General features: G+C 39.5%; 2 protein-coding genes and 2 long non-coding RNA genes across 4 annotated transcripts; 1 reads left to right on the forward strand and 3 right to left on the reverse strand.

The window, feature by feature from the left end:
* The first annotated feature begins 445 nt into the window (after nt 1-445).
* Nucleotides 446-31,909, forward strand: LOC308683575 (sodium/glucose cotransporter 1-like). The gene is made up of 14 exons (XM_081354072.1): nt 446-475; nt 1,746-1,850; nt 2,637-2,696; nt 2,831-2,935; nt 3,581-3,686; nt 22,604-22,684; nt 22,822-23,033; nt 24,852-24,987; nt 26,636-26,743; nt 28,466-28,616; nt 28,721-28,889; nt 29,871-30,086; nt 31,192-31,297; nt 31,601-31,909. Exons 1-14 carry the CDS (start codon nt 461-463, stop codon nt 31,813-31,815), a joined length of 1,785 nt encoding a protein of 594 aa, XP_081210198.1. The 5' UTR covers nt 446-460; the 3' UTR covers nt 31,816-31,909.
* Nucleotides 31,906-38,645, reverse strand: LOC308683583. The gene is made up of 5 exons (XR_014029264.1): nt 38,441-38,645; nt 38,134-38,191; nt 38,005-38,052; nt 37,876-37,932; nt 31,906-32,640 (listed from the first exon to the last, which is right to left on the reverse strand). It is a non-coding gene; the product is annotated as an uncharacterized lncRNA (long non-coding RNA).
* Nucleotides 38,646-38,852: 207 nt separating this feature from the next.
* LOC308683581 lies at nt 38,853-39,536 on the reverse strand. Its single transcript, XR_014029262.1, has 2 exons — nt 39,418-39,536; nt 38,853-39,171 (listed from the first exon to the last, which is right to left on the reverse strand). It is a non-coding gene; the product is annotated as an uncharacterized lncRNA (long non-coding RNA).
* Nucleotides 39,537-47,581: 8,045 nt separating this feature from the next.
* On the reverse strand, nt 47,582-51,986 carry rab36 (RAB36, member RAS oncogene family). Its single transcript, XM_081354080.1, has 11 exons — nt 51,619-51,986; nt 51,107-51,193; nt 50,495-50,586; nt 49,622-49,696; nt 49,434-49,535; nt 49,272-49,336; nt 49,133-49,184; nt 48,967-49,048; nt 48,290-48,380; nt 48,064-48,180; nt 47,582-47,973 (listed from the first exon to the last, which is right to left on the reverse strand). Exons 2-11 carry the CDS (start codon nt 51,158-51,160, stop codon nt 47,918-47,920), a joined length of 786 nt encoding a protein of 261 aa, XP_081210206.1. The 5' UTR covers nt 51,161-51,193; nt 51,619-51,986; the 3' UTR covers nt 47,582-47,917.
* Nucleotides 51,987-60,115: the final 8,129 nt, after the last annotated feature.

Raw genomic sequence — 60,115 nt, forward strand, 5'->3', positions numbered from 1 at the left:
CAACACATGGCAGGATCACATGACTAACAGAGGGAATCACATGACTGACATGAAACATGAACCAAAACAAGACGCGACAGATACTTCTATCTATTTAACACTAAAAATAGATTTTTTTTTAATTATTACTTAATTATTTAAAAATGTTCATACAGTACATTACAATATTCTCAAATAAACTCATGAATTTTTGGTACAGTCTTAATGTATCTTAATTAAGGGCATTATATTACTGGCATCATTTTTTTAACAAGGCCATTGAACGCCAATCCATCAACACTTTAAGAAATGTGTCTGCACGTATGACACCATATAAAGTCAAATGTGATTTTGTCTAAAATGTTTAGTTTCTGGAACTCTTCATATGCTGAATTGAATTCTTTTTTTTTTTTTTTGTTCAAAGGCAATGGTACGGACAAATCGATCCACAGTAGGAGGCTTCTTCCTGGCTGGCAGAAGTATGGTGTGGTGGCCGGTAAGAAAATGGACCTGGATGGTGGATGACCAAGCTTTAAACCTTAAAAGCCAGATGTGACGGACATATACAAAATGGCAATGCCTGATCATTTACCACATCAATAGTGATCAATCAGTGTTCAAAATGTGGTGAATTGTTGTAATGTGCTACTCGAGACTGAAACTGGCATAAAAGTAAGAGCTGATTATGTATCTATCAATAGCATGACCAGTGATTATGTTGGCTTGAGAAAGATAAAAAAAAAAAATACATTACATGCATTACATGCATCGCTTTCTGCCAGGACTTTTATGTGCTTTCCCAAACCACTGAAGTGACGTCGACGTCCAGGTTAGCACTTTGTTACTGATATGATAATGACCCTATACTGCCCCTCCATTTCAGAACCTTGATATGATGATAGGGTGAATTAAATCTTTTGTGGGGCCATAATGCTATTATGCCCAATGCGACCCACAATTCATTACAGCTGCTTTTCTCATGCAGTATTTATGGAGCAAAACTTTTGTGGGGCCACTCATGTGGAGATGGAAGTATGCAATGGAGCACCAACCTGCTGCAGAATTTGGCCTCTTTTATGGTTGGGAAAATAAGAGGTAGCTAAGATTTCTTGGTATTTCAGACTATTGATGTTGCCTTCCACCCTGCTGATCTCTCGCACACCCCCATACTGGATGTAACCCCAGACCATGATTTTTCCACCACCACACTTCACTGTTTTCTGGAATCTCAGATCCATGCGGGCTCCAGTAGGTCTCCTGCAATATTTGTGGCGACTGTGGTGTAATTCAACAGAAGATTCATCTGAAAAATCCACCTTCTGCCACTTTTCCAGCGTCCCTCATAGCAGGCTATGGGTCCATGGGCAATCATGCTTTGGTCCATGATATAAAGTTATCACTTTATACGAAAGTTTGAAGCGTTTTATTTGTTATTACAAAGTTCATTGTTCCAATCGTTATTGTTTGAGTTACATGTCAGGTTGTGCACAAGAAGTAGTTTTTATAGCGTATCATCATGGTGATTGTATTGCCAGTTATAGTGAAACAGTAGACAGAGTTAATATATTCTGAAGCAAGACGCTTCACATACAGTTCCCACAATCCTTTGCTGATGACTTTTGTAACCATTCTTACATGCAAAAAGGTAGCAGATCACTTAGATTTGGATTTCTGTTGGGTTTACCCCTCACACTGAATATCAAATGTTTGTTTAATAATAAATAATATGAAGCAAAACTAAAGTATCTTAAACTTTTTTTTTTCAGATTGGAGCCTCTCTCTTTGCAAGTAACATTGGAAGTGGGCATTTTGTGGGACTAGCAGGAAGTGGAGCAGCTGCTGGTATCGCCACTGGAGGCTTTGAGTGGATAGTATGTTTAAAAAAAGCTTAAGAATTACATTTATAATATTTAATAATTATGATGTGTGCCATGAAATATGTTTTAGCCTACTATTTAAGACTATATGGATCATTAAAAAATAATGTTTTATATGTATTTGCATATATATTGAACTATATTATTGCAATTTTTATAAATAATATTTTATTAATAATTAAGGAATAATAAAAATATCAAATATGCATATATATATATATATATATATATATTGTTATAGTGCTTGTTAATATTTAAAATTAGCTTTTATTTTTACATTTTCATGTTTCATTTTAATTAAATTTTAAGTTTTAGTGACATAGTTATTTACTTTTGTCATTTTTTTATATTCCTATTTAGCTATAATTTATTTTTATTTCAGTTAAAGTTTTAGTAATTTAAGTACTTTAATTTAAACTTATTTTATTTCAGTTAGTTTCCAAGGCAATATTTTAAAATTCTAATATAATTCTAATTAAGTTTGTAGTTTTTATTTTATTTCAGCTTCATTTCAATTAGGCCTAATGAAAATTGCAATTTATTAACTATGCATTTATTAATCGTTGTTAATTTTAGTTGTTCATTGTTAATGTTAGATCACATTGCAAAACTAATGTTAACAGATACAACTTTTGATTTTAAAAATGTATTATTAAAAGTAGAAATTAACATTCTAAAGTGTTACCCTTTTATTTTTAGCAAACAATTACAACACTGATGGTTTTATGTGTAGAAAATATCAAATCAAATAACAGTCTCTTTTTAATTTTCCCCTCTCAGGCTCTTATTGTTGTGATTTTTCTGGGATGGCTCTTCGTGCCAATCTACATAAAGGCTGGGGTATGCTTACATTCCTTCCTCTCCAACCAGCATTACAGAACAAATCTTTCAAATATTGCTTACTTACACAACATGACTGTGTACTTTATCTCTGTGGTATCATTTTTATGGTCCTTTGTTGGCATTATCTGCAGGTCGTGACCATGCCGGAGTACCTGAAGAAACGCTTTGGTGGGCAGCGTATCCGTATCTATCTCTCTTTGCTGTCCCTGATTCTCTACGTTTTCACCAAAATCTCTGTGAGTCCAAAATCTGTCTCAGCCCTTACAGAAAGTACATGTATCAAATGGTAATAACATGGTACTTTGAGGTAGTTTTCATGCAATACTTTTAGAAAATTTTAACATCAGTGGTGTAACATGCTACACTCAATCGAAAACTATTTTAAAAGCCTTTTGTTATTTTGTTAATTATTATGAATGCAGATCTTTTTAACCAATAATGAGAAACTACATGCACACATCAAGTACAAGAACATTTGAAATACACTACTGAAGGCGTAAAATAAATTGTAACCAAGTTTGTGTATCAGTTAAAAAAAACAAAAATATAAACTTTCCCTTACGCTTTTAAAGTTTTACCTTACATTTGCTTCTTCCCCTTATGTGTATATTGACAATGATTACCTGAAAAAATGAGTTGGAACTTGCCAACATTTTCACAATATGGTGCTGTCTGTCCAGCCTCTGTATTTAGTTTGCTGATAATCTTTACATAAAGTCTTCACTAACACAGGTTATAGTCTGAAATGGCGGTGATTTCCTTGTAGAAATATATTTTATTGCCATGTGAATTCAGACTAAAATAGGTTTAGATTATAAAGATCAAGATGTTGTTTTGAAATGGACAGTTCAAACTATTTTTCTGCCTTTTCCACTTCTCAGGGGGACATGTTTGCAGGGGGCATTTTCATCAACCAGGCTCTGGGACTGAACATTTACCTGGCCGTGATTATTCTGCTGCTGATTACAGCTCTTTATACAGTAACAGGTCTGTTGATATAAATACTCCAAACTTGCAGTGTATTGTATTATATACATATATATGTGTGTGTGTGTGTGTGTGTGTGTGTGTGTGTGTGTGTGTGTGTGTGTGTGTGTGTGGTATTTATTGCATACAGTATATTTGCATTATACTCCCATTCCCTGCATTCCCTTTTTTTTTAAATCATTTAGGGATGCAAAAAAACTATTTTATATGGTCCCTGAAGTTTATACTACAACATAGAGTAAAGTCCAGGGTTGTAGGACCATGCGGTGGGATGCTTATTGTAGCGTGATATGTATGTGTTATGAGAAATTGCCCATTCTAACAATAGATGATAAGCCTGTGCAAGGCAAGCTGCATTGTGACTTTAAACTTCTGTAATGGTCTGTTGTGTAATAGGTTTATCTCAGGAACAAACCAGCCCACTAATAAACTATAAGAAATCAGACATCATCCTGCCAGCTGTAAATGTTTACATGAGCTGTGGCTGCGAGTGTTTGTATGGTCCTGCGTTTGCTAAACTGCTGTTGCTAAAGCTTTAGAGAAATCTTTTTTGTTAGAAATATTTATCAGCCAAACCAAAGACATGTGGTTCGACCAACATGTAAAAATATGCATTAACCATCTGGGGTCTGAGGTGTTTTCTGTGCCCTGGAGGAGTTCTGACATGCTCTGACATTTGTGCTTATTTCTGTTACTTGTAACATTTTCATGGCTAAAGTCTGATTACACTGTATTCAGCACAAACTCTGCTACAATAATATGTGAGCAGTATGTATATAAAAGTTTGTAGTTTTGAGAAAATTACGTTTAATGCGTGGTTTGTGAAAAAACAAAAACAAAAACTGTTACTGAAAAAAGGCCATAAAACCCATACTGATTATTTGTTCACAAGTCTTTTGAAAATTGTATCATGTGGCCTAAAATTTTAGCTTCAAAACTATGTGAAAATCAACCTGCCCACCAGGGTTCTCAAGTTTTATCAAAAGCTTGGAGTGAGATCACATGTGGTTAGGGGAGGAGCCCTAATGGAGCCCCGCCCCCGCCCGCCCCGCCCCCCAATTTTACCCATTGTTCATTATTAACCAGCACAAATTGAAATTATAACAACTGGTAAATCTGATAAATGACAGAGCAATTCATCACATCAAATATACTCTTTAATGTTATATTTCAAAAATTACAAGTGAAGAGTTCAGATGCAAAAACCTCTAAATGCCATCTGAAATTTCCTCCTAGAATGATCATTTTTATCAAGCTCATATATTCAAGTTCAGTAATTTCACTTAAATGGCAATGAAAATGACCTATTAATTGCCATTTAAGTGAAATTATTGAACTTAAATATACAAGCTTGATAAAAATTATCATTCTAGGAGGAAATTTCAGATGGCATTTAGGTTTTAGCATCTGAACTCTTCAAGTATACAAAAATTACAAAAATATAACAAATTTCTCCAAACAGTATGGAAAAACAAATATTTTTGCATTTTGAATGTGTCTAGTCGAAATGGTATAACTTAATGATTTATTGTGTGGTGGGACATGGTGAACAAATTACATATTAGAGTATTAAGGTGTGTGTGTGTGTGTGTGTGTGTGTGTGTGTGTGTGTGTGTGTGTGTGTGTGTGTGTGTGTGTGTGTGTGTGTGTGTGTGTGCATTGGCAATGATTAATGTATGATTTGACAGGATATAAAATATTACCCAGAGCACTCTGCTTTAATACATGTAGCCTTAATGTAACTAGAAAGACTATTAATACAGTATAATATATAATTTAAAATAAAATGAAGAAATACATCATACCCACTAACATTTCCCATAGATTCAGATAACATAAGCTAAACTGAGCCAAAGCTTCTGGCCTTCCAAAGCTTCAAAGTAGTTGTAGAGTTTTTGACTGCATCAATAATAATGTATACGATGGGCTATATTAAATGTTCTAGCCTAAAAATGTTAGACGAGCTTTCATCCAACTTACCTTCTCCATCACGACATGTGTTTGCGCGATGTTGTTGGTTACCTAACGAATATGGTGGCCAAGAATGTTCTGTCAACTTCCGTGTGTTCGCGCATCTATGTTGGCTAATAACAAACGCAATCTGGCCGAGATACGTGCTGGCGGCAGGAAACTTCATTTTGTGTGCCCGCGCATCGTATACAACGTTGTATAGCCTATAAAGCTTGCAGGACAACGTGGTTGGCATTGCCTTTTCAGCGTGAGAAATACACGGTGTGTGGCGTGTGAGCGTGTGAACTGGTTGAAATGCGTGTGTCACGGCCAATGCGTGAGACTTGAGAACCCTGCTGCCCACTCATTTACATAAAACAATATATTGATTTATAATTTGTTAGACATATTTTGTGTATGCGGGGAGGGCTTGAATCATCATGAATATTGATGTGTTTCACACCTGGGAAGACAAAAGCCCTTTTCGCACGGGATATTACCTGGTGACCTCTAGTAATTTGTAATAATTGCAGAGATTGTCTGTGATCTTAATCCTGTGCGAATCGGCCATGTCTGTAATTTGTAAAGTAAAAATTCCCCCGCAAATGACCTACCATATTTCACCGAACACCGAGGTCCTGTGATAATATTAGTTCCGTGCGAATCGGCTTCTCTGTGATTTGGCGGGGCCGTTTATAATCTTTTCAAGGTTTTTGTTTCCTGTGCGCTTTTTTATCCATCTTTCGCGAAGAATGGAGGCTGCGTTGGAGTCTTTTGATAGTATTTTGGGTGCTGGGTCATATCACTGTACACCATGATACGATAAAACTATACAATTTGCAGAAAGAGAAAGCTGAAAACCATCAGAAGAGCAAAAACAAAAATAATGATTAGATGGAGATGGATGACATATCAGCATGTGGTAAGGAACATTCTTCTGTTTATGATATATGCATTTATGATATATGCATTATGATATATGCGACACACATGCATTATATAATTGCATTGCATATAATGTGTGCTGGTCAACTAGTCTAAAATTAAGAAACCCCTAGAACACAGTAAATATATATATATATATATATATATATATATATATATATATATATATATATATATATATATATATATATATATATATATATATAAATATAAAAACATAGGAACATTGTGTACAATTAAAATAGGCAAATTAATTTATTTTCCAATATTCAAATATGATACTAAATAAATACCACAGGGAAAAGGGCTTCTATTTGTGACGTGCTGTCTTTGCATTTGAACATTGCACATTTTAAGCAGGACACGCACTAGCTGAATAAATGTTAGCCAATACAAAAATATTTATAGAAAACAGTTGACAATGAATAGACAGGAGTCCAATAATAGCATAACGAATCACTTTTTCTAAAAATAATATAAAGTATAAGTTCCGAATCGTACATAATGAGGGCTGTGTTAACAGTAAAACGTCCGTCATTTAACGGATTTTAAAAGCAGGGATGGATAATACAAAATGCTTTTTGACTAAAAAATCAAGCAAGAACAAAATTTAAACTTAAAGGTCCCATGACATGAAATTTTCACTTTCTGAGGTTTTTTAACATTAATATGAGTTCCCCTAGCCTGTATATGGTCCCCAAGTTTCTAGAAATTTCAATCGGTGTAAATCGAGCTTTTGTTATCTTTCTCTGCCTTTGAGAAAATGGAAGCTCAATCGCGCTGATCTTGAATCTCCTCCTTGTGACGTCATAAGGAGGAATGTTACCTCCCCTGTCTCTGCTTTGCCCGCCCAGAGAATATTTTCCGCACATGAAAAAATGCGCTAGGAAGTAGGAACGCGCGCGCGATTTTAGTTTGTCCACGAGAGATATCATGGCTTTTGCGCGAGCGAAGCATAACACTTGCTCAATAATTGGATGTACAAATGAACACCGAAGGGTTAACACAGAGCTGGGCTTGCTGAACGTCTGAAACTAAAGTCTGGATCACTCTCTTTGGCTCAGCTACACACCTCGGACAAGTAAGTCAACTAATGATATATAAGTGTGTTGCTTTACTGTTTATGGTTGCCTAGACTGTTACACGTAGAATGTGTCTGTCACATTAGCTATGCAGCCATGCAGTTTATGTGTGTGAATACACACACTGTAACGCGAGTGTTTTACACTTCTTTGTTATTTGGATAACCGTTTTCCTGTTGGTTATACGGCACGCGCGATATCCGCATTTCAAGATCGCAGAGCTTGATGATGTAATTGTAATAAGATAAATTACAGATGTTACAGATCTCTCATGAAAAGGCAACAGTAGGTTAGCGTTAGCTACATGATAATAACTAAACCATCCGAATAAAGTACCGTATCCAGACATAATATTTTAAACTAACCATTCGGAAACGTCCTGCTGGAGCCGCTGAGTCGTTGCTTCTCTATCCGGATCAGATTCTGGGTCAAACTGAAATGCTTGAACGACTGCGTGTCTTCGTGCCATTGCTATATCCAACGTAAACATGCACGGACCGGTACCGTTGCGCAAGATGGTCAAGGCCACACCCACCCTCCACCTTGCGCCGCCTTTCTCCTCCTCATTAACATTTAAAGCTACAGACACCGAAACGGCCTGTCTGAAGGAAGCTCATTCTGGGACTGGCTTGTAGTGGCTATAATTCTGCACCGAGGCTGAATTTTTTAAAAGAGATTTCAGATACAGTACTAGGGACCACTAAGGCCTATATTAAAGCCTACAAAAAATAGCATGTCATGGGACCTTTAAACTTATTTTACAATGATCTTCTCTCACTGTGTGCGCGTGTCGTGTTTGTGAGAGAGCTCGCGCAGCACTGATACAACGGTACTTTTTAACCCTCTGGGCTTCTTCGCCCGAAAACGGGCGAAAACTTGAACGTTTCGAATTGTTTAATTTTTTTGCTTCATCGGATGGGGGTGAAACTTGGTGACTTTTGTTTTATTACCTATATGAACACACAAAAAAATCAAGGAGATGATTCTGATATGTTAAAGGGTCGTAAAAAAAAAGTCACACTTAGCTTCCTCCCGCCCGAAAACGGGCGACATAGGAAATGAATGGGAAATACGAAAAAATAGGAAAACTCAGAGAAACTTTTGGTGGTACAAGCTACAGATCAGCCACTGTGCTGAAAAAAAGTGTACAGCAATGAAGGGGTGACACTCTAGAACATCAAGAGTGCAAATAAGACACCCTCCCCCCCACACACACACACCCACACAAACACACACACACACACACACACACACACACACACACACACAGAGAGAGAGAAATGAACTGGTAAGACTGAAACAGCACATTTTGCCCCAAACTATATAAAAATGATATAATCATAATAACTCCAAAACTATAGCAAGGAGAGTCAAAAGGTAGGTATCGTTTGAAAGAACTCTTTTTAAATTTTTTGAAAATATAAATTACATTACATTTGGACATTGTCCTGCCAAGAAACAGCAGATAAAAGACAATAAATATATATAATTTTTATTATGATTTTGCATATCTTTCTTATTTGTCATGGAATAACTCAGGAAGGAAATAAGGTAGGAGGAAAATTCTTTTTTAGTGAAGTCCCCCTACATGTTAGCTGCATCTGGATAAAAAAATAATAATTTTTGGACAAAGGAATCAAAAGTTACAGCATTTGGAAAAGAGATAGCCTTTTTGTACAGTCTTTGACACCCCCTCATGGGCAATTTTTTCTTCATGAAGAATATCTTGTCATAAAAGCAATAGATTATGTTAATTTTGGGCTCATTTTAATTGTAATAATATGCTGTAAAAAATGAAGTGCAATTTTCAATTATCTGAGAATGTTTCATGAGCTGTATGATGTTTTTGACACATTGCAGTACATTATTTTATAGATTATGAAAAAAAAGAAATTCTATTTATCAGCAAATAACTCAGCAATACTTAAGAGTTTTTCAAAGTGGATACATTCACTGTAAAGTTCAGACTCTAAGCTTTCAAATGACATCAACTTTGTGTTAATCAAGGCAAGATTTTTTAAAAATATGGTAAAGAATATTTTCGCAGCTAGGTGGCGCCTGCTGGCGGTACACTCGGTTTTAGAGGGATTACTCAGCACTCATTAGGAGTTAATAAATGTAATTAGATGCATTAAAAAGCTGAGATCCTAAGCTTTAAAATGATATATAATTTGTGTTGTTCCATTCAGTGGTTGCTTAGTAATAATTTTTTTTCTTTCCGAATGGGAATAAATCAAATAAATAAATAAAAAAGCTATAGGCCGCCTATAGGCGGTTATAGGACATGACACAAATTAATACATTTTGAAGCCACTAGATGGCGCTCTTCTCAGTTGAAAAATTTTTTTTTTTAGGCCTGCACTCTATTTTGATGTGAAATGTTGCATTTATTGAAAAAAAAAAAAAAAAAAAAAAATAATATATTAATTCTAATGGAAAAAATAGCTCATAAAAATTATATAATTAATGCAAAATATCATAAAAAATTCCAAAAATTCTAAATAATAATCAGAAAACATTATAGAACAAAAATATATTTGATTGGTTATCCTGGGAAAAAGTAAAGTAAGATTTTAAGGCTTCGCCCGTTTTCGGGCGGGAGGAAGCTAAGTGTGACTATAATACGAAGAAGCCCAGAGGGTTAATCCATAAGTAACTAACGCGCTAGTTTTCATACAAAATAAATATGTAACATAATTAACACAATAACGTAACACATACGTTTCTCAACACTGAGAATGAATGAATGTATGTATATTTTAAAAGACTGTCTGGAGTATTCCTGTGGATCATGGATAATTTAGAGTTTTGTAATTATTTGCCATTACTATTTAAGTTTTATATCAAAAGTCATTAGTTTAGACACTCAACATCAATAATGAGAAAACGTCATCTGACTTTGGCATGGGTTTGTTGTGTTTTACTGAAATAAAAAAACATTTTTTCCCCCAAAAAAGTGGTTTTATCTTGTAGCCCTGGTCCCAGAGTTTAAAAAAAAAACAATGTTAACAAAATTAAACTCATTCCCACTGTACCTAGTAGAACACTTAAGTAAATGTCCCATTGAAATTAATGGGATTTTATGGATTTAGGTGAAGAAAGCGTACACATAATACATTTTGGTCTGTACCATGAAGAGAAAACTGATTCAACTATATAAACTATATATTTTCTGAAAGCGTAGACTCTCAGGATGTGATCTAACATGGCATGAAACATGTCCCACCCACCTCATTAGTATACTGCCCAAGCATAACACATTGGGTATTGGTAAATCGGGTATATGGCTGATACCTAAAAAAAGTATGTGCATGTCTGTCTGTGTGTGTGTGTATGTGTGTGTGTTTGTGTATGTGTCTGTGCGTGTATGTGTGCGTGCGTACATGTGTGTGCGCGTGTGTGTTTGTGTGTGTGTGTCTGTGCATGTGGATTTGTATGTGTGTGTATGGGTGTGTGTCTGTGTGTGTGGATGTCAGTGTGTGTGCATGCTTGCATTTGTTTGTATTCCTGCATGTGTGTGTGTGACAGTATCATCCTAAACCAGCAACCCTTCGCTCAACACCACCATCTACAGGCCGATGAGTGTACAGTCACTAAATGTGCACATAAATGAATTTATTTTATACCCCCCCATGGATGAAATTATACGAAACTTAGCATACCCCCAGAGGATGTCAAGTTAATCATACACATGAAATATGGTGCAGTTCTGAACATCTAAACTGAAGATAGGGGCGATTAAAGCAGAATAATATTGCATTTTAATTTTTTATGGGAGGGGCGCAAATCACAAATGAGTGATTATGGGCTAGGTTGATGTGGGCCCTTAAGAGCAACATACCATAAAAATGTCTTCATCCTCGGTGCCACGGTTCAGGTAGTTATTTAGGAAAAACTGCATTTTTTGGGTTTGGGGGGGCCCAGTGCGGGGGGGGGGGGGGGGGGGGGGGAGTGGCCCCCGGGAACCAAACGAAATTTTTCCGTAAAAGTCTAGTGGGGCTACATGCCCACCAAATTTCATGTTCCCCAGTGTTTCGGTGTCCCTGGTATCGTTGAAGAAAAATTCAGTAGATGACAAAAAAAAAAAAAAAAAACTTTGACAATCCCTATATGACCGCTTTCGCTAGCTACGCTAGCGGTGGTCATAATAAACGCCTGTTTCTCCAGACTCGCGCTTATCAGTAGGCTAATCCACAAATCACAGCACTTTCATAATCACTAAGCCATATAGCAATTTCAAAGATTTATAGTTCAGCATTACTTGAGCATTTTATTATTTGCATGACTGAATGATGTCTTCCTTTTTTCTGAGTGACCGTGAATAACTTAACGGAGTATTTTAAGATAATCCATGTGATCTGTGTGATCATCGAATCCATAAGATTAAGTTAACTCAACAATCAACTTTCCACATCGTCCCCAGGCCGTTTACCTTGAGGAGAAGTACCGTGCCCTAACTGTCCTCGCTTATGAAATCAGTCAGACGTTGGCCGCGGGAGTGGAAGGGGGATCGAGCGGGAATCTTTATTGGTGTCGATTTTCAGTCTCTTTTTAATGATAGGCCTTACGCAACTGTCAATCATCCCCGCTTGCTATTTGGGGAATGAACCCAGCGCTATGATTGGTCGAACTCTTCTTTTGCTGTAGCTTGATTTGAGGACAGCGCGTACACGGAGGCGTCACCAGTTTTTTGCGTAGTTTAGAGTGACAAATCGTACCAGAGTACTTTGAAGTCAAAATGCGTATCCGCTACGCAACATGCGTACAGGTTGGCAGGTCTGCACTTGAGAAAAATGGATTATCATATGTTATCATATGTTTGGATTAACATTCCTTATGATGTTATGAAATGAGATGAGAGTAAAAACATGTAGGCTAATGTTTGGCGCATTGTGCTTTTCAAATGCACAGCGCGAGTGACCCAGAGACCGTTTACTGAAATAATCGAGCCGCTCCTCACTATGAAACATTATATTAACCACATTAAACATTTACGTTTGAGCAGATATCCAGGAACACAGTATTTCATAGAAAACATTATAATATTCATCCTTATATAATATTCATAAAACCTCCTTGTGTTGTACATGTATATTTATTTAGCATTTAAAGGTTGCCTACCAGTCTATAGTTCATATTTCAACATGTTTCCGTCGATTTCATACATTTTAGTATCTTCAAATCGTGTTCATCTTCTTCTGAGGTAAATCCAAGGTCAACTCACAGCGTGTCTTCCAAACTCGATGAAAAGCAGAAGAATGAAAAAGTTTGATCCTTTGTTTTGAGGTAATGGGGGCGTTTACAGGTTTGCGTTCCTTCATGTGGACGAATAGCAAGTGAATTGCTTGTGCGCGCGTGGGTGTGGTCACATTAGAGATAATGAGCAGATGCTTGAGAAACTGTACCTCTCCTTGATTTCATATGGATTACTTAAACATAGAATATTTGTTATTGATATGAATTATATCATTTGAAAATAGACACATCAAGCTTTCTAAAGACACATCTCTTATGTCTGTGTGGCAAGTGTTCGCTGAGTTACAGTTCATTTTCTGTCGCATTTCAGAGAGAGAGATGGCAGAATGCACATCATGTTTATTGTTTTTTATTTCACGAAAATCTCAACATTTTGTTTTCATTATGAGTGTAGACAAATAAAAGTATACATTTAACAGTTTTGAATCATATATAACACTTATATGTTTGACAAAAATTTACAGAGTTATTTGAGTCTCTTTCACACTGATAAGAAAAAAAAACGAGGCGGTCGCGACGGGGGTTAATATTTTAGTAATTAGTAGTTATGAAGCAGCAACTTAAAGCTGGGGTAGGTAAGAATGGTCTAAAAAAAATATTTTTCAAATTTGTTTAAACTTTATGTATATATCAATACATAATTAAAATGTAAGTATTCTGAAAAAGAAAGTATAAAAATCGAGTGTATGTAGACCTCTAACGACTGTTTTAAAGACAGCTCATTATTTCCATTCAGTCCACCCTCTCCCTTCTGGTGTCCTTCCAAAGCCACGCCCCAAAACACATGAACGCGCGACTCCGACAGCTGAGCTGGAAGACGCTTTATTTACCTGAGACGAGCGGAGAGGAAGGAGCGCAGTGCATGTAGTGACATCATGTCAAAATCACATGTAATAAAAAAATCTAACTTTATCATTATGAATATAAACAAATAAGATGTATTTTAGTAGCCTACTCACTATCAAGCTATCATATCGATATTGGTAAAGTTTAAAATATATATTTTTTGATTCGCTAACGAGCTAGTTATAACTATAAGGCAAAGCTAAAAACAGGTTGCATTGATACTCGTTTTTCCATTTCCATTAGTTGCACTGTGATGAAGATGAATTTCGTGTAAGATTCATAACATATAACGTTAGGCCTACTAGCTGTTAAACATGTATTTTGTTATGTAAAGTTCCCCCCACAGCGGAGCCTGCCGTGAACGCGCAGGCTAGTAAACATGCAGGGTCACCGATGACGACGGATAAACAGTTATGGCACATTCACTGGTAGGGACGAAATGCTTTACATTGACTGGCCTGCCCATACTTTGACTACAAACTTGGTCCTCAAATCATTACGTATTATGCAATACATGTAATGTAACTTTATAACGTTGCACTCTTTCTATGAGTTATAAATAGCTAGTAAGATAATATAACGGTAACTAACGTTGCAGTAGGCTATGTAAATAATTATTCTAGCGATATGTAATGCTAAATAAGGTTTGCTAGTACATTATTTTAGCAACATGACAAGTCAGTGAATTAGCAGGTTTCAATTGTTGCTTTGCACAGTGCGTGACATTTTATCTGTATGTTATGCGGCTAGAGTTTTAACATTGAGTCAATGGGCTCCGACGGGCTTGTTTATCGTCATTGTTCTTTTTCCGTTTACCTGTCTTTGTTGTATGAGCAGGTTCCACTCGAGAAATTGGCAGTTTTGGTTGTTTGTCCGCCATTAGCACAGCTGCTCTGCACACCGGCAATCTTGATTTTGAATGACGGTACGCGCTGTGCAAGAGAGGGGCGATCAGCGCGTACGCGAACTTGATTGACACTGCTAAGACACTCCTCCTGGCTCTGAAGGCATCTGATTGGTTCTTTACAATCGGACTGAGTGGCAGTGATTTGTCAGAGTTTTTACTGTCCTGCAGCTGCTACAGAGGTCTGATTGTTTTCATTCCTTTTTCTGAACACATAATGTAGTGACTACTCTCAGGATGGAAGGACCATTTCACCCAGTATAAAAAAGTGTTTCTGAACAGGATTACCTACCCTAGCTTTAATACATTTAAAATATATTATAAATACTGTATATTATAAATATTATGGCTTCCACCAATCCGTCTGTGGCAGTCCCCCATCTGCTCGTCGCCAAGGGCGTCCCTCTGTGGCCTCCACCTCCGCCTCAGGCCACGCAGCCCTACCCAGTCCTCGCCAGACCCTCTAAGCATCAGGCAAAGCAACGTACCTGAGACGGGAAACCCAGAGATGGAGGAAACTGCTCTTTAGAAGACGGTGGACACACCGCTCCTTCCCCCCCTGGAGGACGACCGGGTGGAGAATCCTTTAATGAGTTTATTTTTTGCTCCTTCAATTTAAACGAAGGAGCAATTTCTGGGTCCTAAGATGCAGCTCGGGTGACAGTGAGCGACACTATGCCTTGCCACTCTCAGCCGCCTCTTCGATCTCCAGAAGGCAGGAGTTTGCGGTTCGAGGATGCAACACCTTTTCATGTGTCTCCTGCCATTCTCTCGATATTATTATTAGCTCATCTCTTTTTTCCTGCACTTCTCATCTCTCCTACTTTCCTTTGTATTCTTTAAAACCATTCGCCTTTTTTCTCCTTATTCCCATTGTTTTTGCCTCCTTTCTTTCAACCTTTTTTTAAATAATACTCTTCATTTCATTCTGACTTAGACTAACTGATAAACTGATGTCATTGTTTTTTATGGCTTCTTTTCCTGCCTTATCTGCTATTTCATTTCCTTGGATACCAATATGTGCCGGTACCGATAAAAATACTACTGTTAGGCCCATCATTTGAATTTTGTATAATGTTTGCTGTATATCTATTCAAATATTTGGAGTAACTAGCCGATGATGAACTTGAGTTTGAACAAATAATTGATTTCAATTGTCTTATCTCCTCTATCCACTCTGTTGCTAATAATAAGTAGCAAACATTTCCCCGGTATAAACAGATAACCCATCATTGATCCTTTTCCCTAATGATAAATGAAATTTTGGAACACTAAATGCTACTCCTATTTTATTGTCTAAACTCTTTGAAGCATCTATGTAGATCTGAACTACATTGATATATGTCTGCACATTGAAGTACCTTCCTTATACTTGTTTTTCTTTTGTATCTATGTAAAATCTACAGTAGCGTCTAAAATTAACATCTCCGGTTACCTAATGTAACCTCAGTTCCCTTTTGAGTTTGGTTCACTTGACATTGTATCAGAGCTGACGCTATGGGGCTATCCCCTCCTTCCTTGAATATACTGAAGCCTTATGAAATCTCACGGTCGAGAATTCGCCCACCAATGCCGTTCAAGCGTGCAAAATTAAGGCGGGGCCCCGCACTATAAAGCAGTGCTGGACGCCATTGCTCCAGAATCTTTGGACTAAAGCAGAGTGCAGCTGACAAGACTCTGTGACAGCAGATTATGCAGTCTCTTTCCCTCCTCTCAGGGAACCAAGGTTACGTTAGGTACCCAGAGACGTTCCCTTTCGAGTTCGGTTCACTCGACATTGTGTCAGAGCTGACACTATGGGGATCTCACAAAATCCTCCCGTGTTAATAGCGACGGTCCAGCTCAGCTGCAAGCAAAGCCATTTACCTCAGCTAAAAGCACTTCATGCAACGGAAGACCTCAGTGGCATGGCGGCTAAAAGAGCAAGTTGTGCAAACTCACAGTGCTAGTGAGGAAACATTCAAATCATGGAACTGACCAGGGTGCCCAGCACGAGTTGGTAATGTAGAGGAGTGAGAGTTGCTCAGCCTTTTTGTGTCATTAGTGATCAGCCTTTTTGTGCCATCCGACATTCTTATCGCCAGAACATTCTACTGGGCGCGTGCCGTTATAGTGATTGACAGACACTATCTGAACATGAAAGTTTACATATTTCAGGTCCACTGATATAATCCAGCAATAAAGGCAATTACTGTTCACGTTGTCCACAACGAGCGGCAAGAACAGACAAGAGAGCTGACAGTCTCTCTATCGTCTTCATGAGTGAGAGCAAAGCATCGGTCGTGGCGGCGCTATTGCTTACGTCACAGCAGCTCTGAGCTACCGGACCTAGTTGAACACCATGGGTGAATGAGAGTAAAGCGGCAGCAATGCTGGCGCTATTGCTAATATCACAGTAACTCTGAGCTACCAAACCTGGTTGAACACCACTGCTAAATGCAAGGAAGGGTTCAACAATGCCTGTGCCTTACACATTACAGGACTTATAAATATATAACCCTAATCGCCATATTGTGGCAATCATGTTGGTCTCACCGACTACTTCACCACTCCTATAAACACACTTAAACACACTTTCTTGCAAGGGCTGCCGCCTGTGCTGGGCAAGAACATAGGCACACTACCAATGCCACAGCCCTCAGCCTGAGCGTTTCCTGAGAACTCTTAAATGCAGAACTTCTAGGCTCGAACTCAGTAGGAGAGTAAATTACAGGCACGCCCCTGTAAAAGATGGGCTTGCATCACAATAAAGTGCACTCCCTAAGAAGGAGATTCTGGGTGATTGAGAAGCAGCAGTCTATGAAGGTTTAATACACTTTCTGAGTGAACTATGATCAGTCAATCATCCAAATCATTCATCACAAGAATTCTAGGACTGTGAAGTTTTGGAAAGTTATTGCTATGAAGCAACCTCAGAAACACTCGTGATTTTCTGAATTTAGAAGCAGGCATTCTTCCGATGCACTGAAATAAACAGTCCTTCGGCCAGCCTGCGAGAGGAATGTGTTCCAGGGCGAGCAGTCCGAGGGAGATTATGCTGACTAATGCCCTGATTATGCACTCCGTGGAGTCCCCAGTAGAGCATGTCACACCTCTGTATATTCCAACAGGGGCTGAAGCACTTTATGGTGCTTTTATTTGGAACTCGCTGTTTAAGACGGGGGGTTACCATCGTACTAGAGAAAAGAGTTCCGATATAGTATTATTCTGTCTTACAGCTCAGTCACTCCACACAATGGAACAGTCATAGCACAAAGTAACTAGTGATCTCAACAGACAGCGTTTTGCTGATGCTTATCATAGAAAGGCAATAAATTAGAAAGGCAACCCATATGAGCAACAGCGGCACAGCCGGTGCTCATCATCGGAGGCAATGAATGGCAGCCACGCCGGCATGCATAGTGGTTAGTGTAAGCAATACTACGCAATACTACACACCCATATGAAATGACGTGACTATGATTGGACAATTGATAAGCTTAAATCTGTTTGGCTAAAGAGTATGACTGACCAAGGTGGGAGGAGATAAATAAATAGAAAACTTAAACAACATTCACAACAACAAGAAGTCTTGTTCTCCAGTGTCAATTTCTCAAAGCATTATGATTATAAGTAAAAAATAGTCTATCATCTTGTAGGGATGGGACGATTACCGTTTTCACTATAAACCACGATAAAATGTAGCCTACTGACAGTTAGTAATATCGTTTAAAATTTAATTATCAATAAAACCGTGTTTGATTATCGCGATTTTAATAACTCACTATTAATCCTGTTCAGCCAGCAAAAATGTCTGATGCTGGCGTGCAGCGTTTTTTTTTTTATTCAAGAAAGAAGGTCGGAAGGCAGTGAGTGACCGTACTCGGGAGATTTTTCAGCCTTTTAAGAGGACCAAATCTGAGGTGTGGTCATATTTTGGCTTTAACAAAAGTCCTGAGGGAAACTTAATTGAGGATGGTCACCCTGTCAGCAGAACATGCACAAGAAAAAGTCGCTGCAACAGAAACACTTCAGATCTGCCGAGTCGTCTTGTGTGACCATTAATTGTATAGCGAACACAAGGCAAGTTAACTTTGACCTCAATACCAAAATTACGTCTGGGAAATAATTGGGCATAAAATGTTGTTTTAAGTTGAACTATTTTATATCAATCACTTGAAATAAACGTGAAGCTTCCGCAAAGAAGTTCGCAGCAAATGGCTTTGAGACAAAGACGAACGAACAAGTTCAAACAAGACTATTAAGAGTGACATTTAATGGATAATAATAATGTATATTCATTATACACTTACTACACCGACTTTTTTTTACCACATAATTACGGGGACATTGATTTGAGATTAATGTTTTAAATCTTACCTGTTTATAAATCCATTATGTAGGCTACAGCGTACAAAACAATCGTCCAGACAAGATGATCACAAAAATATTATCAAACTCTGTAAACAATAAATCAACTCTGATTTCATTTTCAATGCAATTAAAAATGGAGACGCAAGACGGCAAGTTGTATTTGAATGAAACGAGAGAGCGCGTCCTTTGCGATCATGTTGCGATACATGGATGTGCGCGGTGTTATAATGCGTTGCTATTGACGACCGTCATTTTAAGGAAGGAAATGCCACAGAATATAATCTTGCTTTAAAAAGTGCATAGAGCTGCTTGTTTTATTTGTTGTTTGTTGATTTTCAATATAAATATAAATATAAAACTTATAAAACTTGTTGAAATGTCTTCAGTGTGAGCATCAACTCTTTTTGAGCACTTTCATCTCGTTTTAACAAAACCGTGATAATATTGATAATCACGATAATTTTGGTCACTATAATCGTGATATTAAATTTTCATACCGTCCCATCCCTATCATCTTGTATAACACTGGTTGTAAAATCTAATTGTGGTTGGAAAAAAAAGACTTCCTAAAACGCTCCTTGTAACAGCGTGGATGAATTAATCTTGAGCTATACTCAAAAAAGCTCAAGCTATTTCATTAAGAAGATGACAATCATGATTCATCATAAGAGAAAGTTTCCCAATCAGATTAATCTCATCTAAGGTGTGTAACACACTCCCCACAACAGAGTCTGCCTTGTTTATAAGTTTATTTAACTTATTCTTCTCCTTTTCCAACAGTCCCCCTCCCCAACATGTGACAGAGTACAAAATCACAGATGAAACTACAGAGTCATAGAAGGTCTTAAGTAGTACATGACACACCCCAAAGGATCTCAGTCGCCTTAACAAATGAATACGACTTTGACCCTTCTTATAAATTTGCATCGTATTGTCAGACCAGTTGAGCTTGTTCTTCAAATATACACCCAGATACTTGTAAGTTGTTACAATCTCAACTTCTGACTCTCTTTGGTACCACTAGCTGAGGAAGTCTGCTAAAATCAACCACAATTTCCTTTGTCTTACTAGCATTTAGCCTGAGACCGTTTTTCTCACACCAGTCCACGAAACTCTTTATTAGCTCCATATATTCACTGTCATCATGGTCCGTTATACAGTTCAGTTATCCAATTCACCACACCATGATGTACTCCAACATTTTCCATCTTACTTCGTAGTAGTGAAAGCTGAATAGTATTAAATGCACAGAAGACAAAGAATGTAATTCTGACTGTACTGTCCAGGGTCTCTAAATGACTTAAGGATTTATGCAAGTGCATCATCCACCAGTTTTAAAAGCAAACTGTAGTTTATCCTCAGCAACACACAATACTGACTTTAAATGGTTTAATACCAGTCTCACAAAAACCTTCATTAACTGTGCTGTTAAAGCAGTTGGCCTATAGTGCGAAAACTCGATTTGTTAACTTGGGTACGGGTAACAGGTAATTTTTCCAAACGCAAACTCAAATAAAAAATATAATGAACCACCCTACAAATCTGATCAGCACAGGCCTTAAGGACTCTAGGATTAATACCATTCAGACCTGGAGATTTCTTCATTTTAATTCTCCTTAACCCACTTCTTACTTGTTCAACTGATATCGAAAAACCAGGAACATACTACAAATGGGACAAAAGGATGAGCTTAGAGCTGTCTGGTGGATGTGATGAAGAACCTCATGGTAAACTACTTAGCGAAGAATGTTCAAAATCATTAGATCCAGCATCAAATCTGTTAAAAAATACATTTAATTAATCTACCCACGTCTGACCACCAGGGGCAGTATATCTCCTTACTTTAATTCCATGTCCGTATATCATATTTAATTCTTTCCAAACCTCTCTCACGTTCTTTTGTTGTAATTTCCGTTCCATTTTTAACTTATAACTCTCTTTCCCCTCTCTAATTTTTACTGTTAATAACCTTTGTACTCTCTTTTGCTCATCCTTCTCACCCACTAGAAAGGCCCTCTTTTTCTAGTTTAATAATACTTTAAACTCAGAGGTGACCCAAGGTTTGTTATTTGAATAACATTTGATCTTTTAGGTGTGTTATAAAGACAAAAGTTTATATAATCTGTAATACACTCAGTTAAGCTATCAATGTCTTCGTCATTTGATTTACACAGAACCCCCCAATCAGTTGTTTCAAAACAATCCGTTATGCTTCATAGACTGAATCAGACCATATTAACTTTTCTTATTACTGGCAGTTGCTTCCTCACAACTGGCACATAAACAGACCTATAAACAAGATTATGATCCGATCGAAGATCTTTTGGCACATTTGCATAAAACAAGTCCAAGATTTTATTGTCTCTCGTTTCACAGTCCACATACTGAGTAAAGGTGGGGACTCTGGGGAGAGTATTATTGGGGATATTTTGACTATCCTGGCTGTAACAGTATTAATATTTTCACAAGCATTAGTCACATTGGCCGAAGGAGCGATATACAGCATTATTGCTAAGCTATCACATAAGAAAATTCTCTTGGCAAATAGTACGGCCTCAGTCCCACCGCAAGTAGTTCAATATATTGCAAAGTTTTTCTTTAACCGTGATATGATACGGATTGCACCAACGTGCATTGACAAACAGTGCTAGTCCACCTCCTTTCCTCTTACCCGTCTCCGCATCATACCTGTCCGCTCGCACAAGATGAAAGCAATCCAATTTTGCAACCGAGTCCGGCATTCTCTCGCTCAACCAAGTCTCAGTAAGACACATAAAACTGCATTCATGATACTCCTGTTGCATCCTTGATAGTGCTGTAACCTCCTCCATTTTATTCCCAAGCGACCGGACATTTCCCATGATAATCGCGGGTTAAAAATGGTTTATGCCGTTTTTTCTTCAGTCGATGCTTTACTCCAGCTCTCTCCTCCTCCTTAGTTCCACAGGAATCTCCATTCTAGGTACAGAAGACATCGCTTTATGTTGAAGGGGCAATAATTGTTCTCTTGAATAAATAATTGAGCAGAAGTTTGGTGCTCCCGATACTGTTCCCAGCGTTCCAAATAAGAACGCCAAAATAATCATAATCCAATGCTTCTTGATACTCTCAAACTCAGGACCACACATAAACACATTCCTCAGACATCGATTATAATGCATAATTATAATGCATTCTTACTAAAGAGCAGAAATCTGTAAGAAATGGTACAACCCATAGTAAAATAACTAATGAAAGTTAGCTGTTATGTTGGAGCAATATCACTGTCTTTATTACACGGCTCTGTGGAATGCTTGATTCTGATTGGTCGATCGTGCCATCCAAAGCTGCCAAAATAATACATTTGCCTCAGCTGTGCACAAGGCACAAGGCAAGTTTGTTCACAAGCTTTAGCCTCAAGTAACTTTTTACTAGATGGTGACCCCACAAGACATTTGTAAAATCCTTAAATTTAAAGTTTCTTTACAATGTTATATAAAAAAAACAACCAACATGAATACCAAAAGTACATTTCTAAGAACTTGATTTTTTCAGTTGCTCAGTTGATTTCCCTTGAAAAACCTTCCCTGTTTCTTCTACAGGTGGTCTAGCTGCAGTCATCTACACAGACACCCTGCAGACCGTCATCATGGTTGTGGGATCATTCATTCTCATGGGCTTTGGTACGTCTGTTCACTTTTTTTCTGTACTTTAAACGCTTTAGAATGAATAGAATAGAATAATAAAAAAAAAAAAAAGCTTTGGATAAAAAAAGTCTGCTAAACGTTTACTTGCTTCAACGTGTTCTGTTTTCTTTCAGCGTTCAATGAGGTCGGAGGCTATGAGAGCTTCAAGGACCGTTATATGAATGCGATCCCATCAGTGGTGGGTGCAAACATCAGTGAAGCGTGCTACACCCCTCGCGAGGACTCATTCCACCTTTTCAGAGACCCCATTACCGGCAATCTGCCCTGGCCTGGAATGGTCTTTGGTCTTACTATCCAGGCTACCTGGTACTTTTGCACTGACCAGGTACTGATCCATTTATCAAGGTTGCTGAATCATTTTTGTGGCTACCTTCTCGTATTGCTTTATTCTGTGTGTAGAAACGTTTTTTTAGGACATAAGCATTATGTGAGAAAATAAGAGGTCTATGTGCCCTACGTGTTAAGACAGTTTGTGAATAGGCTACTACAAATGATGGCCATGAAAGAGACTGAACACACTGATATGTTTATTTGGTAAATAGCATAGGCTATTATTCCACAGTATATATAACGTTAAGTGCACCAGAATGAAATATAATATTCAGAAGTAAACAGTGTAGCTGACTTACAGATTCAATTAACATCCACAAATGAATAAGTGTGACGATTCAGGGAGGAGGCTACACAGTGAACGCAGAGAAAACTTAAAAGAAAGCTACTTAAGCTCTGCTGATTTTTTGACATTCTCTGTCTCTGGTCCTGCGCTGTGCTCACTCAGTGTATGAGGCGCCGGACACACACAGTCTCTCTTGCGCACTGTCGAGCGCGCTCTCAGACACACTCTGTCTCAGTTTGCTTTTGTCCAGTCCGGCGCCTCATTTCAGTGTGCAGTGTGAGCGGGGAAGCGGCCAGCGGCTAGAGCAGCAAAAACCAATGTGTATCAATGTGGTTAAAACATAGGAGGAAGCAGGATCCACATGCAGCAGACTTTTATTAAATAAACTCGAAACTTGATAAATAACGAAACTTGACTTGGGAACAGTAGTCAGGAACAGAACAACCAACATACAACATCAAGAACTAATGAAGACTGAACTAGACACAGGACTTAAATACACAGGTAAACAAGCTAAACAAGATAACAAGGGGGTGTGGTTAATCAGAAACACCTGGGAAGACAACTAAACAAGAAAAACTACAGAGGGCTACAAAACATGGCAAGCGCAGGAACTGACAAGTCCACACAAGACAGGAATTATGACAGACGGTCATGACAGACGGAAAATGTTATGCATTTTAATGTTTAATTCATAAATCTGGTGAGATTTAAAAATAATAATAATAATAATAATCTTTGAGAGTTTAAATTTAAGAGCTCCAACCCATATTCAGTGTGCAAACTGAAAATTGAGCAAAGAAAAAGTCTGTGGCCGAACTTTGAAGGGGACTCAAACCTCTTTTAGTGATAGTGTCTCAGTCTACATTACACTACATAATACTAATACATAATACAAATAATAATATTCCTATAATAGCCATATATCGTAAAACAAATGCACTTAAAAATAAATGAAACTTTTGAAATTAATTTTGTCCTGATTTCTATACATGCAAGAGATAAACGTGAGCTTTCATTTTGTCGGAAACTGCAGTCAAGCTTTAATTTTGGCGGAAAACAAGTTTACAAAAGCTCCTCTTTACAAATCTAGTGAAATGCTGTAACCGTCAACTATGCAAGTGTGAAAATAATGCATAACTGCGTTCCCAAATGCAAGCTAAATCAGCACATGCACAGATAGAGTTCACTGCATTCATTCACTGTGAACTGAGAGCTGAGCTGATCATGTGCTGATCGTGTGAGCGAAGCGCACACTTCTTGCAGTCTTTTGAAAAGGATAGAAAGCCTTATTGAGCTTTCGATTTTAATTTATTTGAAAGCAATGGCACAAAACTATGAGAAGTTGAAATATATTTTCGGGACACCACAGTCTAGTTAATGAATGGGAAGCAGTGAAATCTATAGCGGTCAATGCTGATATTGTGGTGGGCCGCTACAAATAAATCAATGTATGGGGAAACACTGGATTCTGAGCACTAAAATGTTCCTCTGGGTTATTCACACAAACACTCCATCTTGTTTTAGGTGATAGTGCAGCGCTGTCTGTCTGCCAAGAGCCTGTCCCATGTGAAAGCTGGCTGCATCCTGTGTGGTTATCTCAAACTTCTGCCCATGTTCCTCATGGTTTTCCCTGGCATGATCAGCAGAGTGCTGTACCCAGGTGAGAACGACTGGCAGCATCCTGGCTGAGATGGGTCATAAACGGATTAACTATTTTGTACATGTTAGCAAATATGTTGACTGAATCATGACTAAGTGATATTTAATGGCAACTTTAATGTTAATATATGGCCAACTAGGTTTTGTTAGTCTCACCGAACTAGACTTTTGCCCATCAGAATAAAGTCTGGTTCATGTATTTCTCACAGAATTGCTAGCAAATTACTAGCATCTTATTCTAGCAAACAATCGCCTAATTAGACAGGGGTGCGTTTCCAAAAAGCATCGTTAGCTAACTAGGTATGGTTCCAAGTTCTGTCGTTATCAGCATCGTTAAATTAGTCTGTGTTTCCCAAAACCATAGTTCCAATGAACATTCAGTTCAGTGGTTAGAAGCATAGTTTCTTGTTTGCATGACATGTGGGCTTAATAAATCCTTAACTTGAGCACCTCAGGTCGAGTGTCTGACAACCAGTTTGTTTTGTTTGACGCAATGTTGTTGACTAAAATTACACAAATTTAGTAAATTGAAGTAAAACTGAAATAAATTCAAATTAGATGAAAAACTTTTTTTAAAACTAAATGAAAATGAAAAAAAAGTTTAAATAAGTTTAAGTTGAAATACTTAAATTACTTAAATGCAAATGAAAAAAAATAAGATAAATAGACATATAAAAAATAATCAAAATGACAAAAGTATACAACAAAAAGACAATTAAAAAAGGCCAGTAAAAGGTCATTCAAAATATGAATAAATTCTGTTATGATATAAATAATACAAAATAATATGCATGTTTTAATTGGTTCTTTAATATATTATTAATATTGTACCTTAATAATAATGCATAGTATTTTTTTATCCTTCTAATAAATAATTATAATTTTTACAAAATTTTGAAAAGCACACATAAAATAATACTTAAAAATCAGTTGTGCATATCTGACAAACATATAATGTCTAAAGCTTAAACTAAAATTACAATGAAAATTGATTATAAAAAGCCAATTAATAATTACATTTAGAATTAAAAATTAATTAATAAATACAGTTATACAAATAACATTGTGTGACATTTCAGGGGGGTAAATCTGAATTCATGATTCTACAACAGTTTGATTTGGTGATGATGATGATGATTCCCACAGATTCAGAATGAATGTGAAACGTGTTTAAAGCACATTCAGTGGAAGTCGAGCAAGCCGGACTGTTTTACAAAGCTCAGAATCTGGTTAAAATTCAACAGATATTTAGTACTGGTCAAAAGTGTATTATAGTTTTTTTCAACTGTTTACACACAAAATCCGTACTTTTCACACAATTTCTGAAACCTGACACTCAAACACCAGAAACACACACCAAATCTGCAAAACCATACACTAATTCTTGGCCTCGACTCACTCTTCAATTTCATAAAACACTTTTTGCAGACCACAGCACACAATTCTCTATGTAACACACACAAATCTAACAGGAGGAATCCTGGACTGTGGACTTTGTGATAAGAAATTCTGTCAGTCCAAAAGTAATGCAATCAGAGTAAAAAGCATTTTTGTGACATTTTTGTATGCAATGTGCATCAGAAGGTCAGTGAACAGACAAAGACTGTTAGAGAAACTAATGTTTGTGTATATTCTCTTGTTTGTGTCAGATGAGGTTGCATGTGTGGATCCAAAAGAGTGTGTCTTTTATTGTGGAGCCAGTGTGGGCTGTAGTAACATTGCTTATCCGAAACTAGTGGTGGACCTGATGCCAAATGGTAATATCCTTATATTTCTAGTTCCCATTCAGCCAGTCACGTTTGATGTTACATCGGACTGATGTCATAGGGTCTCGCCTGGGAGCCCAATCACCTCCAAGTGGTAACAGAAAGAACCAATGAACATTGGCCAGTGAGATTTGCATGCTGAGTCACACCCACCCGGACATATGGGTATAAATAGGACCGGCATCACACACTTCATTTATATTTTGCTTTGGAGCCGGGCGGTTGCACAGCGTTCGTTCTTCCAGTTCACCTCTACTGAAAAGAGAGTACATTTCTGAAGAGCAAATAACAGCAATTTTAATTGCTATCAGGAGAGCACTGTGAAAACTTGCAGCTTGCAAGCTCATCGTGGGATCTCTCTGCTGTGTGACGGGGCATTCCAGCGGTGTATGCATCCAGCTTGCTGTGCACACAGTGCAACATTCCTAACAGCTCCTAAAAGAGCAAGCACGGGTGGTCAGCGTCTTTTTGAAGATGTGTTTCCGTCCGTGTGTTTCTGGATGTGGTCGTTCCTGACTTCATCTGATGGCCACAAACGCTCACTACCAGAGTATGTCAATGTTGGCATTGTGGTCGCGACTCCCCTTCTTCAATACGGACGCACGAGTCCCCTCTGCTGCTAACCAGCCCCCCGCCATTTTTCGTAGTTGAGCCGCGGGTCTGGATAGCACTGGGTAGGGAGATCTGAGGGTTACAGTGGGAGCTTCTTTGTCGAGTCCGTCCCCATGAACCTCGCACTCCTCTAGCATGCCATGTGCCATGATTCAGTTGAGCTTAAAATCCTGTCTTTGAAGACAGCGCTTGCTTCCTTCAGGAGGGTGGGGGACCTGAAGGCCTCTTCGGTCAGCGAATCGTGCCTAGAGTTCAGGCTGGCCTTATCTCACACTTTCCTGAGACCCCGGTCCGGATACGTGCCCAAAATTCCCACCACTCTCTTTCGGGACCAGGTAGTAGGAGACCCAACCCTCACGCTGCTGTGTCCATCTTGCGCATTGCGTGTTTATGTGTGTGGTCTCCGTAGCGTTCCCCTCCGTTGGGACTGGGAACACTTCCCCAGCATTATGGTCATGGCTGAGAAACATTGGGAATTGAGTTCCAAGGCACTCTTCCCTGGGGTAGGAACAGCAGCGTCGACCGTCCCCAGAATAAGATCCTGTCCCTTCCATCCCCTTTGGTAAGACTGCTTTCTCAGGCTTACATGGGGTGCTAGGGTAGGTTACGAAATTGTGAGAGCAGTTGCCAAAAGGGCACGCCGTAGCTTGCCATCATCTGCATCTCCAACACTCGTAACACAGTTCAGTGGCTGTGGCACTTTCCATAGGGATGTAATGTCGAACGTGACTGACTAAATGGGAACTTCTAGGTTACTAACGTAAACCTAGGAGACGCTACGTCCCCCCTGCCACAGCCCTAAACCACCACTGAACGGCCGGGATCCTGTCTCGGCTCCTCAGCAAAACATAAATGAAGTGAGTAATGCCGGTCTTATTTATACCCGTATGTCCGGGTGGGTGTGACTCATCATCCAAATCTCACTGGCCAATGATCATTGGCTCGTTCTTTTACCACTTGGAGGTGATTGGGCTCCCAGGTGAGACCCCATGACGTCAGTTTGACGTAACGTTACATTAGTAACCTAGATGATCTGTCTATTTACATGCTTTGAAGGATCTGTCTGGTGTTATGAGTCTAAACTGCTGTGTGTTTCTGAAGGTCTCAGAGGCTTGATGTTGTCTGTCATGCTGGCCTCTCTGATGAGTTCACTCACTTCCATCTTTAACAGCGCTAGCACACTCTTCACCATGGACATCTACACCAAGATCCGTCCCAAAGCCAAAGAGAAGGAGCTCATGATTGCTGGGAGGTGCGTTCTCGTGTCTGTTTGTATGTGTTGCATATTGATTTTCTGACCTTGTGAGCAGAAAAGGATGTGAAAAGGCTCTGAGATGCCTGTGTTCATGCGTACAGGTTGTTCATGCTGTTTCTGATCGGCGTGAGTATCGCGTGGATCCCCATAGTTCAGTCAGCTCAGAGCGGCCAGCTCTTCGACTACATGCAGTCCGTCACCAGTTTTCTGGCACCGCCCATCGCCGCTGTCTTCTGCCTCGCCATTTTCTGCAAGAGAGTCAATGAAGCAGTGAGTCAGTCCTTCACATTTTACAGTTTTATATATTTTGCTTTGCATCCATTTATATATTTTGGTTTATATCCATTTTGCTTGTTAATTTCAGATTGATAATAATATTGATCATGTTTTTTCTCTCAAAATCGCTTAAAGGGATGCTCATTTTACAACTCCCCCAGAGTTATACAGTTGAGTTTTACCGTTTTTGAATCCATTCAGCCGATCTCCGGTTCTGGCGGTACCACTTTTAGCATAGCTTAGCATACATCATTGAAGTGGACAAGACCATTAGCATTTCTCTCAAAAAAATGACCAAAGAGTTTTGGTATTTTTCCTATTTAAAACTTGACTCTTCTGTAGTTACATCGTGCACTAAGACCGACGGAAAATGTAAAGTTGTGATTTTCTAGGCTGATATGGCTAGGAACTATACTCTCATTCCTGCGTAATAATCAAGAAACTTTACTGCCGTACCACAGGGAGCGTTGGAAGTTACCGAGCTGGGGACTATTTTCAGGCACTGCGTCATATCATTACGCCTGCTGCACTCATGGTACGGCAGTAAAGTTTCTTGATTATTACGCAGGAATGAGAGTATAGTTCCTAGCCATATCAGCCTAGAAAATCTCAACTTTACATTTTCCGTCGGTCTTAGTGCACAGTGTAACTACAGAAGAGTCAAGTTTTAAATAGGAAAAATATCGAAACTCTTTGGTCATTTTTTTGAGAGAAATGCTAATGGTCTTGTCCACTTCAATGATGTATGCTAAGCTATGCTAAAAGTGGTACCGCCAGAACCGGGGATCGGCTGAATGGATTCAAAAACGGTAAAACTAAAAAAAAAATAAAAAAAAAAACAAACGGTAAAACTCAAGTGTTTAACTCTGGGGGAGTTGTAAAATGAGCCTATTTCCCCAAAAAAGTTGAGTATCCCTTTAAGTCTTGCTGTACATTTTTTATCTATTGACACATAGTGTTGGTATTCCCTCACAGGGCGCTTTCTACGGGTTGTGTATTGGTCTGTTGGTGGGTCTGGCACGTATGATACCCGAGTTTGCCTATGGCACGGGCAGCTGCGTGAACCCCAGTAACTGTCCCACGATCATCTGTGGTGTGCACTACCTCTATTTTGGACTGATCCTCTTCACCCTGTCCTGTATATTGATGTTGGGCATCTCCCTCATGACCAAACCCATTGACGACAAACATGTAAGCTCTTCTGATACTCTTCATACAGTTTTTTTTATACGCTTTAGTATTATTTTCACAAGTAAGGTATACATTTTTTTAACTCTTAGTGTTAATATCACAACAGATCATCAAAAGTGCACTTTTTTCAAACAATTTGGCATGTTTTCAATTATATTTTTTTCTAACACAAAAGTATCCTTTTCACAACACAAAATAAGTGTTTCATCTACATAAATGTTTCATTCACAGTAACTGCCTTTCATAAAACTGCTCTTACTATCAAACTTTTGACTTCATCTGTAAAGGTCAACTACAGTATAGATTCAGTCATATGGTTTACAGTGAGAACATTTACTGCATTGCCAGCAAACTCTGTTCTAGCACGAAACCTCATGGCAGGTTCATAACTTCATCACACCTTTTGATAACACACTAGATAGATATTATTACAAACATTATGGATTCAATTACATAAGTTAGGTAATGTAAGTGTATTTTCTAATGTGGCAACTGTAGCCTGTATTACTGTAATTATTTTAGCAACAAGGGTGATTCGAAGCATGTTTTTTGCATTGTTTGCTGTTGAATGAACTGATTGTTAAAAGTACTAAATTGAAAGATCATACTGTTGTGTTTCGGTGATTAAACCAAATGTTCCCATTACATATTACAATAATCTTGTGTTTGAAACAATGATTATGTGGACTGAAATGTGTATAACTGTAATGAAAGCATGGGATCATGTTTTGAAAGAATGACCAGCTGTGCTACAAGTGTGATCCGTTTGAAGTTTTGTACAAAGAGTTTTGAAAATGTACACCTTACTTGTGAAAATGGTACCAAAGCGAATATATACAGTATTTTTTAACAAATATTAAATATTCTTATTTCACTTGAAATACACATATTATACGTATAACATTATACTACAGTTCAAAATTTTGGGTTGAAAAGTTTTTTATGTATATAAATAATCAATTTTATTAAGAAAGGATGCATTAAGTTGATCAACAGACAGACAGATAGATAAATCTATGGAGCAAGTGTATAACTATTTTGTATCTATAAAAAAGCAACATCTCTGTCACGGCCCCTCATTCTGTGGCCGCTTGTTGTTGTGCAGCTGTACAGGCTCTGCTGGAGCTTGAGGAACAGCACTGAGGAGAGGATAGATCTGGAGTTAGATGACTGGACTGGTGACCAGGATTCCAACTCTATGGAAACAGAAGGTACGTCTGCACAAGCCACCAAATTCATAATCATTGATAGGTAGCAGAGGTAACACTCACAGTTTTTGTGTGCAGCGTGCATAAGGTGGTTCAGTAAACAGACTGTGGGTGTCTGTGGGTGGGCCGTCTGATGCTGAGACTAGTTTATGGCCATGATTAATTGACTAGATTGTAGTTTGTTCTAGGAAAAACAAAGGATGTTGATCCAGTCTCGTCTTATTTGTGTAAATCACATTGCACATGTAACATATTAACTTTTAATAACTAATAACAACCGTTTCCGTTCATCTCTTGACCCTGCAGAGGTGCGTGAGGAACCCGGCTGTTGTAAGAAGGCCTACAACTGGTTCTGCGGCTTTGATCAAAGCAATGCCCCTAAACTGACTAAAGAACAGGAGGCGGCGATGAAGTTGAAGCTCACCGACACCACTGAAAAACCTCTGTGGAGAAACGTGGTCAACGCTAACGCTATTATCCTCCTCGCCGTCTGTGTCTTTTTCTATGCTTTCTTTGCTTAAAGATCACATCTGTATCATCTAACTCTGTTAAGGATATTAGACCTGTATTCTGTGGACAGAAATGTTACCTTATCAGTAACATCAAGCTACAGTAAATGTGATTAATCAGATTGTGAGAGGTTACAAATTTCCTCTTGAAACACTCAATACTTTCTTATAATATCCTCAACAAAAACCCTTTTCTTCCTTATAGCTGCTTACTGTACTTTACTTATTTGATGGCAGGGACTACAATACAATATTTTTTCTGTAATTTTTTATTTATATACATTGTTTTTAGCACCTAAACTAACTTAAATAAAAAAATTAAGTAACCTGGTTGCCTTGAAATTTAGTTTATTGAAATTAAAATTAAATATTTGATTTAATAAAATGGAGATTGCTTTAATCAACAGAAACTCAAAATATTATGTTATCTGAAACACATTAGTCATCTAATTTGATTTGACAAAAGAAAAAAAGTTGTGATAACAAATCATGAAAATATTTTTAACTATGTTGTGGTGTAGGTTTTCTGATTCGGGATCAGACTCTGGCTTAATGGCAAACATCTGATGATTTCAAAACAATTCCACACATATAGCAGATATTTTGAAAATTAGCAAAAATAAGCAAAACTGTTACCCAATCACAGCAGTGGGTGTTTACTTCCAAGTCTTGGGTGTACCTCTGGAATAAAGGGGGCTGCTGCTGAGGGGCGGGGCTATAGCAGGCTGTGGCTTCCTGTTTGGCTGTACAATGATCTGGTAGCCTTGCATCAGACGTTGACAGATGAACTCTTCAAACACCTGATGGGCCGTCATCACTGGAGACTCATCGTCACGTCTAAGATGGAGAGCACATCAATTTTGGACGTTTGGAGTTATAAAAAAAAAATTATAAAGTTTTTTTTTTTGTTTTTAAGCCATGAGCCAAATAATCCAGGCACTGTCACCATTATGTTCAGTTTAGTTTTGTTTTAATGGACTTTCAGTTTGTTGTCATTTGTCACATTTGTCATTCCTGCCACTCATCTGTATCCTCTTTTGTCGTTTGCTTTATAAGTTAATCCCTCACATTCATTCTCTGTTCGGTCTATGTTACCTGTAGTGTGTGTTGCCCAGCCTGTCTTTGTGTTATTCGTATTACCCTCATTAAACTTTATATTGGAACTTTATTCATTATCTTCGTCTGCCTTCCTGCAATCACCCGTGACATTTACAAGGTGAATCGCAAAATTACAAACTGATTTGAAGCAAAAAAGTATTGCAAAAGGTTGTATACCAGCTTTCATGAGGGAATGAACGACAATCCCATGAAGCATTGCGAAAGACATGAATTTAAAAAAAAATATATTGGATAAGTGGGCAGGTGCTGAAGTGTTTTTTTAGTGCAATTTGCTCCCTGACTGATAGAGATTTCTCTGTAGAGTCTTGGGTAATGCTGTTTTTCCAGCAGGAATTCCACTTAAACATGATTAAAAAGTTGAAATAATGGGAACTTTATTAGCTGATAAATGATATAGTGCTGATACACTGTACAGTATATTGTGCATCCCTTAAAATACCACTGAAAGTAATATGACAGACATAATGTTTTGACCCATGTCTTATACCTGTCCAGGGGCTCGTTCTTCGTACATCGCTAACTCAGCTTGATTTGATTGTTGACGATTTGGCATGATCTTGGATTGTTTGGTTCTTCGACGCTCATCCTGGACTGTCATAGCAACAGTTCCGTAAGCTTAAACCTGCTCGGGAGCAGGCTGATTTAAAGTAAACAAGATTAGTTTGCGGCTTTATAAGCGGAGCTGATACGGGAAGTCCTTTAACGCAGCTGTAGTGTAGGCCTACTTTTTGAGAGATATTGTTTTTCTCGTGACTTGTGAGAGTGTCATTACACATTTAATGTTCGACTCGTCGGAGTCGGGCTTTTACAACAGCACAAACTGTGTACATTGCCCTGAGATTCTTTGCAAGTGATTCTTTCCTTTACACTATTGGAGATGCGGAGAACTTAGTGATAAATGCTGACTGTTGTGCCATTTTCAAAGTTAACCTGGTGCTCAAGCAGTTTTTAGGGTTTTTTGTGGTACTTCCAAACCACTTAAGACTAGAGGTCGACCGATATGGGTTTTTTCAGGCCGATGCCGATCTTTTGAAATCCGGGTCGGCCGATGGCCGATAAATGCTGCCGATTTATTTTGGCCGATTATGTGCTTGTTTGTAACCTCTATTTGAAAGATAAAATGTAACACAAATAATTACTTAAGATAGACAAAATTTCTCAACGAAAACATTTATTGAACACTTTACCAATCTGCACTTGTACAAAAGACAAAAAGACCTTGAGATATGTTTGGTAATTGTACCTGAATGAATTGAAAATTAATTTGCTACATTTCAGATTAATATATTTGTTTTCCTTAACATTTTAATTAACAGTAACTTAAACACTTCGCAGTTTGAATGATGTCCTGATAAACAAAATGACGGACTATGTTTTTATGTTTCCACTGTTCAATCGCGCCCGCGCCTCACACACACACACACGCGCGCGTTTGCACACAAATATAAGTAAACACTTTGCGACTTTAAACGCACGCGACTTTTCGATCTCGATCGCGCCCGCGCCTCTCTCTCTCTCTCTCTCTCTCACACACACACACAACATATTCCAGCATTGCAATCTTTACATCGCAGCCGGAGCTAAAGTGGAGCTACAGGGGTGCGTTTCCCGAAAGCATCGTTGGCCAACTATGGTCGCAAGTTCCGTCGTTACCAATAGAGTTCAATGGACATTGCGATGAACTTGCGACCATAGTTGGCCAACGATGCTTTCGGGAAACGCACCCCAGATTAGGTGTCCCTAAAGAACCCGCGTATCTAACAGTAGTTCCGCATTACTTTGCACGCGAGTTTTATTTATTTTTATAGCGTGTATTCTCCGTGGAAATGTATACACCGAACCGTGACGCCTGTACCGTTTCGGTTCAATACGAATACATGTACCGTTCCACCCATAGTCTACAGTGAAATACAGTCACACATTACACTACTGTTTGGCCAGCATTTTAACCGTGTTTAATCCAGCTACTAGCTAACGGAATGCTAAAGTTAACTGCTGACTAGTGTCAAGTGCAGCGAAGCGATGTTTCTGTTATTCTAACGTCCGTTTTCAGAGCATCCAAGAGAAGCACAGACATAACAGTAGCACTGAAATGAAGCACAGAAATGCGCGTTGATATTCGGTCCGGTAAATAACGGTCGTTAAGACACCAGTGCCGTATTAGCACCGGGTCTGTCTGTAGCTAACGTACCCAACCCTAGCGACAACGACGCTAGCAAAGCAAAGCCAGTCCTTCACTAGCATATAGTTGGTCTCTTTTTTTATTACTTATTTCTTTGCATTGAGTGACAACCCTCTCAAATATAAGACACACAAACAGAACAAATAAAAGTCTCTGATTCACTGTCTGTAAATTCTTGCTTACTTATATTGTGACATCATAGCAACCCTTCTGCTGTGCTAATGCAACCTCAACTACGCTATCAATTTCAAAGTAGCCGAACGTCATGTCGCCTATTCATGTTTTTTCTCTAAGTTGGCAGTAACATATCAAAAGTTTTTAATTAAATATAAAGGAGTTTTCTCCAAGGAACTTAGCTCCTTCCTTAAGCACTGGATGAGGTCTGCTCACTCTGCTGGAGAATGACTCTAGGCACAGCGTGCGTCGAACGCGTGTTCCACAACAACAACAACAACACTAGGCTGCCCACAGATGCGCCTGCCTAATAATCGGCTTGATACACTTGGATATTGGCCGATGCCGATTATGTTAAAAATGCAAAAAATCGGCCGATTAATCGGCCGACCGATGAATCGGTCGACCTCTACTTAAGACCCAAGTTTGTAAAGCAGATTTTTTATTTATTTTTGCCAGTGTAGGTACATTATAATTTTTAATGAAGTTCATGCAATCATGGCCTTGCCAATAAGTATGACTTATAGTATGTGTCCCTCAGGCTTCCCTAACTGTGCGTTCACACCGCCGCCGACTTGAGCTTCCAAAGTTACCGGAAATCATTCATTTTCAATGGAAGCTGGCTTCTCTCAGCTGCAAGGAGCGTCAAATTCCTCGGCGTCGCGTTTTGGGCGTTTTGAGCGTCAATCTGAAAGTTGAGAGAAGCTCAACTTTATGGTAATGAGCTATGACGCGGTTCAGCGGCAAGCAGCGGCAAAACGCCAGCAACCAATCGGAATATAGACGTCCTTCGCGCTGGCTGATTCCGGAGAAACATACGATGTAAACTTTCGTTCCTACCAAAACATTAGTTCCGAGAAAAAATTATTAATTGCAGAGTTTAACCATCATACAGTGAAAGTGTATCATTTGCATGTGTTTTAAAGTCCTGTCAGCAAGAACGAGCAGAGAGAGAGAGATCCCCGGCCGCGCGCGCGCTTACTCACCCGAGCGCTGTCTTGAATGCAAGACTCTTGCTCTCTCTCTCTCCCTCGCGCATATTATTCAAAATCAATTGATACGATGGTGTCGAAAAAAAAACTCTCCAGTGATGAAATGTTTTCTGTGTTGACAAATCTTGCGCGATATCCTAAATTGCCGAATGCATTGCTTGTTTTTTCTGTTTACATTTCATGGTGTGACACTTCTCTTCTTCCATGATCGAACACAGAATGCTGCTACGTCAGAGCGGCCAAAGCGTCAACAAGCTTCCCCGTACTTTTTGACAAGCGTCTTTGACTGGGCGGCCAGAGCTTCTTTGCAGCTCAAGTCGGCGGCGGTGTGAACGCACAGTAACGGTGCCATAGACTGAACACACATTCCCATTAAGGCCTCAATGAAGGGGATTTTGTGAACAGAAATTGGGTTCACAGTGTAAATGTGTAAAAACAATATAATATCTTGCAGCTAATTTTAAATCAACCATGAATTAGAAAAGAAACAAATTGATACAAAATGAATACATTGGGAAAATGAACAGATATAAACCATACCTGGATGGATTAGAGAGAATACAGCAATGAGAAATGTTTTCTCTGTGATTTTAGCACCTGCACAGTTAATTAATCAGTTAAAATCACCACGTTCTGTTGACGCACACATATAGCCTACTCAAACCGCTGTACTCAGTAATAAAACTATCAAATCCTATCCATCCATTCATAAAACACTTCCTAAGACATTTATAACAGTCTTAAAAATAATATTAATGCATATTGTGTACTTAATCAAAATTTCAGAACTTTTACAGGCTTATATTGAAAGAGCACCTCTAACTGCTTACCTCTCCTCATCGTGCTCAAAGCAGTCTGAGGACGCAGCGTCAGTACAAATACATCATAAAACTCCTTTTCCAAATTGACACTAATGATGTTCGAAACCAAATTATAGCATTTTCTTAGACAATTTAGTACAAAGTAAATAAATAAAAAATTGACAGGAAGGATCATTAGTGAAATACATTCATTCACATTGTGAATATGTAGTTTACTCATGAATATTAACACATTAGTAATATATTATATCAAATTAAAAAAAGGAATGGAATCAAAAAAGTATGCAGTTGACTGACAAAAATGTCTTAGATGGTGTGTGACTATGTTCCAAATCACAAATGTGAAGCAAAATGGCCAGGATTTGTGACAGAATTGTGGAACACCATTTTTTAAATTCATTAAATGTTTAATAAAAGACAATAGAAATATGCTTAGTTCCTTTATTTCAATTATTCTTTGTAAAGAAAAGCCAGTGATCAAGTCATCTTTTGCCTGCATTAAGAGATATTATGCAAGGTCAGCAATAGTACTCTGTGTGAAATAAATAATGTATTAGCACTAACTCTGAAGTTCCTTTGAAGCAACTCTATCTCTAGTGCTAGTTTTTTCTTTAAAAAGTTTTAGTACTCCCCTAAATTTAGTTTTTTCAAAATACTCTATTGTCTGTTGAGACTCCTATTATTTAAGGAACGGATATCACCCTGTGTCATTTGTGGGGTGAAAAGGGGGGGTGGAAACTGTCAACACATGCCGCAAAAATAGTAAAAGTACAAAACTGCCAACCTCTGTATCACTTCTTTGTGCAGACTCTTCTGTAGGCCTTCCTGTAGATGAGGACTCCTGCAACTCATACTGCAGTCAGACATAATAGGTACACACGTGTAAATCAAGTAAAGTTATTCATGCACTTACAGATACTTTCTCCAAAGGACAGTCATCTGAGAGGGTTTCTTCACTGTCCTGTGCATTGGAAACAAATGGGTATTACAAAGTGTTGTACTTTCTTCCCTTTTGATGTACAGTTCGAAAAAGTCCACTTACTGCACATGCTTCAGCCACCACTTGCTTGGGGACAAAAGTGTTGGTGTATTGTGTAAAACTGCACAAAAGAGGAGAGCACAATTTAATTACAATGAAATATACTGGAGAATTTGATCAATAACTCATGGCAACATATTTTTACATTAACTAGCCTACATGCAGTTTTTCACAAGTCAAAGCAATTCACCACTACTCAAGGTTTACCAGTTGATATGACTGGACCAGCCATTTGGATTATAGGCCTACTTAATTTAACGCAGCAACACATTATTTTACAGTGTACTAAGAGAACTTAAAGCTCATTTACCAGTAATGAAGGAGTTGCTGTGCCTGGCTGTCCCAGGATGCCCTTCACAATGGGTCTGTTTACATTCAACCCAAGTGCCAGCTCTTCTGCCTGCACTGTAAAAAGTTTAACTATTATTTACTCAATTTTATTGGTGAAACATTTTTACACTCAAAAAAATTGAGTAAATTTTAAAGCTGTGAAATCAATGAAATATACTGTATGAATTGAGTAAATGCAAGTAAAAAAATTAAGTAAATCTGAGTAACTGCATCTGGTACATTAACAAATAAAATTGAGTAGAAATAATTTAACATTTAAACATTAAAAAAACAATATTTATGAGTAATATTAACTGTTTTTATTAATGAGTAATATTAACTTTTTTATTTTCTCTAAACCTTTGTAAAAATAGTACTCCAGACAACCACCATTATACATTACATTGGCCTTTATTTTCAATGAGTACAGCAATACAGCACATTTTAGACTGTTTTTTCATGTATACAATATTGCCTGCATTTAAACTTATTTAACAAGTAAAAATGAAATATTTAAACATTCAGGTAGCCAAATTCAAGTGTAATCAACCACTCTGTTATCCAATATCCACCGAATCTGCGCTGGTCCTCGTGCCGGAGACAGACTCGCGCTCTGCGGGTGAACTTTGAACTTCATACCGCCGTCTTGCATTTCACTCACAGTCACTGTCTGAGGCACAGCCGAAATATACTGCGAGCGACTGACATAACCTGCCAATAAACAAAAAGTGATAGTTCTGAGGACATTTTATCATCCAAATGATAATAATTATATTCATTATCATTATGAAAGTCAGTCATGTGTTTATGCAAAGCGTTTCAATCACGCAAAAAGACAAACGCGGCTCTCGTCTCGTTTAGGTGTCGAATTACGCCTCTGTAGGCTATGTTGTTTTGCATTAAATATGATTTAAAGCACAGTAATGATTTTATAGATAAAATAAAACATACACCAACCTGAATTTCACAGTGAAAATGCACCAAATCTGCGACGCTGAGAAGAGAGCTGTTGTTCTTGACTGGAGAGTTCAAACAGCCACGCTCACTCCAACCGTCGAGTTTTCGTCACGTCAGAGGGTGGGGGAGGGGGGGGGGGCATTGTTTTAATTGAGTAAACTTACTCAATTTTAAGAGCGTGTTTAATATATTAATAATATTGATTTGAATTAAGTATTTTTTTTGTTTCTTGAAACAGATCAGTTTAATTCAATATTCTCAAATATTTTGATAGAAATTTCACATATATATTAAGTATATTATAAAGAAATAATTGGTTAGTCAAATACTAAATAATTTTATTGAAAAAAACTTAAATATATCTGTAAATTTTAGATAAAATTAACTGTTGGATTTTTACTCAATTATTTTGGTATGTTTAACTCAAACAATCAAGTAAACGATATACAGAGATTTTATTAAGTTAATAAAGTTAAAAATTTCTGTAATATTTACTAAGCCACAGAATAATTTTTTACAGTGTGGGTGCATGGTTGTTGCTCTCGGTTAAAACAAATGATTTTAACTCTGGGGGTGAATTCCCCCAGAGATTTTGGACAAGGATACTCAAGATACTCAAACCACCTTATACAAAGATAAAGAACAGTGATTCCCTCACAGACAAAACTGATTTTACCTTCCAAACCTAAAAGTGAAAAGGTAAGTGCGAACCCAGCCTTAAACACCTGTGGCGAGGGGGGCGTGGTTCAGCGAGGTCTGCGACAGGAGAGAGAGCGGGGAGAGAAGCAGCGGTAAGTGGGTTAAATACGAAATGATTGACACCTGTGTCTCGTTGCAGTAATTGGCGTGGGGAGACTGCATTTAAGGAGAGCTCTCACAGCCATCGAGGAGAGAGAAGGGCTGAGCACTCGTGGGACACACTGGAAGCGGACTGAGACACTTGTGGACTGAGGAAACAGAACTGCTTGTTGCTGTAACATTATATTGAGTTTGTGAGCGCATGTGGCGCGATTGTTATGTACGAATTGAGTTTATTATTAAAGTACCCACGAGTCTCAGCCAGCCGACCCTGGTCTCCTTCCTTCTCATAAACAGATCTAAAGGGATTTATATTACACTGGTGCCGAAACCCGGGAAGGAAGGAGAACGCCGCCGCCGAAATGCAATCTCTGCCAGGAACATCGGGAACGCCATTTGCGGACATCATTACATCGCTCGCGGGTCTACATCAAGAGAACCATCAAGCCCTGCTGGACTTGCGGGCCGATCAGGAGAAACGGTTCCACGTGATGATGCAAGCCCAGCAGGAGGACCGCGAGCTGTTCCGGAGCTGGCTGGACCGGGGGGTTCGGACGGAGTCGGCTTTCCCCGGCGCTGCGGCCACCGCAGCAGCTCACATGCCTCTGAGTAAGATGGGACCCGCTGATGATCCCGAGGCCTTCATGGACTTGTTTGAGCGGACGGCCGAGGCATGTGAGTGGCCACAGGCCAGCTGGCCGGTGCGCCTGATACCACTGCTGTCGGGGGAAGCCCAGAAGGCTGCTCAACAACTGCCCGTCCAGAACCTCCTGGTGTACGCCGATCTACGACGAGCTATTCTCCAAAGGGTCGGCCTCAACCCTGAACAACATCGACAGCGCTTCCGCTCACTGGAATTGGCGGAAGCGGGCCGACCCTTTGTCCTGGCACAGCAGCTCCGGGACTCGTGCCGCAAATGGCTGTTGGCCGGAGGAAGCGACGCCGAGGACATTATCAACAAGGTGGTACTGGAGCAGTTCATTTCCCGGCTGCCAAGGAGGACTGCCCAGTGGGTCCAGTGCCACCGACCGGCGTCGCTGGATCTGGCCATCCAACTGGCGGAGGACCAGATGGCGGCGTGCTCCGGGGTCGGCGAACCCCTGCCATCAATCTCTCTCTCTCCCTCTCCCCCTGTCCCTCTCTCTACCCCTCCCCCTAAACCTGTTCCTTTCCCCAGGACCCGTATCAGTGGCCCGCCACGGGCCTACCCGAGATGGAGGGCTGGAGCGGAGCTTCCAGCCGGGCCGCGGGGCCCCGTCAGGGGGCCGGGGTCCCAGGAGGGACTCGATGGCGCTGCTGCATTCTCCCCACGCCAATCACTGGACCCACTTTCTGCCACTAGGGCGGCGGGAAAACCTGGGCCGGTCTGTTGGCGTTGCGGGGATCCGGGCCATTTCGTGGATAGGTGCCCGGTTATGGAGGTGGGGACGATGGTCCGGATCCCGGACGTCCCGCAGACCGCCCCTGATCAAGCCGGGTTGTACCAGATACCTGTGAGTATTAAGGGGGGTACCTATCAGGCATTGGTGGATTCTGGTTGTAACCAGACCTCTATCCATCAAAGCCTGATACAATCTGGGGCATTGGATACGGGCCGCATGGTTAAGGTGAGGTGTGTGCACGGGGATATAGTGGAATACCCGTTAAGAGCCATCACTATTAAATTCAAGGGACAAAATCATTGTGTGGAGGTGGCAGTTAGTCCGCGCCTCCGACATCCGTTAATTCTGGGGACAAATTGGCCAGGTTTCGCACAATTATTGGGGTATTTGACAACGGATGTCTCTGGGGAAAAGAGAGGGCGGGGAAGGGGAGCTAGCACTCAGGTGGGAGAGGCTGTACCTGGACCTAGCGGGTCTGTTTCAGAGGATGCGAGCGGCGTGGAGAGGTTAAACCTCTCCAACCGCGATGACTTTCCTCTGGAACAGTCGCAAGATGAGACGCTCAAACATGCATTTGAACAGGTCCGTTCCATCGATGGGCAGCCCCTCCAACCTGATCGCGCGCTCTCCTATCCTTATTTTGCCATAATTAAGGACAGGTTGTATCGAGTGACCCAAGACACTCAGACAAAGGAAGATACAACCCAATTGTTAGTACCACGGAGCCGTCGGGAAATGCTTTTCCAGACGGCGCATTGTAATCCGATGGCTGGGCATTTAGGAATGACTTCCACACTAAATCGTCTAATGACCCGATTCTTTTGGCCGGGCATTCACGAGAACGTGCGCAGATGGTGCGCGTCGTGTCGTGAATGTCAGTTGGTGAACCCACCGGCCGCCCCAAAAGCGCCTTTGCGCCCTTTACCTCTCATGCAGGTCCCCTTCGAGAGAATTGGTATGGACCTCATCGGGCCATTAGAACGAACCGCACGGGGACATCGCTTTGCGTTGGTCATAGTGGACTACGCAACGCGATATCCCGAAGCAGTGGCGCTCCGCACCATTTCCGCTAAAAGTGTGGCGGACGCATTGTTTCGTTTAATCTCCCGCGTGGGAATCCCGAAAGAGATTCTCACGGATCAGGGCACCGCGTTTATGTCTCGCACGTTAAGCGAATTGTACGAATTATTGGGCATTAAATCGGTACGAACCAGTGTCTATCACCCACAAACGGACGGGCTGGTCGAACGGTTTAATCGCACGTTGAAGACAATGATTCGTAAATTCGTACAAGAGGACGCGAAAAATTGGGACAGATGGCTAGAACCCCTCTTATTTGCTGTGCGCGAGGTCCCGCAAGCCTCCACGGGGTTTTCCCCATTCGAGCTTCTTTACGGACGTCAGCCTCGCGGGGTTTTAGACGTCCTGAAAGAAACTTGGGAGGACGGACGCTCGGATAGCAAAAATGAAATTCAGTATGTCGTGGACCTGAGAGCAAAACTCCATACACTGGGGCGGCTCTCTATGGAGAATTTGCTCCAGGCTCAGGACAGGCAAAGCCGGCTATATAACAGGGGAACTAAGCTTAGAGAATTCACACAGGGAGATAAAGTGCTCGTGTTACTACCAACTTCCAGCTCTAAATTATTAGCTAAGTGGCAAGGACCCTTTGAGGTCACACAGCGAATAGGCGATCTCAATTATGAAGTAATACGAACGGACAGAGGCGATTCACGACAGATCTATCACCTCAATCTCCTGAAAAAGTGGAGTGAGGAGGAGTCAGTGTTGCTTGCAACGGCAGTGAGTGGGGAGGAAGATCTCGGGCCAGAGGCGATCGTAAAAGGGAAATCTCTCGCCCTGGCCCCCGGAGGAGATCACCTCTCGCCCTCGCAGCTCGCTGACATTGCAAAGATACAATCTGAGTTTGCAGATGTGTTTTCGCCCCTGCCCGGTCGTACTAATCTGATTCAGCACCACATTGAGACGGAGCCGGGCGTGGTAGTTCGCGGCCGGCCATACAGGTTGCCTGAACACAAAAAAAAAGTGGTTCAGACCGAATTAGAGGCAATGCTGGAGTTGGGGGTAATCGAGGAGTCTTACAGTGACTGGGCGAGCCCGATAGTTTTAGTTCCTAAAACGGACGGCTCGGTGCGGTTCTGTGTAGACTATCGCAGGGTGAACGCAGTGTCGAAATTCGACGCATATCCAATGCCGCGGATTGACGAGTTGCTTGATCGGTTGGGCTCGGCTCGTTTTTACTCGACATTGGACTTAACGAAAGGATATTGGCAGATCCCCTTATCTCCCATGTCCAAAGAAAAGACGGCTTTCACCACGCCGTTTGGATTACACCAATTTGTGACACTTCCTTTCGGGCTGTTCGGGGCTCCGGCTACGTTTCAGCGCCTTATGGATAAGGTTCTGCGGCCCCACACTGCATATGCCGCTGCTTACTTGGATGATATTATCATCTACAGTAATGATTGGCAGCGGCATATGGAGCATGTGAGGGCCGTTCTTAGGGCGCTGAGACAGGCGGGGCTGACGGCCAACCCGAAGAAGTGTGCAGTTGGGCGGTTGGAAGTAAGGTATCTGGGTTTCCACTTAGGTCATGGGCAGGTGCGTCCTCAAATTGATAAGACCGCAGCAATTGCAACCTGTCCGAGACCTAAGACCAAAAAGGAGGTGAGGCAGTTCCTGGGGCTGGCGGGATATTATAGAAGGTTTATTCCTGGTTATTCGGACCTCACCAGCCCGCTGACTGACCTCACTAAAAAGGAAGTGCCAGATACGGTCCAGTGGACGGAGCAGTGCCAACAGGTTTTGACCAAGGTTAAGGCTGCTCTGTGTGGCGGGCCGCTCTTACACTCCCCTAACTTTTCTCTCCCTTTTTTGTTGCAGACTGACGCGTCGGACAGGGGGCTGGGTGCTGTACTGTCCCAGGAGGTGGAGGGGGAGGATCGCCCGGTGCTGTACATTAGTCGCAAGCTCTCGAAGAGAGAGACTAAGTACAGCACCATCGAGAAGGAATGCTTGGCTATCAGGTGGGCGGTCCTCACCCTTCGCTACTACCTCCTGGGGCGGGAGTTCACCCTCTGTTCGGACCACGCTCCCCTGCAGTGGCTCCACCGCATGAAGGATACCAACGCGCGGATCACTCGTTGGTATCTCGCTTTACAGCCTTTTAAGTTCCAGGTGATCCACAGGCCGGGTGTACAGATGGCTGTGGCCGACTTCCTCTCCAGGAGGAGGGGGGGGGAGGCTGCAGGCCGGATGGCTCCCCGGCCTGAGTCGGGCGGTGGGGGTATGTGGCGAGGGGGGCGTGGTTCAGCGAGGTCTGCGACAGGAGAGAGAGCGGGGAGAGAAGCAGCGGTAAGTGGGTTAAATACGAAATGATTGACACCTGTGTCTCGTTGCAGTAATTGGCGTGGGGAGACTGCATTTAAGGAGAGCTCTCACAGCCATCGAGGAGAGAGAAGGGCTGAGCACTCGTGGGACACACTGGAAGCGGACTGAGACACTTGTGGACTGAGGAAACAGAACTGCTTGTTGCTGTAACATTATATTGAGTTTGTGAGCGCATGTGGCGCGATTGTTATGTACGAATTGAGTTTATTATTAAAGTACCCACGAGTCTCAGCCAGCCGACCCTGGTCTCCTTCCTTCTCATAAACAGATCTAAAGGGATTTATATTACAACACCTTAAATCACTCAACCACTAGACATTTTTTTCTCTTTATCAAGAATACCATTTCAAAGTGAAAATTTTACCATTTCAGAAGCTAAATGTGTAATTTTGAATTCTTTATTTGTAGAACTAGTGCAAAATGCCTGTGCAAAATCAGTTTTTGTGTGTGTTTTTAGTAATTGTTGGTTTGGTGTGTTTAAATGAACACGCCGACTTTTTGGGACTTTAGCTTATTCACCGTATCCCCCAGAGTGAGATAAGTCCATACATACCTTTTTCATCTCCGTGCGTGCCGTAACTCTGTCTGACGCACCCACCGCTAGCCTAGCTTAGCACAAAGACTGGAGGTAAACGGCTCCAGCTAGCATACTGCTCCCAATAAGAGACAAAATAACACCAACATTTTCCTGTTTACATGTTGTGATTTGTATAGTCACAGCATGTACAAATAAAGGTCACATGAGACACAACCATCTTCTAGCCATATACATACTGGGAACTATATTCTCAGAAGACGAAGCACTGCTACTTCTGCAGAGTGGTTTACTCCAATTCTGAGCGAACTCTCTGCTCCTCATCACGGGGCTTCTCGGGTGCTGCGAGCAAATCACTCCGCCCAAGTAGCAGTGCTTCGCCTTCTGAGAATATGTGACCATGTTATTTGTACACGCTGTGATTATACAAATCACAACATGTAAGTAGGAACAATGTTGGCGTTATTTTGTCACTTATTGGGAGCAGTCGGGTCAATGTTTTATTTTTTCATTTATTTTACAGAACGGACTGGTCGGACTCGGGGTCATTGAGCTTTTCTCCTTTCATCGTGCCCATTAACATTATACGTGCATAGTCCAGGCGTTTTAAGCCAAAATGGGGGTCGACCGTGAACAAATTGCAACAGAATCAAACTCAACTGATTTTGTATCCTCCATATGTCCCGAGTAAGGGAAAAAAAAGCCCCGAAGAATCCCATTAGGGGAAAGTTCCGAAAAAGACCCAAATATAGCCTATTCATACGCCTATTCATTATTTTTCTCACATGAATAGGGTAAAAAAATTAACCTTTAGATATCACCATGAAAATTACCGAGTTGATTACTTATATTAAGACAAACAACAAATGTATTACAAGTTTTTTTTTTATTGTTTGTTAACATGGTCAAACGGTGCATAATCTAATTACAGATGTGCTAATTTGCATAAATACCACAACAGATCTAAACATTGGGTACAGCCAGGTGAAAATGTCTTGTTGAATCTTGTTGACATATAACAGTAAAATACTTCATATTAAGGTCTGAATGGAACCCATTTAGGCTACCCATGAGCATTAATACATAGAGGCAGGAAGAAGTACTTTAAAACAGCCTCTCCATCTTGGCTTTTGGATCCCATAGCAACTACAAATGATGCCCGTGAAAGAGACTGAACGCATATGTTTAGTTGGTGAATAGCATAGGCTACTATTCCACAGTAGCGATAACATTAAGCGCACCAGAATGAAATATAATATTCAGAAGTAAACAGCATAGCTGACTTACAGATTCAGTTAACATCCATAGATGAATAAGCGTGACGATTCAGGGAGCAGTTCAAAGTGTCCGTGCAAAATCAGTTTTTGTGTGTTTTTAGTAATTGTTGGTTTGGTGTGTTTGAGTGCTCATTGTTACAATTACACAGCAAAAGTTCAGTGACATTTTTATTTGTGAATGGTAGAAAGCAAATACTGATACTGACATAATGACATACAATAAATGTGGAAAATTTAACTACACAATTCAGGGAGCAGGCTACACAGTGAACTCTGAGAAAACGCTACTTAAGCTCCACTGCTTTCTTCGACCCTCTCTGTCTCTGGTCCTGGGCTGTGCTCACTCAGTGTCAGTGTGAGAGGGGGAGTGGCCAGCGGCTAGAGCGGCAAAAGCCACTGTGTGCTTCTTTTACCGATATATATTTACCGATATCTTTTGCATTTCTAATCCAAACAACGTTGCACTGCACTTACTCGTGCCCGTTGCAAGACACCTGTCAAGCGGACTAACGGTTCGAGAGATATGCGAGTAACAGACACACACAGACTGACAGACAGAAAGACAGACGTTTCTGTAATTTATAGATAGATAATAAATCTACTATGCAGCCATCTGTTACACTTTATGATTATGCTTGTACATTGTCAAACTATGCTTCTTTACTGATAAACAGCATGTTTCCTTCTATTACTGCTGAACATGTAGGTTTCTCAAGCTCGGGTAATGTAAAGACAAATAATGATTAAAAAATGTATAAGCTGTGTTCCATTATAATGTATGTTTATTTAGTCTGCCAAAGGAAAATCAAAAAGTACAAAAGGTTGCAATATAACATACAATATAATTCTTTTAATGGCAGTTTATTGAGCAGTGTGAAATACTGACATTAATACTACAATATAAATCAAACTCATACTGGATATCTGTCCCTTATTTTTGTGTGTTCTGATAAGGTGGTCCCTCTCAAAGAGTACATTAGTGATGCACCAACTCAGAAGTTGGTTATGTCAGGGAGAAACACTTCTTTTTTAACCATGTTAAATATTTATTCTGTTCTGTAATACAAATCGGTTCTTTATCCTCTTGAACCATCCGATCAACAACAGGACTTCTTCTTCGGCTTTTCTTGTGCATCTTCCAGTGCTGTATCATCTGAAATAACAAAGCCACATCATCTTACACCTCACAACATTTACATTTGTGAACATCTCTGTTTTATGATTTTAGAGCGCAATCTCTTACTGAGAATATTTCCATCTCCAATCTGAGCGGTGCTGGGTTCTGTCTCCATGTCCTTCAGAATGGCATCTTCAAAGGCCAGAGCTGCCACGCGAAAGAAAAACTCCTGGACGTTCTCCCCTTCAAATCAATAGTAGTAACAGTTACATGTTGTAACCGTCTTATAATCCTTATAATGGACATTGCAACTACTAGATACTGTACGTATTATTATTCTTTTAGAATGTACCTGTTTTTGAGGACACGGACCAGAACTCAGCGTTCATTTTTGCAGCAATGTTTATAGCATCCCTCTCTGTTCTCTCGCACTCTTCTGCAGACTTCACACAAAGACAGCAGGGAGTCTTTAAAGAGGACTTATTATGCCCTTTTTGTCTTGATTTTGTTTTTGTGGTCTAGTAGAATATGTTTACATACTGGAATGCATAACAACACATTCTTTTTCACGTATTTGTACTCTCTGCCCATTCTGTCAGTAATGCTATTTAGTTCCTCTATGAAGACCCTCCTTCTGAAAAGCACACTGTGCTCTGATTGGTCAGCTGGGTCAGCGTGTTGTGATTGGTCAACTGCTTCGAGCGTGTGTCACACCCCTTACCACAACCGTGAGTTTCAACGCACTACTAACGCAACTCAACTTATTTTACCTATGCCTTGGGTGGGAATTGTTTAAATGAGGAATATTGTGATGTGTTTATTTCTGGAAGTAAACTCAAGACTACAACTGAAATGTTTCACTTTGTGATTGTAACTTTTCAGACATTTTCATGTTCAAACAGCAACATTACACACTAAAGAAAGATGAAAATGTAAAAAAGCATAATAGGACTCCCTTTAGTAATAGCTTTTACATGTTGTATGTGTACATATGCAATTATGCATGCTTGTTTGTGTGGCTATTCTCACCAGGAGGTCTCTTTTTGTGCCAACCAAGAAAACAAAACAGGAGTTTGGTTCATTTTCTCTCAGTGCCTCCGATAGCCACTGTCTGAGAAACAAAAAATAAAAAAAAATAAAAAAACTGACACATTCCCAATCTCAAAAATAATTAAAAAAAAACTAAAATACTTACTGTGTGTTTTCCAAGGTCTTGATATCCGCCATGTCGAAGACAGTAACAATAACTTTTAAAGTAGAAACAGAAAAGATTATATTAGGGTTTAAACAGACTCGTATATGAAGAATTAAATGAGAATCTAGCTACATTTTACCTTGAGCTCCTCTGTAATATGCTGATGCAATGCATTTGAACTTTTCTTGGCCAGCAGTGTCCCATCTACAAATATTGGAATGGGCAAAAATGAATATAAAACACATTACATTTTCAAATGAACAGATGTGTTATTTAAATCGTTCAGAAAATAACTACTCACATTTGAAGAGAATAGGGCAGCCCAGATAGCTCAAATCTCTCGATCTCAAAGTCAACACCTATAGTAGCCTTGTAGTCTCTCTCAAACACATCTTTACAGAACCTATAATATACAAGAACATAATGGACCTTAATGTCTCTGAAAAATACAACATCATTTATCATTTAAAGTAAACCTGTACACTCTACCTGTTTATTAAGCACGTCTTTCCCACATTCAGATCTCCAACCACTACTACTTTTGACATTTTAAGCCTGTCAAACCTGAAAGATAATATTAAAACAAAGTATTATATTGTTTAAGTAATAAACAAAGATGGATAGATAGATAGATAGATAGATAGATAGATAGATAGATAGATAGATAGATAGATAGATAGATAGATAGATACTAGGGCTGCACGATTTGGGGAAAATGTCATATTGCGATAATTGAGGTCAATATTGCGATATAATAAACAAATGGTTTCATGAGTCAACTTGCTTGGTTCTCAAGGAAAATGCACACACAGATTAGTGATTAACTTTAGCGACAGATATAATTAGTGGCTACTGTGTACTGTCCCTTTAAGACCAGCCGCTACTGACAGAGCCGCGGATCTCACACCCGCCTCATTCTCTCAAGAGAAGAGTCACAACTCTTCACGTTCATCATAAAGCTACTCTTATGTTATGAAGATACTCGACAAAAAGACATTTTGGCATAATTGTGTGTGTGTTATTGTTCGTTCAAGCTCGAAAGAGCTGTATTCTGGCATGCTGTTTTGTGCGCACGCACGATATTAGCGCGAGTCTTTCTGTGTGTCACTGTCAGGACATTAACAGGCAGGGCGTTCTTTTTTGTCTTATTGCGCATGAATGGTTTAAAAGCATTTGCATGAATAAGAGCGGGATCATGTAACACTAGCCAAAGGATGCCAAAAATGAACAGATGCTGCGTTAATTGTGTTAACAGCGCTAATTTGTTTATTTAATATAAAATCGCAGCATTTTGCGTCATATAATCGCATAGGCTTGACATCGCGATTGCGATATGATTAATCGTGCAGCACTAATAGATACCCTTGCAGGAGGGCCGTCCGGTCTTGGCAAGCCATCTTGGCTTTTGGATCCCAGTCATCCTTCATCTGTAGGCAGGCTTCTGGATTATAACTCTACAGAATAATAATAGGACAGAACTAATTAATGCCGGCACACTCTTTTGGTCATAATCAACATCAAATACCTGATATTTTTGGTCATTTAGTGTGTAAGAACAGTAGTTTTGTCCAGTCTGTTGAAACCGTGTCTGTTTCATTACTTTGCATTTTGGTATCATTCACAATAAGGGAATGTGCATTAAGAAAGTAAATAGGTAACATTTGCCCTTAATATGACCCCACTACTGAGAAAAGTAGTACACAACGCAGCTGTGGGAAGCTTTTTTATTTCAGCAGAATTAGCTGCAGTCCTGTGATCCTGACAGATTCATCTGCAGTGAGGCCCCTTTATGGAAGTCACATTTTCTCAATATACTAATCTGATGTGCTCGCTACAGCTTACAAAAGTTTTGCTTGCTGGATTTCCCTGAGTATGACTTGCAGTATGAATCAGACTAGATGATTTAATCCTGAATGATCTCTTCAATTAAAGTACTGGCAAATATTTAACATAATGTAGCTTTAGACAGTGTACCTTTGGAAATGTAGATATGATCCTGTCTCTGCTGACAGGAGGGCAGAAAGGCATTGTCTTGTCAGCACGTTGTCTTGGGAAACTCGCCTGTGAAAGACACACATTGTCAGCACAATCAGATCAGAGTCAGACCTACTGTATGTGTTTACTCTGTATATTTACATCAACTTGAATGACTTATCATAGCATACTTCATACAATAAGTAGGCTACATACTAGATATTGTATTATATCAAGCAGAGTCATTACTTTAATAACTGTAATACACTGCAGATGTGCAGAAATGCTGTAATGTCTTTTAGCGTAGTTCTTTACCTAATACAGAGGACTGTGGTTTTGGCCTTTATGGTAAATCAGTTAAACACTAAAGAATGGGAGAGAATGGGCAACACAGCATAGCCCTATATCGGCATTGCCTATAAAAATATCATTTAAATAAACTGCTAATCTCGTTTTAGCGCATTGAGACCTGCTAAAAAGGTACAAAAATGAACAGTTTGTCGTGTACTCACGAATATTCCTGCAGCACAGTCTAATTCCTGCCGAATGTCCACTGACTCTCCGCATCAAATCCTCAAGTCGTCGCCATGGCAACCACGAGCCGGAACCTGCTGTCTGTCACGTGATGCAGGAGGTTTTTTTTTTTTTTGTAACGTGGTGCAGCAGAAGATGTCGCGCGATAGCAATAAGCGCTAAACCAGGAAATATTAGGCTTGTTTGAGATGCGCCTTGCCTCGCCTGAAATGTATGCGAGAGTAGGCGGCTGCAGTGAGAGGAGGAGTGAAAAAAGCGCAGGCAAGACGGACAGTTCTCTATTCTCGCAGTGGATCTGACACCTGCGAGGTTAAAGATGGAAATAGCGGGATTCACGCTCGTGCACAGTGTTGCTAATAAACTGGATGTAATTTAAGTTATGCTGCTTTTATATGAAAATAAATAAAATGAACAAGACACCCAAAGTAGCCTACTTGTTATTTAATTCCATTCCAAATACATGTTCAGCAATATTTTTTTCTTTAATACAGATATAGGCCTATGTGTTTTTGTTTTTATTTTATTTTATTTTATAAAACATTAAATTGCATAACCAAAAGAGATCGCACTGTCAGATAGTTTGGGAATATTCACACATATACACATAAAACATGATAAGAGTTTTAAAATCAAACATTTTAAAAGAGAACAATACATCATGGTTGTTTAAACCAATGAACATTAAGCTGTGTCGTCAGTAAGTCGTTTCCCATCATGCTTTTGATCAGCGCAGTCGGTGGAGAGCAACTGCGCGCGACTGCAGAATCCGACACGTGCGCCTTGCGGTCGCGAGAGTTTTTTGACATACGTCAGCATGACATCAGAGCAAGGCGGACCGTCACCGCACTCGGACACATTTCTAACCCACCGGTGATCGATTCTGCGCAGATTTTGCTCATCTCAAACAAGCCTATTCAATAGAGGCACTTGGATAAAAAACAAAACAAAAAAACTATTTGCATATATGGCAACTCAAGTTAACCCACCCATTTCATTTTAGGAAATCAACTAAAATGCATTTAAACACGCTAACAACAACAACAACCATTATTATTATTATTAATAATAATAATAAAACACAACAGTTTGTGTGTGGGCGTGCCAGGATAGTTCATCCAAAAAATGTATTCTGTAATTATTTATTTATCCTCAATCTCTTTCTTCTGTTGAACATAAAGGAAGATATTTAGAAGAATATGTTTGTAACAAACAGCTGCTGTTCCCCATTGACTTCCATAGTATTATACTATTAAACAGGGTTGCCAACTCTCACGCATCTGGCGTGACACTCACGCTTTCAGCATCAATCTCACGCGCTCACGCACACGCAAGAAATGTCACGCCAAAATCCATGTTTCTCCCCTCTCAATCCGTTAAATTCCTGTTGATGACTAGACCACAGAAAATTTCAAAAGTTCAGAGCATAGGTTCGGAGTCGCTTGAAAGTTTGGATGACACTCAAGGTAAGCAGATAACAAAATGGTGTGCCTTGCAGGCTTGCACTACAGACGCAGCCTCCTGTGTGCCGTAGGCCTACAGACTTCAACTATAGTTGCAAACGTTGTCTGACGTGCGTTATGTGGGCTAGCTTTTTGCTCAATAAAAATAGGTTCATGGAAATTACGTTTTGGCAAATTGGGCAAGTGGTATTTTAAAATTCCCCAAATTATCAAAGGTTGCCCATATTGTGTTGAGCCTGCCACAGTCAAATGCGGATGCTGAGCGAACCTTTTCAGTTATTGGCCTAGACTGACACCAGGAACAGACTGTCACTTGATGATGGCACCCTGTGAGTGATGGGAAGTTCGGATCATTTTACTGACTCGCTTGTTCTACCTCGTTCCTTAAAATGAACAAATCTTTTTTCGAGTCATTTCGTTCATTTAAGGGGCTTTAAATGTTATACTTTTAACAGCCAAATTCCGCGAACACATCCACCTACGCAATCTTTATCATGTTCTGAATTAAGAAATCATTTTAATGCAGTCAAAAATAATTTACAGGGAACATAAATAATTATATAATAATTAAATTATTTTACCTTCCGAGTCTTTCGTTCATTTGTCACGTGACAGACGCAATGAACGTTCATGAACGGATTGAACCCTGCTTCAGATATGAGCCTCCTGCAGAGGTAGTGAAGCAGGCCAACTCTGCCACTGTGGCACAACAGGCCTAATGTGTGAAACTTGTGTTGTGGTTTTCTGGGGAGGTGGAGTAACTATTATGTGTCCCTTTTGTTTTGAGATTTCTTATTGTTTTACATGTTTGTTATTTAATCACCTCTATCTTATTTTTTTTATAGTGCAATCAATAAATTAATGGTACATTTTGAAAACGCGTTTCCATTCTATTAGTTTTTTCCTTTTTTCCCATAAATCAGGGTTTATACTAAGTAAACAAGGACTGACATTTTTCAAATTAGGGTTTGGGTTGCCAAAAAAATTCTCCGCGCGTGCGCACTCTTACGTTTTACAGTCCCAAAGTTGGCAACCCTGCAGAAGTCATCGCAGAATTAATCTGAAATGTAAAAAACTTACATACAATTGCTTTAACCTGTATATTTCTAAATATGTGTTCCTTAATGTTAACTAAAAAATCATGCGCGTGAACGGTTTTTTATCTCAAATGTCTGCTTCGATCCTCTGCTCAAATAATTGTTTATCGCCTTAAAGGTGCTGTATGTAGTTTTTAGCGGCCTCTAGCGGTGATGTTTCAGATTGCAACCAATAAGTTTACAAGCGCGTGCTCTTACGCGTGCTCGAATTTATGAGCGAGCACTGTGGGTACCGGCCAGACTGAGACACAACCGGACGTAACACACAAAGCAACCCACAACATGCTGGAAACTCAGGTAAACTCCCACTGCAACGTTACAATAATAGGCTACTTTTATCAGCTTGACGTTGAACTAATGCTCCATGCTCGTACCATGATAAGTATGGAACCCTATCAACCGTGCCGAATTTTGTCACTGCAAGCACCACTTCACATTTTCTTCAGGAAATGTACATTCTAGATTTGTAGATAAGGTTTCTCCATTATTCAAATGCCCTGCCGATGTTGATCCGTGTTTTTTACCCGAAGTTAATCCGATTCACGTCTGGCCTTACGAGCTTCAGCAGAAAAAAAAACTTGTTGTTTTGTTTTTTATCAATATGTGGAGTTTGTGTTGGAGTCTGTGTTTTGCTGGGAGCAGGTCGTTTCTTAGTGTTATTATCAGACATGTCATAAGTTGCATAAGTCATAAGTCCATGTCATAAGTTGCAGTGTCGTCGCTGTTGAGTGCAAAGTCAGTAGGCTAGACGAGGCGAGAGGCTCGGGAGCGCGCATGCAGGTGACGTCACTGGCGGTAAATCCGACCCGGGACCTTCACATAAAAATAAGAATACTTGCTTTCAGAGGTAATAGTAAAACCCGCAAAGTGGATCATTTTAATGTGAGATTACAACCCCTTCACACACAGGCAATAAAAAATGATTCATTTTAGTAGAAAAGTGACATAGAGCACCTTTAAAGAGATTAGAAAGTCACAGATACTATAAATTGAGAAAACCCACTGTTTCTGTGCAGGGAAATCGTAGGATGTCTTTCAAATTACAAAAGATTGACAAAATATTGTTGTATTTTAGGAAAGTCTTGACTTAACTTTAGAAAAACGCCATAAAGGACATGGATTTAGGGATCGTTGAATTAATGACAATGAATGCACTCACTGAGGTGATAATGCGCACATGCAAATGTTACGTGAATGTGTGTGTTAATTTATTTAAAAAAAAAAAAAAATTGTCCCTTCTACAAAGAATGCTAATCGCTCATCAGCAGCAGTTAATGCTTCAGCACTTCATATTTTAAGTCCCCTGCTAATATTTATGTGTATTTGTGTCAGAATAGCAGATTTGGCTTCTGAAAACAACAACAACAGACAACCATGACATTAATTGATGGTTTCAAGACTCGCAATTGCATCAAAATCTTTAACCTAGACTTCAGCAGAGGTCACAAAAGCAATGTTCAATACATCAGAGTAATTCAAATGATTATTGTTTTTAACTTTAGCTTTAGGAAGCTGGTCCGAGGCGTTGAAAGCTGCTGGTTTCTCCCCCGAGGGCTGTCAGATTAAGATACGGCAGATCAGATCGTCTCAGAAAACATCAGGATGGTAAATACAATCATTGTGAGTACTTACAGCATTCTTTAAGGTTGAAAGCAACCCATTTCTGAGTTTATTACATCTTTGAACCCGAGTTGAATGTGTAAATTGCCCTGTGAGCCTGTGACACGCTCTAGCGCGAGACTGCCAGTGCAATGCCGCCATCTAGCGCGCGGCCTGCGTACTGCACGCGTTAACACTGTTTCTTCACTAGATACAGTACAGAATATGAAAAATTACAGTAAATTAATCATTAATAATTCATAATTCATAAAAATGAGGAACGCTTCACGAATTTGCGTGTCATCCTTGCGCAGGGGCCATGCTAATCTTCTCTGTATCGTTCCAATTTTAGTATATGTGCTGCCGAAGCAAGCACGAACTGAGAGAATCGAGGACAGCTATTTATACCAAGGACTCCCAGGAATGTGAATCAGTGGTGGTAAGTGGATAAACCACTTATTCTACTCACTTACATCAAATGTGACTGTAAAACATGGTGATGCAAACCTGTAACCCTTTTAAAAAGCAGGATTTTTTCAAACCAGCAATTTTGTGAAGGTTTACTCTGAGCTGTAGAACATATGCAAACCAAGCCAGTCTCATCTAGTTAGGATTGGAAGGCTCAGTGTGACGAAGAGGAGCTCTTTTGTTCACGTGACGCTCCCTCCCCCTCAGACGGCGCAGAAGAACTTCCCCCTGGGGCAAAGGGCAGACTCCTCCCTCACTGAAGAGCACAAAAGGCCCCGAGACCAGGAAACTCTCCTTTCAGTACAACCCGAGGCTGTCCAAACACTGTGAAACGCTTGAAGTCTAAGAATCACACAAGACTCGAAGTTTAACGCAGAACAGCTGCTAGAAACATTTGATCTGACGTCAAGATCAATGCCGGCCTCTACTCCACAGTCATGTGCTATTTAACACATTCATGTATAATCTAGTTGCAAAATATCAGCCATTTGAACTTTACGAAGTGTTTTAAAAGTCTTTATTTGCACTGAGATGTGTTACAATAGATATCTTATCTATATATCTTTCTAGAATTTCTTTCATTTGTTTCCTAAAAATGTTTTATCTGCAAAGCTTAATATAGCCAGTAGTACAGGCCATATGTTTTGTGAATAAAGCCATCAGCGTGATGCCAATGATAGTTAAATCAAAGGGGAGAAAGTATGTAGATGTAAAGTTCTTAGTTTAATGTAAACTTAATGTAAAGTTATGTAGAATATGACCAACAATGAGCAGCAGCAACAATGAGCCTGCCTATCACTTTGAATAGGTAAAGTGCCCATATAGGCCTAATAGTTAGGGTGACCTGAGAGGGAATAAATGAAGCATTTAAGAGAGATATTCTATATCAGACATGTATTTCAGGTCCTGAACACACACACACACACACACACACACATATATATATATATATATATATATATATATATATATATATATATATATATATATATATGAAGAGTTCAGATGCAAAAGTCTCTGAGTGCCATCTGAAATTGTCTTATAGAATGATCATTTTTATCAAGCTCATATACTTAAATGCAGTAATTTCACTTAAATGGCAATGAAAATGACCTATTAATTGTCATTTAAGTGAAATTACTGAACTTAAATATGCAAGCTTGATCAAAATGATCATTCTATAAGAATATTTCAGATGGCATTTAGGGGCTTTTGCATCTGAACTCTTCATATATATATATATCAAATACATGCTAATTTAAAATGTTCTATTAATCAAATAATTCTGGAAAAAAAGGCAACAGTGTGACACTGAAGACTGGGGTAATGATGTTGAAAATTTAGCTTTGATCACAGGAATACATAACATTTTAAAATATATTACAATAGTAAACAGTTACTTAAAATTGTAATAATATTTCACAATATTAATGTTTTTACTGTATTTTTGATCAAACAAATGCAGCCTTGTTGTGTAGGCCTATTTGTATAAAATGACATTCAAAAGACACTCACTTGTCGCCATCTAGTGGCGTAATGGTTTTCCAATGGTTTTTGCATCACAAGAATAAATTACGTTTTAAAGTAAATCAAAATAGAAAAAAAGTTTATAATATTATTATATAATAAAATTATAATATTTTACTACATTACGGTTGTTACTGTATGTTTTACTGTATTTTGATACTGCATCAAATAAATGAAGCATTGTTGGTCATGTGTCAAAAAGGCACTTAGGCTACTTGCACTCACTAAATGTCGAAAAAACACTCACTTGTCGCCATCTAGTGGTGTAATTATGCCCCCCCCCCCCCACTCACACGCCCCACACACACCCCCCCACTGACTTGAGATAACCTTCACTCTGAAATAATCAACAAAGATAAGAATCACGTGCCCCTCACGAATGGCCATATCACTGTTCTGATGTTATACCAATAATGAATTTACTGCAACCGTTAAACCATTTTTAACATTTAGTACTTATAAAAAGACCATGTCATTATCTGAGGTACGATTCCTGCTTTTATAGTCGGTACTTTACATATATTTACATAGCTTTGTTTACCGTTAATGTTCACTGCCATTATATAGGTGAGCGCGAGCAGGCATAATAAAACTCTTTTTGTGGTCTGAAAAAGAAAGAGGGCTATACAGCATTGCAACCTGGTTAGGTTAGAACCCAGTTTATAGTTAGAACCAAGAACCACTTGACGGCAAGCCTGCAACACGAAGCATAGCCGAAGCACAGCGCTGCGGTAGACAAGAGGCCGGTTTTTTAATAAACATTTGTGAGGACGCTTATCATCTAATGAATCGACTGCTCTTCGGTTAATATTCAACATGATGTTTGCTCTTAAAGGTCCCGTATTGTGCCCCTTTTTACAAGATGTAAAATAAGTCTCTGATGTCCCCAGAGTGTGTATGTGAAGTTTCAGCTCAAAATACCCAACAGATCATTTTTTACAGCATGTTTAAATTGTTATTTTTTGGGGCTCAGAAAAACGCGCTGTTTTATTGTGTGCCCTTTAAATGCAAATGAGCTGCTGCTGGACGACCCAGGGGGCGGAGCTTCATGAGCTCGCGCTCAGTCAAAGAGTATAGAAGCCCAAGAGGCGAAACTCTGTTGTGTTATGGGTAACAGTCTGTAGATGGCGCTGCGGAGGCGCGTCCGCCATTATGGACTGAAAGCTGCTGAAATCGTTAGCGCCAGTCAATGGCAAAATCCATTTTAGTAGGTGTTTATAGTTCGTGTATGCACTTGCTAGATTGCACATCTTTTTTGTACCTTTCCGCCTGTAATAGGACATTCACAGATTGTTTTTGTTCTTCCCATTGAAACGTTCACTGTGTGCACTTTCACTGAAGATGTTGAAAAAACAAGTTGTTAATATTTTTGTGATATTCTATGTAAAATATTAACTGTCTTTAGAAATGTTCATTTATAATTTTATTTATTTATTTATTTTTCCAAATCATATATATGGTGATGTTCACTAATTTCAAAATCAACATTTGAATAAACATCTTATTACTTATATCTTATTACTGTGTGTCTGCCTATAGCCTATATTATTTCATGAATTTCTGTTAGTCATATAACTAGGAAAATGCATAATAGAACATAAATATTGATAGATTAAAGTTTTGCAGTAATTTTATAATTGTATCTTTGCAAACCGTAAGTGGTAGGCTAATGAAGCCGATTCGGTGGGGGACATACCCTTACTAAAAAGTACTATAGGAATCTTATAGTATTTTGGGACAAAATATTATAGTAATCTTATAGGAATACTATAGTAATTTGGGACATACTACAGAAGTACGATAAGACTACTATATAAATACTGTAGCAGCTTTAAAATATTATAGAGGTATTACAGAAAATCACAGAAGTATGTTATGTTCTGTAATACCTCTATAATATCCTAGAGCCGCTATAGTATTTCTATAGTAGTCTTATAGTACTTCTATAGTAATATTTTGTCCCAAAATACTTTTTTCCTAAGGGTAATTAGGCCATGCATAACCAACACATAGACGTATATTTTCTGTCATTTAACGTCATTTAACGTCGGTTATCCTCATTAATGTATTTTAAATTGTTTTCATATTGAGATATGACGGCCAGAAAAAATTAAGTTATGTTAAGTTTTTGTTATGTTAAGTTTTTCAGTGCCATTGACTCCCATTATTTTTCGGCGTTTTCCTTCAGTTTTCAGTCCATAATGGCGGCCGCGCCGTCACGTCATGGGGGCAACTGTTGCTATGGAGCGTTCTATTGAGTTTCGCCTCTTGGGCTTCTATACTCTTTGGCTCAGTCTCTCAGGACAATTTCATCTCACGGAATG

The sequence above is a fragment of the Scardinius erythrophthalmus genome (assembly GCF_964197995.2).
Source record: "Scardinius erythrophthalmus genome assembly, chromosome: 23".
Taxonomy (NCBI): Eukaryota; Metazoa; Chordata; class Actinopteri; order Cypriniformes; family Leuciscidae; genus Scardinius; species Scardinius erythrophthalmus.

Excerpts from the sequence above, each read along its gene's own strand:
- LOC308683575 (XM_081354072.1), top strand. Across the intron at positions 23,034-24,851 it reads GGTACTTTTGCACTGACCAG|GTGATAGTGCAGCGCTGTCT; the intron begins GTACTGATCCAT and ends ATCTTGTTTTAG. Across the intron at positions 31,298-31,600 it reads CAACTCTATGGAAACAGAAG|AGGTGCGTGAGGAACCCGGC; the intron begins GTACGTCTGCAC and ends TTGACCCTGCAG.
- rab36 (XM_081354080.1), bottom strand. The coding sequence starts at position 51,160 with ATGCCTTTCTGCCCTCCTGTCAGCAGAGACAGGATCATATCTACATTT. Across the intron at positions 49,049-49,132 it reads AAGACCTTGGAAAACACACA|ACAGTGGCTATCGGAGGCAC; the intron begins GTAAGTATTTTA and ends TTTGTTTCTCAG. Across the intron at positions 48,381-48,966 it reads GCACAAAAAGAGACCTCCTG|TCTGCAGAAGAGTGCGAGAG; the intron begins GTGAGAATAGCC and ends CTTTGTGTGAAG.